The 58243-nt window shown below is 38.1% G+C and overlaps 1 protein-coding gene across 3 annotated transcripts; it reads left to right on the top strand.

Moving 5' to 3' along the window:
- Positions 1 to 11232: 11232 nt before the first annotated feature.
- Positions 11233 to 57934, top strand: ESRP2 (epithelial splicing regulatory protein 2). Of its 3 annotated transcripts, XM_074839885.1 has the most exons (17): positions 11233 to 11657; positions 11890 to 12042; positions 12956 to 13084; positions 32030 to 32143; positions 34009 to 34123; positions 34873 to 34971; positions 35091 to 35145; positions 35974 to 36084; positions 36911 to 37043; positions 37242 to 37284; positions 37812 to 38113; positions 40177 to 40398; positions 41690 to 41888; positions 43111 to 43303; positions 44336 to 44513; positions 53499 to 53610; positions 56547 to 56711. In XM_074839885.1, the coding sequence occupies exons 2-16, from the start codon at positions 11908 to 11910 to the stop codon at positions 53586 to 53588; spliced, it is 2118 nt and encodes a 705-aa protein (XP_074695986.1). In that variant the 5' UTR covers positions 11233 to 11657; positions 11890 to 11907; the 3' UTR covers positions 53589 to 53610; positions 56547 to 56711. The 3 variants fall into 3 exon arrangements, with proteins under 3 accessions (XP_074695986.1, XP_074695985.1, XP_074695987.1); XM_074839884.1 differs by having other exon boundaries at positions 11233 to 12042; XM_074839886.1 differs by lacking the exon at positions 53499 to 53610 and having other exon boundaries at positions 11233 to 12042; positions 56547 to 57934.
- The last annotated feature ends 309 nt before the right edge of the window (positions 57935 to 58243 follow it).

Here is a 58243-nt window from a genome sequence, read left to right as displayed (position 1 = left end):
TACGGAATCATGTATTTTGGTGACCTTCTCAATGTTTCACCCCCATACTAATCTTTCTTGATACATGCTGAAGTTTTTATTTCACATTAAAAATGAAGGCAGCCACTGAGGCTTTGTAAGTTTGAGAGCATTCCAGTAGACATCGTTTGCTTCGGTATTCCTCAACCATTGTGCAAACCATCATGTCCAATGCCAAGCCAAGTTCCCTGCTGAAATGTGACAAATGTTTTTTGTCATCTAACCTTGATTGTATTGTGGAAAGACAAACAAAGACAGAAGAGCAAATTTTATATTAAATAGCAGTACTTGACAATGAGTATTTGTTGCCCAAGAACCAGGAAATGTGGGCCTGACTTGCAGAACTGTTGGCTTAATTATCCCTTTTCCTGAAACAGGCTTAACACTTCTTGTCAGTGGTCATACAAATTTTTTTTTCAGCTGAGACCGTATAATCCTGACGGTTTAACCCACATATTACCAGTCCCTTAGGATTCTTCTAACAAAGAGATGTTTTCTCTTCTACATGAGAGAAAAAACAAGTCAATCTGATGCAGCATATTGTTCATACAACAATGAAGAAGTTACTCTCTGACTCTGAGTGTATGTATATAGTGGTTTTGTAAATCCCTTTGAGCCTAGTCTTGAGAAAGGCAACTAATCCCAGTAAATCTTTGCAGAGCTGTAGCATACATTCCTCCACCCCAGTTGTCCAGACTGTTTGCATATTGGGGCTTTGGTTGCTACTATAGATAAACTGTGCAAATAAATTAAACTGGCTGTTATTTTACACCCACCTCTTTTGTTTCATTAGGTATATGCTCACAACCTCATTCTCCCCCCACCCCCCAATAGTATATTGCGACTATTATGGAGACTGCTGTTCTTTTCAAAAGATGAAGATGCATCCTTAAATACATTGTCCGTCTCCTCTACTGCTTTTAGGCCTGTGCAATCAAATTGTAATTCTTAAAGTATGAATCCTTTCCCATTGCATTTGAGCCTACATCATCCTAATGTGTACTTCAGGTTTCATTCTTAAAAAAGCACAGATGACAATAAAGTAACTGATTCCCAATTTTTAATTTTCTATAGTTGTCTGCCTGTAAATATTTTCCTCTTTAAAAAAATTCTGAAGGAAATTTGCATTAAAATGCTGTTGATTTTCCGTCTTTTCTTTTAATTGTTGTGATTACAAAATACTTTCATGCCCATGAGCTGGAGGATTCTGATTAAGTTCCCACAGAATACAATTACTCACACCTACTCCACCTTTACTGTTGTGCTAGTAACTGTATCTTATTAATCATTGTTACTATCCACCCAAGCCTTAGAAGCCACTATAATTTGTAACATCACAAAAACTGTAAGAAATACTTAGTGGTAACCTGAAGTCCCATTTGCAGTGTGCAGTGGCAATAAAACAAAAGATGGTTTTATATCCTGAATCAGAGGCAAGGGTAAAGGGGGAAACCTGTGAAACTACAGGAATGATTCATCAGTAAGAAGGTTTCTAATATGAATCTTCGGCGTGCTTTAGGCATTTTTAGGCAGCTTAAGTTTCAGCAGTGAGTTCTGTGCTTGGATTTTTTTTTTATAGTACTGAATGTGTGTATTTAAAAATTGTTTCTTTAAGTATACTATGGTTAAAAAAACCCCCAAAACCAACAAACTCAACTTCCTGAGATTTATGTAAGTACTGAGCATCGACAGGACTGACATATTTTTATATAATAATTTAAATTACAGATGAACCAGAAAAAGGAGGATGCAAGTGATCTAGAAATTATACCACGATGCTGCCTCAGAGCACTGGGAGGGTTGTTTACATATAATGAACCCTTATCCTGTCTGCTGGAACTGCCAGTCAGCCTACCATTACTCTAATACAGCATATATATCAGCCCAGAGGGATTTGAGAGGAACCCACCAATTCATTTTCTTCTAGTCACAAAGCAGCCACCAATGGAACAGCTGGACGCAAACCGATGAAAGGGTAGGAAACGTATTACCAGTATCCTAAGTATTGAATACTTTTGAAAAACACATCTCACGGTAAATGCTTCCTCAAAACCTTGTGTGAACTATTTAACAAGAGAAGAAAGACAGGTGATGTGCACTGGCTTTGCCAGCCAGCCAAGATCTTAAGATGTAGCTGTTTATGCTTTTTTACCTCCAATTATCTCTCTGGAGTATAGGAGACTGCTCTTAAGGCTGCACTGTGCAGGAAGTGCTAAGTATGTTCATAAAGGTGTGGCTTAGCTCCCTAGCAATTCCATGGTAACAGGGGCGTAGTAAACTAGCCTTAAGTAAAACAAACAAGCTTTGTGGAAATCAAAAGTTGAGAATACAAGCTGTTCACATCTCTTTGATTAAAGGAGCTAATCTTTGATTGAAGGTGGTGGGCTCCACCTTGTTCCCCTACACCCAACAGGTTCACAAGGGTTGGATAGATTGTCTTGTGCTTTCATTACCAATGCAAAAGAATGTTTTTAAAGTCCTTTTTGCAAGATGTGAGGAAAAAGAGGTTAAATTTACACATTATTTTATCACAAACATAATGTTAAATAAGAGGAAAAGCCTGTATAATTTATTAAAAATCTCATCACCCGGTACAGAAGGGCTCATCTTACACTGAGAGGTACAGAGCAGAACCCCTAATACCAAAAAAACTCTCCACCCTTTGTTACTGAGTCCTTTTGCCTTGTCTTCCCCAAGGGAAACTATGTGCTCTTACCAGAAGTTGACCAGCACAAGTTCAACTCTTGCACAAGGCAAAGCAGATTGCTGGTACTTTCATCTGGCTACCAAGAATTTAATTTATAGACAGTGTTCTGTTCCTCAGGAATCTACACAGCAAAAGCACTCTTTTTTCCTGCTGTAGATACACCCTCAGACAGGGATTCCTGCATAGATAGAAAGTAATCTAGAGATCTGAAGACACAGTCTGTACAAAGTAGGTGTAAAATTCTACCCAACATGACTCATCTGTAACAGTGATAGCCAGTCTGGCTGCCTTTGGTGACAGCTGCAGGTGTGCAGTAGTAACTGGCCATAGAAAAGCTTGATGTGCCCTAGAGCCATGGATTCAGGACACTATAAAGCAGCAGTGCCCCTGTTGTTTTCCTATTCCCATGAGTCACTGTCTTGTTTTTGCCAGGATAACTGTTTGTGGGACCAATCTCTGAACCAGGTGAGGGAATGGATCCATCTTAAGGAATATTCTACCAAAATGAGGTGGTGATGGCATTCTGTTTGGTTTTAACTGAATCAGATCCAGCTTTCTGAAACTGGATCAGTATTTCAAAGCTGATTCACAGGGTAGCCCCACAAATAGTAGTGCTGAAGAATCAGACAGGACAATGAGCCAAGGGTGGCATGAGAAAGAATAGCTAAGGCTGGCTCAACAAGGTATGCCTGAAATTTAGATTTATGTCAAACATATTTTATTATGAAACCTACAGCTTAAAAGCACAGTTTGTCATATGTGGCAGGCCCAACCAACTCCTAACTATTCCCATGTCATCAGTGGGGGTATGTTTGTTTGTAGTGCATACTAGGATCTAATCTATCTGAAAAATAATGTAGAAGATCGGACTCCTCCGCCTCCCTGCTCACACAAAGCAAAGCACTAGAGAATGGAAAGGAGTGGCTGAAAGTTAGTTATGTCCTAGACATCTACTTTGTTATCAGTACATTCGTTCTAGTCACTGTGTAGCCACTCCCAGGATGTGCCAGGCAACTTTCTCTTGTGTATGCCCCGGGGCTCTTTTCCTCACCACCCTATATTTCAGTGTAGAAAAGGCAAAATCTGAATGTATGTTAACTGTGTCACAATATGACTGAAATAATTACTTGAAAAAAACAAGGAATGACTGAACACGAGGTGACATTTCCTGTCAAACAAGGGTGTGCCACATTAGCAGAAGGTTGTGGAAAGGAGGTGTGGCAGTACTGGCACTTATAAAACAGTTCTGTCATGGTACCTTATCACAACTCCTATTTATTGGGAAGGGAAAGGGCAGAATTCATTGCACCTGCTTGCCATGTGCTTACTTATTATCTGTGTTTAGAAAGCAATTCTGTGGCTATTAAGTGATAAAATGCACTGAATTGCATCATATGTCATCTTAAATTTAAAATTTCTGCAGTATGCCAAAGGGAAGAATCTACGTAGAGCTGTCTCTTTTTTTGCTATTTTTGGTTTTTTTTTTTTTTTTTTACTTGAATACATTTACTGACTGTGCAATATGTGTCTCTGAGAGTGTTTCTTCTCAAGAATTCATATCACTCTCCAGTATCAGCCAGATGTATCAGTAAAGACACTACTTCTATCTTACTTCCACTGCATATTCCACAGCGTATAAAATCCATCATCAGGCCAAAGGAAGAAGGAAATTTGCTCAACCATGGTCAGAGGTTAAAGTGAAGAGAGGATTTGTTGAATGGAAGCAAGGAAATTTATTTGAGTGAGAATCTGATGACTCTACTGACATAACTGTAACTATATAATACAGTTCAGTGTAAACTAGACTCTTCCATGCAAGCAATTGCATCTAGAGGTGCTGTAGAAAAAATGAGATATCTTTGCAAAAACTGTAGTTGCATTATCAAGTTAGAAATGGTAGAGTAGAAAATAAAGTCATCTAATCTTCCTAGAAATTGGCATATTAATTCTGCTAGAGTCTGGTAGTAATGAGTCAGACAAGACTTTTTAAAGACTATGTACTTTCAGGACAAAGACTGTAAAAACAAAGATACAAAAGTTGTATCAGAAGCCTGATTCTTTGCGGAAATTGTTCCATCCTTGTAATTGGATAGAATAGGACATGAAGAATGTTTGAAATCCCCCTGTCAGATCCTAAGTATGTAATGATTTGTGGTAGAAGTGGAGCAAAATAAACATAATCAAGATGAAAGAACAAGAAACCATTGAATGATAGGTCTCCTATCATCTATTTTATATGCACATAATTGCATTCATCAGTTTATTATACAAAATACTTCGATGAAATGTTTTTAAAGCTTAAGTACTTCAATGGGTGGTTACGTTTTGCGTAAGTTTTGCATTTATATTTTACTTCTGTTTATACTGTGGTGAGAAAAAGATGTGTATTAGCATATCTGTATGTGCAGTAAGTTTAATTAAATTATAATGAAGAAACAGGTTAAATATCAGGGCAGCTAAATCAAATGGGAATTAAATATTATAGGAACACACCCTCATTTTTTATCAGGGTTTTTAAGTCAGCTGAGAGCTTGTGGTACAAGATGAATAAAAAGCCAGCGCTTAGTAATTTCTGCCAAGATACTCTCATGAGGCCAGTATCAGCCGGTTGTCAGTAAAGCTAGAGAAAACGTAACTTGCATAAATTCGTCATTAATTGTGTCATTCATACAGTTGTTTTTCAATGAGCAATTTGGACATCCATTATACAGTCTTTTGTATTCACTTGATGATCAGTTCTTTCATCACTGCTATACCGCAGAATTGATTATCAACTCTCAGTAAGTGAGAGTAGTATATAACATGCAGATCTTTTGATGTAAGTAGTGACATTTACATTTCTTATGTTGTCTAATTGGTTTTTATGTTTGTATGCAAGGTGACTGGAGTTGGATATCCAAAGTTCCAGATGGCTTTTGCTGTCTCACTTTGAAACATCAGTGATTTTGTGTTTCAGTGAACTTCTGAGAACCTTCTAGAACTACAGGGTGAATGCATTTATGTGTGGGAATATGGTGGGCTGAATATCATCAATTCATTGAAGGAGTGAATACAAAAATTATTTTGTAAAAAGTTGAAGGACTACTGGGTTTCCTGTCTTGCTGTTCCTATGACTGGAAGTCTCTGAGTTTGTCTGCTAAATATAAAGTATAAAGTGGTCCAAACTAAATGCTTCATCTAGACATCAGGTCATTCTCATTTTCTGTTATGAGGAGTTAATCACTTGATCTTTTCACAAGAGGATGTAAGGTTTATCCTGTTGAACTTTAAACATGTGAAGGGATTTTAAATTTTATTGTTTATAGATTAATAAGATGATTCTATTTAATTGCATTTAATTAGTAATGTATGAAAGCCAGCATTTTGTTGTTTAGCTATTGCAGTGAATGGTGTTACCAATTTATGTATTTACTCTTTTCGCTGAAGTATGGTGGCAGTGGTATCAAGGATGGTGGTAGTGGGTTTTTTTCTTTTATAGCTGACGTAACAAACAACTCATTATATTAAACCTCATCATTAAAAAGCAGATTTTTTACTGTTGGCTATGCAGTTACACTGACAGACTTGTAAACTGTGGTATCCTTTCAATGGACAAAGAGGATAGGTTAGTAATAGAAGTGTTTTAACCTAAGGCTGAACATCAATTTGCTTAAAAACCTGCCACAGAAATAGTATTTTCCATTGAATTTCCATTTTCATATTATACCTGAGACTAGTAAAAAAGTGACCAATTGCCATGAAAATTTATTTAGGCAGATTCTAGGGGCAATAAAGCTTCACACAAAGTGAATTTTCAATCACAGGTAAGGTAGATTGAAACGTTCAGGAAGTACTTGCATATTCATCTCATTAGGTAACAGAAATTGTATCACATGGCTTGTCTGATTTACCACAGCTTAAAGATCCTGTCTCAACTAGTTGCAGTGAATTATTTAAAAATTTAGCACTGAGATCAGATTGGCCACTAGGAGAAAGTTTCTCATCAGCAATGTAGTGCAGCATTGGAACAGGTCATCCATGGATGTTTTCAAGACACAGCTAGACAAAGCATTGGCTGGTTCAATCTAGTGTTGGCAGCAGTCCAGCTGTGGGCACAAGGTTGGACAAGAGGACTTCCAAGTCCCTGCCAGCTAACATTTCAATTATTCTAATTCCAGAAAACTGTGAAGTAAATTATTTGAAGGAAAGCATTATTTCTGATGAGAGAAAAATCTAAATTCACTGTGTATTTGTTGTAAACTGTTAACTTTAATGTAAAGCTATAATAATATTGATGAAAGACACTACTATGCATGCATGTTTGATCTGTCCATAAATTTGATAGAAAAGTAAATGCTTAGATCTTCAAAAGTCTGATACCTGTAATCTGGAGAAATTTGGCTAAACAGCACACACCTACCTTTGTAGGATTAAGACACTGGACTGACTGTGATCCCATAAAGGAGAGAAGCTATGTAAAATAATCGGGACAGTAGTTTAATTTTTATTTATCTTGCCTAGTCACCAATTTGATGCTTTAATTTATCTTTGAGTCAATATAAATTAAATTCCAACTGATAGAAGATTCTAAGTGAATGCTTTCAGTATGGCTTGATGGGGCTAGTATCTGCAGGGTAACAATCCACTGGAAACCACCTTTCTGAAGCACTTTTGCATATTGCTGAGCTTTTGTGAATATCCCAATGGAAATGATTTCCAGGCTTCTACACTGTATTGTAATCATGACAGACCTACCTGACAGACCAAAAAATCAGATCTCTCCAAACATCTGGACAGCAATCAAAGAACACTGTTAAGCAGTTGTTCCCATGCCCTTTCCCACTCCTTTGCTGTTAAAGAAAGGATGCCAGAAAATTCTTTACATAGGGGTTTATGTTTCAGGATTACAGTAAGCTCCTCCTTCAGAAAATATTGCTACAGTTGCTTATAATCCCATCCAGGAGCCAAGGACTGAATGGGTATGAAATCTAAATGTCTTTTCACATTTACTTACAGATCACTTACAGATCTTTTATCTCCTGTGCAGGTTCAGTTTGGAGATGCTGAGGCACAGAGAGAATTTACTACTCCCTGTTGTGCAGGTAAACACCAAGGCTCCATACTTATTTAATTTAGAATCTGTTTCTCAGAACCACAGAATAATTTTGACTAGAAGAGACCTCTGGAGATCATTTAGTCCATGCCCCACCAGGATGGCCAATTTTGAAGTTAGACCCAACTTCAAAATTAGTTCACTTTTCTCAGGACATTTCAAACAAGGTTAAACATCATCATCACTGTCTTCCTTTTAACTGATAAGTAAAATATTCATAAGGAAAACAAATAACTTCTCAATATCATACAAATTTGGAACAGAAGATTGACTTTTAGCTTCCTTGAAAGGTAACTGAAGTATTGCTGTCGATCTGAATGTGGCCAGGATATTACTCCAGATCTCATGTCTCCAAGTTTCATACTCCTTTTATTAGGCTATAACAAAAGGACTTCAGTGATCAGGACATTCAGTCCACGAGGGTTTTTAATAATAATGTAGTAAAGGTAAAAGGGGTGGTGGGGGTTTCTTTTCTATTCTTTTTTGTATTTGTTTGTCTTGATTCATGAAACTGTATAGTGTGTATAGTAAGAATGAAATTGTCACTACAGATTTGTCCATTGCAAGCACAATGCATTTAATGAGCTTCTTCAGCGTTCTCATGTGATCTAACTGTAAAACTGTTCTATTTTACAGTTTTGTTTGATTAAAAAGAAACAAACAAAATAATCACAATGCTGAACTTGCATAACAATGAATGTCCATCTTTAAAACTTTTATTCTCCACCCGGTTACATTTATGAGACATTATCCTTGTATGGAGCCTACAAACAAGAACCTCTATAAATATGCCTGCCAGGATTAAAGCTAAAGGTGAGCGGTAACTCTTTATTTCAGCAAGATGTTGGTTACAAATTAACTTTGGTAATGCTCAGTGTACAAGGGCTTGTCCCACATGTTTCAGGAAGTGGATCCTGTTGCTGTTCTGTGGAGACATGCGATGTCATTCCTTTAAATTTTTTAGATCAATAACATTGCAGAGACTGGTATAATTAAGGGTTGCGTGCAGAGAGGTGGAGGGTTGTGGATAGAAGGTGAATGAGGTGAATGGGAAAACCAGTTGCATAATCTGGTACTTGAAAATGTCTGAAATCCCAGGAAGGCCAGTGTTTATCTAAATTTTTCTTTTAAACATTTTAGAATATGTTTGAAGTCCATTTAGCTAGAATAGTTTAGATAAGTTAGTAACAGTAGAATTAAATGAGTCAAGGTAGTCTAAGAGTAGAAAGCAGATGGGTTTCCTAGGAAGAGATAGTATATTTTATTAGATTAGCTGATATGATTGTGAAAAACATACAAGATTTTGGGCTCACTAGCCTTTGATACCATGTGTAGATTTAAAATAAGTTTTTGAGGGTCTTTGGCACTGATATGAGTAGGACTTCTTTAATTTGACATGCTGCTATAAGTGAATTTTTTCTTTCACATTAGATCCTAAAAGGAAATTACATATGTATTGGTATTCTCTGTGCCAATTCACCGACGCCTGTGAGCATATATGTCAAGCTGGCCAAGAATATATAATGTGTATGATCTTCTATAAAAATCTGCTAATTATAATCTCATTTTGTATGAAGTAGTTACATATTAGGGCTATGAAATAGCACCCTCATGAAGGCAACTAAATTGTAGCAGACTGGTACTTTTCTTCTGTGAACGCAGCTACATGTAAAATCTGTGTTTACATTTATGTGTGCAGACACTGCCTCCCCCCAAACACCCCTGTGATATATGTGTATTTGGGAGGGGAGGAATAGGTTGGGATAAGACGAACAGTTCTCACACTTGAAGTCAATGTATTTTTACGGTTCTTATTACAGATTTAAGGGATAAGAATCATCCCATACATGACAAACAGGCTGTTATGCTGCTTCATTACCACTATACCCAAAGGATATAACTAACCCAAAGGAATATGAATGGGTTTTTATTCTACCAAGGACTTCTAGATATGTATTGACAGAGGAAAATATAGCTGTTGCATTAATGCAGCAATGCCAGAAAACATACTAATGAAAACATTTTGAATATGTGAATATATATGTTACAGATTGAAGTTTTCATCTCTGAGTGTCTGGGGATTTGCCCTTTCTGTAACAAGGATCTAGCTTCAGGACTGCTTTTCGGGCAGCTGCACATGTGGGCAGCGGAGACAACAGCTGAGAGGGATTTAAAACTGTCTTGTAATGTTCAGTGAGATACACCTGTGCACTGCAAAGTTCTCTGCCTGGCCTCTGCTGGGTGAATACTTGCAATACATTAATTCTAAGAGAATTCATGAGACAGCATTCTTGAGCTGCAGTTTACTTTCATTGAAATAAATGGAAATAGTCTTGGTGATTGTGTTAGTATGTGAATCGGTATTTGCCAAAGGAGGTCCATAATAACTGCTTTAATTAACCAATTATAAAATTAGCATGTTAAAAGAAGAAGAGAAAATGTGATGTTAATATTTAAACCCATCAGATATTCACAGTTAAATGTCCAGCTCTGCATTTTCCTGTGATAGACATCAGTAGCTAAATACCTGCACCATTTTTCATTCAGTGAAAACTGTTATTTCAACACAACACTAATATTGAAGTACAAACTGAAGATTTAATTAAGCAAAAGAAAAATTATTAGTCTAACTTACAGCATTTGGCCTTTAAAAATTAGTAGTGACTCATCAGTGGTGGCAACAGGAAAAATAATAACATGGTCAAAACAGTTTAGAGGCTTTTTGATTTTCATTTCTGCTTTAAAATAAATCTGAGTTTGACAATGGCTCCAAAAATTGTCTCAGCCCCCGATGCTACAAATATTGCTGCTGCTCCCATCAGGCAGAAATGCTTAGAGTATTTTTATGGTAGCTAAACTAGGGGGTGTTTTCCCATTGCAGAGTCTCACCTGTGAAACAGAAAAGAGGTATAGAGAAAAACTGCTGATCTTGGACTGCAGTTAATGCCCAGGAGATAGTTCTTTACTGAGCACTTATAGGGTAGAAAATACAGGGCTTTATGCATCTATTTTGCAAACCATCCCAGATACACCCTTTCTCAAAAATAAAACTTGTTTTACTAGGACCCACCTTTGCAAACCATATGCAGGATAGGGCCTAAAACACAATGTACTTTCTGCCTGTAATATCCCCTAAACATTCCTGTGTAATACTATACTTTGATTAGACATGAACGTTGGCATTGGTAGCTCAATACATACCCAGCAACCTGCACAAAAGACAATTAATTAGAAGCAGGTGAAGCCTTTAATTTTGTGCATTTCAAAGCTAAGTCGTAGATTGTGTTTTAGCAAGTGTCCGTGTATATTCTTCCGATTTCCAAAAAAAGGAAAAGGGCCCCGGTGTGAATGCACAGACTCCCATATCCCTCCCATGCGACGGGCCGCGGCCGGGTGCGCGGGCGCGGAGCCGGAGCGTGCATTGCCCGCGCCCAGCGCCGGCCGGGATCCCGCAAAACTGAAAGCAGGTAGAGGCACTTCCTGCAGGCAGAATTAAAGCGAGAGAAAGGGAGTTTTCCTCTGATCTCCCTCAAAAACCAATCAGGCCAGATCAGCCAGGCGTTGATTCTCCCTCCGTCCCTCCTACACCTTTTCCAAGGGCCCAATGGCCTTGTCCCTCTGGGAGATTGACTAGAGTCACATGAGCTGCACCAAGGGCAGGTAACTCAGGAGAGGGGAAGGGGAAGGGGGAAGGAAAAAAAAAAAAAAAAAAAAAAGCGAAAAAAAAAAAAGCCTAAGCCCAGGCTGGGCTTCTGCCATGATGTCAGAGGGAAAGAAACCCACAGCTTGCTAATTTCGCCTCCCAATCAGCCCCGGGAAGAAGGAGATCACCGGGAACAGGTAGAGATGCAAGCTTTCTCCATTTTTTTTTGTCTCAAACACCCTACCTCATAAATAGCTCTTTCTCTCCTCTTGATATTGTGACTCCTTGTTCGCTCCTTTCCCCTTTGATCACTTGGAGGTAGGGGGTGAGCCTTGTGGGATTTTTTTGTTCTTTTTTTGTGTGTGTCTTTCTTTTTTTTTCTTTTTTTTTTTTTCTCTCTTTTTTTTTGACCTCTGCTTTTGATTGTAGTTGTTTCCCCCTGTGGTCATGACGGCTTCGCACAGTGACTCTTTGGTGGTGTTGTTTGGGGCAACAGCTGGTGCATATGGGGCTAAACTGGGTTCGGATGAGAGGGAACTAATTCTCTTGGTGTGGCAAGTTGTGGATCTACACAGCAAGAAGGTATGGCTTCGACACCCGGTCCGAGGGCGCGTTCCCCGGGCGCAGGGCGAGCAGGCTGGCCTTGCCGCTCGCCGCCTCCCCGGAGCCGTTTGTTCATTTCACAAATGCACCGAGGGGAGGGAGCGGGGCCGCCGTGCCCGGGGCTCAGGCGCTCCCCGGGGCAGGAGCTCAAGACGGTCCTTTTTGTACCGTTTTAAGCGAAGAAGGAACTTTTAAATAAAGTTTGGCCGCTTCCACCCCCCTGCCCCGTCCCCCCCTAAAACATTTGCAGCTTCAAAGTCGAAGATGTCTACGGACTTTTGAAGCTTTAAAACAAAAAGCTGCCCTCAGTAGGCTCCAGGCGGGCGTGCTTTCCTGGGAGCTGGCTCAGGGTAACCGTTGGACCCTTTGCGGCCTGCTGAGGGAGACTTTTTTTTTTTTTCCACAAAGCAATGTTTGGCTAACCTTTAAGAGAATATTGTTTTCCTTTAATTTTTTAGACTAATCTGGAAATATGCTCTATTTTTTTTTTTTCCAAAAGCTGTAACCTAAACAAGAACCCCTAGCGATGAAGGGCTTTGATAAAACATGACTATCAATTTCATTAATAGATTCAGGAAACTGCCTTAATATTACGTGATCTGCCCTTTGCAATTCACAACTCCGCAAAAGTCGGTGCTAACTGCAAAAGGCGTCACATGAAAACCGGCTCCGATCCACGGAAGCAGAGAGCGTGGCTCTCCTGGGTGGGAGGGAGAGAAACCGAGGCGAAAGGTTTCGATTTGTGAAATCGACAAATGCTTTATCTCATTGCGATCGTTATCGGGAACGTGATACTGCACCTTTCTGATTTTTCTCCAGTCTGAATGCATTGTTAAAAAGGGCTAATTAGATTGCTCCTCACTTTTGTCCATAATTTCTTAAACGTTTTTAGGTAGGGACACTACACAAATCCCTGGTGAAAGCAGACAACTTGGACTTAAGTGACCAGTGTCGCGAAGTGAGTGGCTTAACACCAGAGGGATTGGGCAAAGCTGAACCACTGGACCGGGTTCTTCAACAGGTGAGGTGCTGCTCTTGGGAGCAGGGGCTATTCGGGGTGAAGCCTGGGGACAAGATTCCATTGATTTGATAAAAGACATTGACTTTAATTTTGCCTTTCACTTTGAAATGACTAGCAAGTTTTTGTGCTTATTTTAAAGTGAACCCAAAAGAGACCTGAACCAGTTGAAACAGGAACCCCATAATTTTGAAAGCGTTATCTACAATACCAGAGTATTTGAGCTGATGCTCTAGTCCCTGGAAGATCGGGCTTCTGATTATTTTGACGAGTCTACTTTCATTCCAAATTTCTCTTACTCAAGCCTTGAAAGAGTAGATCTATAAGAGCACTACTTAATTTAGCAGTGCTAATCAAACTTTCAAAATTCAGGTGGTATGTTTTAACCTACAGGTTCACTGTTATAATGTGTATTAAAAAACTTGACCTTTTCTCATGTGTTATTAAAGTTACTTGAAATCTTCAAAACTATACTTTCATAAAACATCAGCTGTGCTTGTGTATCACTTTTCCAGATGAGCTTAATTAGTTTAGTGGATTATAGAGGGATTAGGTTTTTCCTACAATTCATGTATTTTACTCTTTGGCTCACTTAAATGTCACAATAAGACAGTAAATCTGTAAATTTGTATGATCCTTGTGGTTCAAGAGGCCCTAAGTTCCCTAAAAAATTTTAATGCAAGTAATGTATACATATGCAGTTCCTGAAAGTTTTCTTGCTTTCACTGCCTTTTCTATATATAAAATGTGCTTGAATGGAAAAATACAATAGTGCGTTTTTGAGTAACATATGAAACTGGCTTTCCACACCTTGTCTGAATCATTCGTAGGTGTGTTTCGGCAAGAAACTTGCTTAGGCAGTAGAACAGGTTCATGTTGCTGTAACTTCTGGTGACACAGATAACTTGGCAGGCTAGGTCCTAACCCTCTTTGATACTGAATGGTTAACACTTCTCTCTGGAGTATGTTTGAAAATAGAAATGTGTAACTTTTATGTCTTAAAATCTGTCAGCATTACTGCAGATGGCTTTTATTTTACTTGCACTAGTTTTGCTAGTGTCCAAGAGCAAGAGGTGATTTTTTTTTTCCTTTTTTTTTTTTTTTTTTAAAGCTTCAGAATAACCCCTGAGAAAATGTGCAGCTGCAGGTTTGATCTTGTCCCAGATCTTGCACTAAAGACATCTGGAACAGCTTAGCCTAGTACACTCTGTTTACCTTTATAACAGACACACTTTAATTATACTCAATACTTTATGAGAGATTGTATCTTATTGCCGTAAATTGCACTGTAGGTGGGTCTGCTTTAGCAAATAAAAGGAAATACTACCTTTGTATGTAGGTGGGTAGAGACTCTTGAAAAACAACAAATTTTTTTCCTTTTTCATTGGCGTATTTATGCAACTAAATAATGATTTTGCTGTTAATTGTTGGATGCGAGTTGTGATGTGGCCAGTTCCGTCATAAGTTTTCTGGAACACACTTTACCTAAACTTGTCTCCCTTGCCCTCCATGTGTACTGACTCTGTGGGATTTGGGAGAGAATTAATTCATCCTCCCACTTGCAATGGTGGCAAAAAGCAAAATTCCATATTCTTTTATAATAGATCCTTTTCTATATTTTTGAAGATGAGTCCATTAAATATTTTGATTGCTTCATGTATTTTAAAGATGAGTCAGGTATTTGTCCACACATACAGATTTTTTTTTTTTCTTGGTGAAGTGTTTAGATTAGCAAAAGCACAGGTGGGTGAAGTGGTTATTTGAAAAGGAGGAGGAAAAGGAAGTAGATTTGTACCTTGATTTGAGATAATATTATAGAGTATATGAAATAAGATTTCCACACCCTGCTTGGATTGTGGTAGAAAATTTGATGATGCAGCTGAAAATTGCTCACTTTAGCACACATCTCAATCATGTAAATGAATGTTTCAGTGCCTGCTTCTGGCTTTTGCCTTGGGTTCCCAGTCTCTACAGGTAGAGGGAAGTGAGAATCACTAAGCACAAATCCATTGTAATTTTTATCTGTGCCTCAGAGGTCTCTTCCAACCTCAACCATTCTGTGATTCTGATTCTATGATTCGTAACTGGTAGTAAATCAGCTACTGTGGGACTGGAGTTTTTCCACTGACCACAGAAAGCCTCCTTCTGTTACTATTTAGTTCATTTTCCAGCAATGATACGGTCTACCAAAAACCTGTCATCTGTGGTTAAGTCTTTACTCTGCTTGCAACAAGGCACTTCAACAAATGATGCATCATGTCAATTTTACTTCATATTCTTACAGCATTACATCTCACATAACTTACTACTTGGGTTTGTCTTAAGAAATATTCTGAAATAGGGTTCCCCACTGATATATTTTTGCTGTGTAATTCTACGAAGTTGAAATACTGAAGCACGGTGCCCCCAAATAACTGAGCTGTTCGCTGCAGTGTATGTTCTATACGTTTTGCTGCAAGCTTTTAAATACTGTCCTTGTCCAGGGTAATAAGCATTTGATCTCACAGATGCTAGTGCATTTATGGGATCCAGCTATATCTTCTGATAGGTGTTGTGCCGTGTTTTGATAACTATGTTTTGGGTGGGGAGGGGAGATCCTGGTAATGTACAAATATTAGGGAAATAGTTACTTGAAGTCATAAAATATGTGCCCTTTGGAAGCAGTCTGCTTGATGTATTTAGTTCAAAATGGTATTAATAACTTACCTCGGTTGTTGAACCAATAATGGTGAACTTATAGCTGCTGACTGAGATGTGTTGCTGTAGTTGCAGAATGCTATCAAGTAGAAAAATGTGAGGATTTTTTTTTTTAACTAAGTAGGAGATCTCCTGTTCAAGTGTGTATTTGGAACTGTCTTGAGCCTGTGATGTAAGCCTCTAAACATGCATTACCTACACTACTTACTAAAGGGAATAGCATCCTACGTTTCTTCCTGCATTACTGGAACATTCTTGGTAGGTTTCATTGTTCAGATCCTCAAATCACAGGACTGGCTTATTTAGCATGTTATTATATTTTTCTAGATAACTGCTGCAGCTTTATGATTTCCCAGTTTCCAAGCTTTGAAGGGAGAAACTTATTTTCAGGTTGCTCTCTGAAACTTTGCAGGCATGGAAGCTTGCTTTTAAAGAGCAAAATGAAAATGAACTTTGCCTTTCTCTCAGCCCCATTACTCTGTCATCAAAAAGCTGACATCTTCATGTGCTTCTCTGTTTCTAGCCATGGAGGTTCTAAGTTAAAGATCGAATACTAAGTTGAAAGTGTTGTGGATTTCTTAATCCTTCCCATACAGAAAACTTGGCTGAATCAGCATGACTTGCCTTAAGACATGTTACTTTCCTTTTGCAAGGCAATATTTGCATGTCTCCCTGACAAAGGGTAAGTCTAAGAAGAGCTAATAATTTTGGAGAGTTGTCTGCAGTATTTAGCTGTAATTACCATCTTACTTTGAATATATATAAAAAGAGGTTCTCGTGAGAGCTGGGTCTGCTTTTGGACCTATTGAAAGCATCCAAATTTCATCTATAGATTGACATTTATGAAAGATGGTCCTAGTCTTGCTGATCTTTCATCACATTGTACATTGAATCCAATACATCAGTGATAGATTTGATTCATATTCTTAAACATAGAAGGATGAAACTGGGCCTTTTCTCCCCCACTCTCCTAAACGATGCACACCTTGAAAATACTGAGGGGTTGCCACTTCATCAGGTGATAGCAAATTACCAGTTCACCAAATTATGTTTGGATGCCTATTGATCATCTAGCTGAGCTGCAGGTGCAGTTTATTTTCTCACATATCAACAAATTCAGCAAGAAACAAGCTGGTTAGATGAGCATTTGGAAACAAATGGGATGGGGGGGAGAGGCAGAAGAACCAGTGAATTCCTCTAACCTGATAAACCGGTTACAACTTTTTTTTCTTTTTTTTAAGAGAAACTTGTTCTGCAGCTTCTTCTTCACAAAGTGCTAGCAGAAAGTTTTCTTGGCTCACTTGCCAGCTGTCACACCTTCATTTTGGATAAATGATTTTTTTGGAATATTTTTTTTAAATACACCTCTGAACCTTCAGACTTCAGAAAAAAGCCTGAAAACGCAGGGTGTTTTTTCGAGGTTGGGTTGTTTGGGATTTTTTGAGTCTCATGGTTGGTCTTCCTACTTCAGATTAATTTGTGACTGCATCACCTCAATAAAACTCCTGACAGAGTCTGTATTTTGGAATATTTGCTGGGTCTGAGTTCTGAAGTTTTGGAGCAGGTGTTTGGCAAACCTTTGGCAAGTGCTACTGAGCAGGCTGTTCTCTCTACAACAAATATTTAGGGTGTAGTTTCACAAGATTTGGCTTCAGCAGTGAAGCCAGCTTCTTTCTTGCCCCTGCACCGTACTTTGCCATCTTTTTGTTGTGTCAGTAAAACTCTTTGTGAAGCTGTGCTGTAAACAGAATCACTGAAGTGAGCAGGTAGGGTGGGAACTTCTAAGCTGCTTTGCTGTCCAAGCTCACGTCCCATGAAACTACACCCTTTGGTTGTATTTTCATGATCCAACATGTTTGGTGGTGATACCAGCTTAAGGTATTTCTGCCCCTGCATTGTGTTCTCAAGATGCAGTTGATGAAAACTTTTTAGTGGCACCTTTTACTTAGGTAGGTGCTGCTACATGGACCTCCCTCACCTGCGTTCTGCCGATACAAAAGTTTTCAGGGCTGCATATTAAACTGGAGCGGGGCACTGTTCTGAGTTAAAACCAGTTCTGGTTTGAAGCAGTCCTGTCTGATGTACAGTGTGGCAGATTAGGTGGTGTCTTGGCTGCCCTCAGAAAAACTAAGGCATGGACAAGCAGTGCAGGTGAAAGGAGAGAAATGTTTTAAGACAGATTGGCCACCAAACAGTTTGTATTGTGAAACTATGGCCTTGGTTTGGTGTCAGCAGTGAGTGATGAGGATTTCCTGACAGACACAAGGTGGCCTTCAGGTTGTCAGGGCAGGTAAGTGATAAACTCCTGCTTTTTCAGGAGGGCTGAGTGTACTATGTGTACTATGTAGGAGTTCTTACTATATATTAGTATCTAATAGCTCTCTATCTCTATTGGTAAACTTAGATGAGCGTTGGTTATGTTTGATACCTAATACTGGAATATTATCAGTGTTTATTGTGGGGTAGCTGCAGGCTGTTATTGCTTGGAATTTTTTTTATTTAGCAGTGAAAATGGATGGCTAACTCTTGTTTCAGAACCCTAGTTGTAATTCAATCACTGATGGTATAGCTAAACTACTTTTTCCCTTTACAAATCCTCTGTGCTACCCAGCTCCCATTACGTTATTATTGAAACACTCAAATCTGTTCTCTCAAAACCTGAGAAATTAGCAGAAACAGTTCCTCTGTTGTGTATATAATATATATACATATACATGAATATACATATGTAGATCATGTGAATGCATTTGTTATTGGCAGCATTTATGTTCTGTTAGGTTTCTCTGAAGGCTGTAATACTTTCATCTGAATTCCTCGAGTATTCTCTTAAACCTTGCTTTGTTCCTATATTTAGGTGCATTTCACTTCAGAATAAGCAGAGAATTAGATAAAGGAATTTGTCTAAAGCTGCATATTCTTTGCAAGCATAAAAATGTGGTAGTCTTGGCTAGCTGAGCTACCTTTCTCTTAAAATTAGAAGTGCCAATATTCATTAGGAGTGAATAATTTGGCCCAGTGGTTTGAGGATGAGCCTAAGTAAACTTTTCATGACAGCAGATGCTGCTGCTTATTCTGGTAAAGTGAAATGGTAGTATTAAATCTCTTACCAAGTCTGGGTGGATTAACATATATATAAAAATAAACTTTACTATGACCTGTTCGGAATGGCTTGAAACTCCTGTCTTCACACAGTGTGATGTTGTGTAGTGTTTGAAAATTGTGTCACTAGCACATTTGGATGTTCTTGCAGCTATAATAGTATATCTGAATACTTGAATTTCTCTTGATATTGTATTTGCAGCTTTTTGTAAAAGTCATTGGAAGACAGTAAAACACAGGGTAGAAGCCTTTTAATACAAAGATTGCCTGTTTACATGATCCTCAAAGACTTTGAACTTCTTTCCTCTTAACTTGTTCTAAGTAGCTACTGAAAAAGTCACTGGAAATGTGTTAATGAACTTTTTTCAGGGTTTTCAAAAGTGATTGAGGAATAACAAATGAGGAAAAAAGGATTTGTATTCTACCATTTTGACAATAAGTATACATGCAGTGCTTCTACTTAGAAAACTTCGTGTGGGTACTCTGGATTATCTGCAAACCTCCACTGTTTCCCCCTTCCTCTAATAGTGCTTTTCCTGGTTCTTGTCACAGCTTTTGAAAGGGTTGCACAGTTCTTGCATCTGTGTGTTGGTTTACTTGGAAATTTTTTTTGCTTTTTTTAAAAAAACACCCTTAAGTTATATGCTGAAGGTCTTGGGTAGCTAAGTGCTGCCAAACGAGGGCAACATCTCTGTCAATGTGTTGCAGCGCTTCTTTGCTGAACACTTAGGTTTAAGAGTGACGCATAGATGCTGGAATTGATATTGCTAGCAAAGCAGTGTTGTGGCCAAAACTAAAAATGCTGATTGGAGATTTATTTATTTTTTATAGCAACATAATGTCAGCCCTGTTTTATAATTTTTGTGGTTAAAATTGGAACTTTTATGCCTCTTATTTAGAAACATAAACATAATTCCTCATCTTCCTCACGTTCACATCTCTCATCTCCTGTCTGCTCTGGAAAAGCTTTTTTTTTCTTCATAATAGTCGCTGCTTTGTGTAAAAACTGCAGAGATACCATGTTGTTGCTTTCCTCCATGATCATTTTGTTAGTTATAACCTTATTTCAATAAAGGAGGAAGATGTTGATCCTCTGAAGGCAACTTCATGTGTGTGTCCTAAGAAGGTACTGTATCAGAAGTCATGTTTGCTCTGTGAACTGTTTTTTAGTGCTCTGCTCTGATAAATGTGTTGAAGTTCTTTAAACTGTTCACAACTTACTCCAGTATACTTCTATACAATAGCCTGTATTCTTGCTTTGTTTATAAACAGGTGCTTTACTCGTCCCTCCCTCATTAAATCCACGTGCTGTGAAGGTAGATGTGAGTTATAAGATAAATGTTATGCAAAAGGTATTGGGAATTGAAATTTAAATGCTTGCCACTTGTGATGAGTGACAAAACCCTGCCACTTCACCCAAACTTCCATTTTAAAAATATTTTTGTTTTTCTTTCCCCCTGCTACCTTTCTTTGTAGAGCTGTGGTGGGCAGAGAGGGGCAAAAGCTATTGAGAAATCGATATTGTGTTAGCACTAAAATATTGGAAAGAAACTTAAAATTAAGATACAGTTGTATTCTCATTCACAAAAACTTGGCTCCTGTGATGGTTTTGGACACACGTTAGCTTAAAAGAAAAGGTTCTATTACTAGAGCTCTAGGGCAGTCTCTGAATTGTGTTATCGTTCTTACTGAATTGAAATCAAAATTTAACTAGTGGTGTTTTCATTCTTTGGCTCTAATTCTAGAGAAATTTAAGCATGTTCTTTAACATTATAATGAATCGTGTAGTTGTTGGCAGTGTGTGAAACTAAACGTTTTTACAGAAATTATGGCAGAATTACTTTCCTGATAAGTAATTCTGTTGCAGTGAATTTCAGTAAGAGTAAAGTAGAGCTATAGTATGCAACTTGGAAAACAAAGTGCAAAAACCACTATGGAGGTTTTGCTTTGTAAGTGGATCTTACAGTAGCTGCATAGCTGAAAGTTAATTTAGGAGTCCTTTGCAGCTGAAGAGAAACACATCCAACCTTGAATCGAATAACTATTGGATTGGAGGGGGATGCATGAGATGGAGAACAGGAAAATACATAGCAGTCACAAGAATATGGCTATGACAGAGTTTTGGGGTTTTCTTGATTGATTACTTGAGTGTTTTAGCCAACGTTATTTCTTATGGTAGAATTAAACTGTTACAAGATGAACTTTTGCTTATTGTAAAGCATGTGAAATGACACCATGTAAATATGAAGTGCAGGAGAGGAAACCTGCTGCTCTTGTGGTATGCTTAAAGAAACAAAAGAAAATATAAATCAACCCCCTCTTCCTATAAACCTCAGACTGAGAACTGATCACAAGATGCTCTGTGAATTGCTTCATATTCCAGACAACTCAGATCAAGTCTTTTCAGTCATAATGAGCTCACTTTGGAAACAAGAAGCTACCTGAAAGAGAGGATGTAGTTCTTTAAGAGGAGGCAACATCTGAATAATGTTGCTGTTATAATGTCACCATTGATGTCCTTGTTCTGTATTGGGCAGGTCTGAATCCCTTGGAAGGCCAAGTATAAATTCTGATCTTACTCAGTTGTGAACTGCTAAAAAGTTAGAGATAATTTCTTACTCTCATTTTTCATTTTATCACAATTCCTGTTGTGTGAGTCTACTTCCCTGATCTGTGACTTTAGAATTTAAGAGATTAAAGGCAAGCTGATTTAAGCATCTCCTTCAACTTCTGCTTTATATTTTTGTGAAAGCATGTTGAACAAGAAAGGGAAAACTCCCCATTTCTGAAGTGGAGTAGAACCAGTTTATAAAAGTTTGACTTTTTTGTTGATATTTGTAAGGGTTTTAGCAAGAATCACTGGGATTCTTATATAAGGAAAGATACTTCATGGATCTCAAGGCTGTTATTCAGGAAAGTCCATGCCTATGATATTCTTACAGTGTAAGTTTAGAGATGAGGCAGGAGTAGGGGAGAATCTTGAAGGAAACTGAATTGTGGATAATAGGTATGTCTTCTTTCTTTTTATGTCTCCTTTTTACTTTCCCCAGATATTACTACAAAAACAACCTGAAAAACAACCAAATAGAAAAAAATGCTTGAATTTTTGCAGGTATTGGCTATTCTCCTACAACTAGTTAAGCCTGCACTACAAACAATGAGGTAGTGTTGAGTAAATAGAGCAGTACCATGCATTACAGTCAATAGAGCCAGTGCTAAAGATCACATTGCTAATGAAAGTTTGCCCTTGAAACAGAGGTAAGTGGGAGTGGGGGAGGTATAGAACACTGAGAGAGAGCTTGTGCTTAAATCAAGACTTTAGGAAATATTGCAGTCACGGCATTAATTAAAACCTAGAGTTTGGAAAGTATGTTCAACCTTGTCTTTCAGGCTGTAATGACTTGCTCTGTGAGTTGAGCTGATAGCAAGCAGCCTGTGAGGAGTGTGAGGCACCATTGTAATCCTGTTTGAAATGTAGGTAAAAGGTTGACAGAGTATGGATTTTTTTGCATTACTGAGATTCAGAGTTTCCTTTTGCTTAAAGACAGACTCATGAATAATCTATGCTAACAAATGCTAAGATGTTCTGTAAGATATGAATCTTTTTTGCGTTATTTTGTTTGTTTCTGATAGCTCTTTCATACCTTCAATGCCTCTTTCATACAGGTTAATTTAAAGGTGAAAACTTACTTTATCTCAGTGTTTCCTTATTTAGCAGTTTCCTGACACATAATATAGTAGTAAGTCCAGAAACTGAAATTCTTGTGTTGCTGGACTGGGGTGCTTTATCTTACACAAGGCTAACTTCAAGTAGCTTATTTGTGGAGTACTCTGCATATTTCAACACTCTCTTATGAAAACAGATAGTGCTTTTGAAGATAAAAGCTGTGACCTGATTGCTGTGACATTTAGATGGCCTGAACCATGGTCTTGCCTTTTATGCTTAATGCATTACCTGAATTAGATGCTGTAGATACCATAGCTGGAAAGCATGCAAATAATCTGGTGTTGCAAACTTCATCTAAGAAATAATTAATCAAAAAAGGTCATAAAATGCTCAAGTGGCATGGCTTGGACACATCTTTGTCTTGGCAGAAGGTTAGGTTTTTGTGTTCTTTCCTAGGAAGAATTACAGCTTTTAGTTAGCTATTGTTTACTTTGTCACACAAAGACCCAGGCCCAATTAAAATGAGCCAAAGAAAGAAATTATGTGGAAGTTTCACCCTTAGGGCAGTTTATCACAGTCCTGAGTCACAATGGTCTGTTTTCTGTGCTTTACAAACTGTCACTGGACAAACAAAGCATGACAACTGTTGCTCCCTTTCTGTATTTCATATTCTACCTGTTGCTGAACCATGCTAAACAAACCTATTTTTGTGCAGGAAATTAGCTGTAGGCTACCCTCACCTAAGCTTAAAGTTTCCAGTCCTCCTATGTAATTCTGAAAGTGTATGATGAATTTTAAAGTACTTGTCTATGTTCTGGTGAATGGAAGGATGTGACAAACTTGAAGAATATATTCCAATTTTCTCCCTTGAACTCTTGCAGTCATTATAAGAGGTATATGTAAGCTGTGGGCCTTCCTGACTTGAGGACCCATGGTGGCCTGTGTGATGACAATGAGGAGGATGACAACAGGGTGATATTACTTCCTGGAACTTCAGCTTCCCAACAAAGGAAAAGATAAAAGTGGATATCTTAACTTTTAAAATATAAATCTGTAATTTTTAACTATTCTTTTGAGGATTTGTGATGTTTGGAATTTTATGGCAGAACCCCAAGCATAGGATAGTTGAGACCTTAACTTTGTAACCTTTGTTAGCTCATGCTATGGGACAATTAATTTCTTTCTATGAGAAAGGCAACAATATGAGTTTATGTCTATACAGACACCCAGTGTAGATGACTGTTTTGGAACAGCAGCAGAAGCAGCAGTATGCGTGGTACCTGGTTTGCTGTTGTTGGACCTCTCTTCAGGAAAGAATACAAAATGTCAACAAAGTTAGTAGGTAATAAGAAGCAACATAATATACTTGAGGAGAAGACAGTCTGCAGTGCTTCAAGCTCAGTGCCACATCCTGCATCTCCTTGAGACGGAGGAGAGCAAACCTGCTCTTACACTTGCAAATTCCAAAGTTGGTTGGAAACTCTTGACTGGTTTTGGATAATATGTACATATCTCTCTCAAGTCCATTTATGGTGGCCATTGTGACTGATCACTCAGTTATTTAATACAGTTTATAGTACCTCAGGAGGCATAAGGTGATATGTAACTTGACTGGTCATATTGAGCACAGTTTTATTGTCTGTGGCATGCTGGAAATGAAAACCATGCTTTTGTCCAGGCTAGTCTTCAGTCACTAAATAATCTCAGGCATTAGTGTTCAGTAGAGCAAAAAATTGCTTTCCTCTTGATAGGAGAAATCAGACTGGCAATATTGTTTTTGAACATTTCTAGTGAGTGGACCTGGGCTGCCTCTGTCATCTTCTGCAAGTTTCCCCTGCAAAGAAATAAAACCAAGGGGCAAATTATTTTTCATGTTTGTGTCTGAATACTATCTAAATACAGTCATTTTTCCTATTTTGCTAGAAGGGGAAAAAAAGTTAGCTGCAGCTTGTGGCTGCACTGTGGCTTAGACTTCTTTTTTTTTCCATGAAGCAATTTCAGTACTAGGCCACCATGTATCCATTATCAACCATGTGGAATAGCAGTTAACAGATGAACAAAGGCAAGGGCTTATTATAGAATTCTCTGTTTAAAAAGTTACCTGAAACAATAAAGGGTTATCATACTTGTAAATACTGCTGAAATGCAGTTTGTGCACCTCCCAGTAGTATTGACATGCTTTAAATTCCTCCATTGCATGGATAAGGCTGACATTATCACCAGAGTTTGAAGAGTGAAGGAGCAGAAAACTGCTCATGGAGAGTCTTGTAAATAAATGTGAAACCCTCATGGGTGTAGGGTCTGAGGCACAAAGTCCAAGTGAAAATATTTCCCAAAGTTGGCATGTCATGGTGTGTTGTGTGTGTTTTAGCTTTGTATACCAAGCCTATGGCTTGTTACTCTTGAGACTTCTCATGCTGTATTAGAGCCTTTAAGTCTTATGGGAGGCTTCAGGGATGCTGGATGTTTGTTTTTCAGTGGTGCTCCAATCTTGTTTATGTTTTGGTTGCAGAGAAGTTCTGTTAATCAAATTTGGCTGCATCTCACCTCTTGATTTCCTTCACTTCCCCCCCCACCCCAGACAACCCGTCCTTCCCCAAACATGCACACACCCCCACACGTATACACTAGGGTGGCATCAATGATCATTAGTGTAGCTGCAGAGTAGGCAAAACGGAGTTCAAAGAGATCAGAGAATAACACAATAGCTGAGGTTGGAAGAGACCTATAGGTCTTGTCTAGTCCAACCCCTGAAAGCAGGGTCAGCTAGAGTAGGCTGCCAAGGACCATGTCCAGTTGAATCTTGAATATCTCCAAGGATGGAGATGCTGCAGCTTCTCTGCGCAGCCTGTTTCACTGTTCAACCACTGGAGATCTTCTTTCAGGAACCACACCTGCAGCTATATAATTGGTTTTGGGTGTTCTCTGGCAATACATTGTAGAGGACTTTCTGTAAAATCAGGCTTTGAGACAAGAACTGCGATATCTTTGCCTGTTAGAGCAGAACTTGGAGTAGAGAATCTTCAGAGACGCGTTTTTGGAGATGCTTTTCTTACCTCAAAGAAGACACGTCATAGTTATATGCTCTATGCTACAAGCAAAGAATGACCCACACCAAAGGCCTAAAAGACAGTCTAAAGCTCTAATATAGCAAATTACAGTAATATCTAATGAGTAATTATGATTTTTTTTTTTTAACACAAGACTGGATATCATACATGGTTATAAGCATTATGGCTTTAGTCAAAGCACATGTGATGCTCATTGCAAAGTGGTATATATGATGTTAATATGTGAAGTACATGATCTCAGTGCTAGGAGAGCTGCAATTAGAAAAGTTTAACATCTTTTTCAATTGACAATTCATGTATGGCGAAGTGTGAGTATGCATGAGAGTGAACTCTGGTATTACTGGACTGAAAAAGAAGTGCTTTATGTGGTTGCTGCTTAGGTTGTTTCTGCAACATAAAACACTGCTATATATGTGACAGTCTGTATAGATCTAACATTATTATTCATTTGTTTTGGTAAATTCTATTTGATAATCTGCCAGACTACAAGCTGTAGTTCTCAAACTTCATTATACTAATAAAATGTAACAAATTTCAGGACTTAAAATGTTGAGAAATATAGTGAATTGAAATTTCAAAATAATTTTGTAAATTTAGAAAGTGAATTGTTAGACATTCATCATATCAGCTGAACTTTCATGTCTGAGATTTTTAATATTATAATTTGTTGTCACTAGACATAATTCTACACATAAACATATGCATGTGTACACAGAGATACATATATCTGTATATTAGAGCTGCCTGCCTGTAATGGTTTCTATGCTGCCCTCCAGCTTTTTTCGAACAGTTCATTACTGGAGGAAGTCTCTTATGTAGGTAAAATAATTTGCAAAAGAGATCTAAAACAGATCTCTAGCTTCTGCTTCACATGGAAATGCATGCTGGTCAGAGTGGAAATTTATTCTTGATTTCTTAAAATGAATATGGAAAAACCCATGTAGCTAATTTTTGAGGTTTGAGCAAAAGAGGATTAAGCAGTTCACATTTATGTGCCTCAGATAAAACTTTTCTCATCTGAAACAGTGTGTTTTATGGATCTGTGGAGTATATTTTCACTTTCTCTAGGACAGTTACATATTAGTAATATGAGCTCTTTAAACTCGAGGGAATATATTGGAATATATGAGCCTAGGTGAACTGAAATAACTTTTCTTCTAAATTATTCCTGAATTTTCTTTTTAATAATGACCAAAACATGTGACTCCTGAATAAATGTTGTTTTGTTTTGTTTTCTTGCAAAAGACTGATCTAGAACTCTAAGCCTGTTCAAATTCTTTTGACAGGCTTTATCCCAAATCAAATATCATCCGTTTGTCTTGTGTCTTAATTTTTGACTGGACCAGGTATGATTTGTCCTCTCATACCAGTCTAAAGATGGCATAGAACTCAAAATGAGCACTTTTTGTTATGCTAATTTGGCAGAAACTTGATCATGTATTTATGTGTAATCACCGAATTGTTATCTCTGGGCAATTTAGGAACATGCCTGTCAATACCACTGATTTGAAACCAGATCTGAACACCGTGAGGACCATCCTTTGTCCAAAGACTATTGATAAACCTAATAACTCATCTTTCTACTTGGGAATAGATGCATGTCTAGTTTAAGTGTGAACTACAAACTCAACTGCTTTCTGGATTTTTATGTTCTACTTTAGCATAACATTCCAGACCTGGCTAAATTGCAAGGGTGCCTTTTAATTCTGAAGCTTTGTGGATAGTTTTGTGTCTCATCTGGTGCTGTTAACTGTGGTGGGTCAGTAGGGCTAAAAGACACCAAAGAGAGAAACTTTGGGCATTGCTAAAGGAAAGGATCCCAGTTTGAAGACACACTAGGAGTTGCTGGAGGTCTGATTAGTAAGAAGCAGCCAAATTTTCTGTTATTTCTCAGAGGTGAATTAAAGACAGAATCCCGCAGAGCATCTTGGTGTTTTAGAAATGGTTCAGTGGACAGTATGGATGCATTCTGCAACTGAATTATCTCAGTATTTCATTACCATGCCAGGCACAGATACAGCGCAGATGCAGTGGCCTTTCTCAAGGATGAGAGCTATTTTTAGTTAGGGAAATGGGAATATCCAAATAGCCAAAGGTTTATTTTAGTGCATCATGCATCATAACTATAGAAAGAGCTTAATGACGAATCTTCTTGTTTCTCTAAGATCCACAGCTTTGTTCAGTTAGTTAAGGCAACACGAAGGGGGCTGTGTCATTTCAGCCTCTTGGGATTCATTTGCAGCAAACACAGCGGCTTGTGCTGGCTTTCATCCAGCTTTGCTGCTGGCGAAACATGTCTCTTCGTTCTCTTTGTACTCTCGGCTACATGACCAAAATCCTGTTTAGCCAGTTTTTCAAACTGGTGCTCAAACTCTGTCCTTCCCTCTCACCACCTTTTCTGTAAGAACTGTTTTAGGTTTCATGGAGGTAAATGTACGGAGCAGCTTGTTTGATTCTTCCTCTTTTTCTTCAGTTTTTTATCTCAGTATTGAATTACTGAACATATTCCTTTAAATATGGAACGATTCATCAAAGCTCTACTAAAGAGACTGATCTGGTGGAATAAGCAATAAAGGGTGGAGGGCGATGCCAATACACTGTGGTTCTTGCAGTCAAAATAAGGGCTGGTTGCAAGATGCAAACAGTGGTAATTAACTCTGTATAACTCTGTTGCTATGAAATGAGTAGATTAACAGGGGAGACACAGGGTGTGTGAGCTTGGTGGAGGAAGTCTTAAGGTGGGGCAGCTTTGCATGCTGAAGGGGGGGGAGTGCTATGGAGGGCAGCGTGAAGATGAATGACAGGAGGTAAATAGCTGAGATGGTTTTTATTAGTGGAGTGAAGGAGATGTGGATGGAATTTACAAAATGACAGAGTTGTGGACAGGTTGTTCGACATGTGAGACAAAAAAAAAAAGTGATGTAAATCTGGCACTGGTCTTAACTTGTCCTTAGCTTGCTACATTTAGGTGGTTCGAGGTGGTTTTTTGAAATGCTGCCTGAAATTCATAGTGCGAAAAAGGAGGCTGAAGATGGCTTTTCCACAGGAATGCTGAATTGCTTAACTTATATTTCAGTGTGGCTTTATAAACACATCTGCACTGGTTGCTTTAACTCATTTTGGTACATGTGGTAGGCTGTATCTATTGCTGTATCTAAAGACTTTTAAGGGTCCAGCGTAATCTATCGTAATGAGAGCTGGTCCACAGCTTACCACATACTTAACCTTTCCAGAATTTGGATACATCTCATGTAGATGAAAGAAGCCAATTCAGGCTAATCTCAAATATCTGTTGTTCCTCTGTGGCAGGGTTATGCTTGCTGTTTTGCCTCATGCTCTTCTCCTAGGTGAATCTTCCCATTCATGCTCTGCTATCCCATTCCTCTCCTCAGTTAACCTATGCGATAGCTGAGCTGTTTTGGATAGGAGGGATTGCTTATGTCTCCTGACTATTCTTCCCACACTCCTTTTGCCCTCTTCTGGAGAAGTACACCCCAAAGTTTGAAAAAAGCTGGTTTTAAAATAGAAGTTTCTAAATAAGCACTCAGCAAGGCCTGCCAACCTTGTGGCATTTTATCTAAGGCACTTTAAGTTGCTAGCCTCTAGTAAGAAAAGTAGAATTGTTTTGACATATCGATTGTCCCATTGGAAAGGAGTTTGAAACGTTGAATGTTATCACTGACATTTAATAAATATGCAGTGCAAATACTTGGGCTTAGTTAAAAATAAAAACTAAATAAATGCAGCCTCTCATGCCACCTTTAAACCTCAGTACACTTGGAGTGTTGGGCTTATTGGTGTCCTTATGCAATATTTCACTCTTCTTGATGTCTTCTCACCAGGGGCCTCTGAAAACAGCTTTGTTGTGTATGTGTCTTTTCAGCTGTACATTGTGTGGGAAACACCATCTGAAAAAAATGTGAATATTTCAGTGCAACTGTCTTGATTTTTACCAACTTGACTTACACCATTTGGCCTGAGCATTTCCTCTCTTGCCCAAACATTTTTCTCCTTTTGTTTTCTAACTTGGTGAAGACTTCTTGAACTACAGTTCTTATGTTCTATTTGTAAAGCAGGAGGCTGCGTACATTTGCTGCTTCCCTCAAATCGTGTGTGTTGGATTTCTTCTTGTATCTGATCAAAATAGCTCCCTAATTGCACTCTTTATATGGGTTCTTGTGCATCTTCAGAAGCACAGGGTACAAAGGTGAAGGTTTGGGGAGTGTTTTATTATCAGTAAGAGTCTGCTTCCTTTTGGCAAGAATCCCTGTACACCTTCTGGAGGCTAGTTCCTATCACCATTTCCAATCCCTTTTGACACATATTTGCTCTTTACTCTGCCCAGAAGGTAAAACAGAAAGCAATAAGGCACTACATTTAGTAAGAAGGCAATTCTCCTCATGTCTGTTATTGTGGTGAGAATATTTGTTGTTGCTCTGTGACTGTGGCAGTCCCTAGAACTGCATTTCTGAAGTGGTTCCTTTTGAGTCCTCTGGAATTTTCTTCTTTTTCTGGTGTTTACACATCAGCTGAGGTATTTTGAGCACTCTCAGATCTCAATTTTCTGACTTTAAATCATCCTTAAACAATGCCTTGCTTTATAGCCTCAGGTTCTTCAAGACTTCAGCTTGTGGTAGGAACACAACCTGAACTAGCAATCAGAAGGAAACTGGCTTTCTAAATCTGCAAGAGTTTGGGTTGGTTGTTTGATTTATTTTTTTATTTTATTTTATTTTTGGAGGGTGGTGGTGTGGTGTGGGGGGAGGGGTGGTGTGTTTGTTGTTTTTGTGTGTTTTGGTAGTGTGCAAAGAATTGCATTTTAAAGGGTTTTTTGAAGGGGATATTTCACACTTAAAGTTTCAAATATCTTCTGTTTGATATTAAATAACTTCATTTTATAGATATATTTATATCTGTGTATATATCCGCAAATTAAGCAATTTACATAAGATGCTGATGTAACTGCCTGCCCCTCAGTTCTCTGTCTTGATATGTAGTAGCCGCTACTACAGCATTTCTGAACTCAAATTGGTAGTGGAACACTGGTTAGCTGTCCAAGCCTAGAAAAGGGCCGGAATCGGATTTGAGCAGTTACTTTGAAATAAAGCCTGGTAATCATGTCTGCTCCTAAACCATGTTCAAGACATGATTTCTCCCTTGTGGAGCATTACCTTTGGGACGCAGATCCTGCAACATTTGTTCACACAGTGAATACTGTGTAGCTGTGGGAGCAGATCATTAGGACATCATCTTTCCTGAGCAGAGACTGTGACTAATGTAAAGTGTCACATGTGTTGATAAAATAAAGCAACCCTCCTTTCCCCCCATAGACAGGTTAAAAGCCAGCATAAAGATACTGTCTGAGTTTCAAGTCAACTTGTAATTTGCTTTTGGGGGTTGGTTGTTTTGGGTTTGTAAGGTATTGCTGAGAGCAGTGGGTGGCTACTGCATCATGATGGTAATTATTGCTTTGTTTGTGAGGTGATGCTTTCCTGGGAGGGAGTAGCATCAAGAGGGAAGCTCAGAATAATTATATTTGTCCCCTTGAAAGGTAGCTAACAAGCTACTATTTGCTGATTTGATACAGGTAGGTACTATATAATACATTAGTTGATTATTATGAGCCAGGAATTTAACACTGGTATGGAGTAATAAAAGGCTAGAAAGTGTTGTATAAGGATGGAAAATAACATTGAACAAGACAAAGACAAATAGAGCTCTTTCCTCTTGAGAATTAACCTATTGGGGGTTATCCATCCTAGAGGTAAGGAATAATTTTGTTTTATCTAGTGTTTGTAACACTGTATCTCTACCAAGAACTTCCATTGGCTTGAATCCAATTTGATTATAATTTCACTTCTGTAAGTATTAGACCACAGTTTGTTTGGTTTTTCTTAGCGTATAACTTTCGACACATTAGTAAATCCTAATGGGTAGCTTTCTTCTTTTTGAGGTTCAAAAAAAAAAATCATTAAGGACATAACCGAAGTCAAAGTTGCCATAGGAGAAGAAAGGCTATTGCAAAATCAGTGTTGTGATTGGTTTTGAAAGTTGTTTTTTTTTTTCCCCCCAAATATTTCATAGCTTTTATTATAGTTACTTCAGATTTTGAACACTACCATTATAATACCATGACTTTTCATATAAACTCATAATTCTGCCATATTATCCTAATTGTTCTTTTTACCATACTGCTGTGTTCTTATTTTCTATTCTGCAAATGCATACAGTTTATTTGCCTGTCTTTATCAGGAGCCCACGTCTGTTCTCCATCATGTTTTTTCAAAAGCTGTTATAAGTGCTGAGTTATTTTATCTTCTTAAAAGAAAAAAAAAGTGTTGTAATAATAAGTGCTCATTTTATGGAATTATCTGTATCAGTCAGTACAATGAAATTTTTAACTTTATTTTTCAGTTTAGTCAGCTGGTATCCAGTGATTTGAAAGTACTTGGACGGAGCTCTTACACACTCTGCAGTGATGGCCAGTTACTCATTCGACAAGTCCTCCACCCAGAAACATCTAAGAAGGTATGAGATCAGATCTGATGCAGAAGGGCAGTACTGTATTTTAAGGACATCAAAGAAAATAGCTTATGTGAGTTTGAGATGAGCAACACAATTGGGAACTAGCCTTGGGAACTATAGTGTTCCAAGAATATTTAAGATAATGCCCTCCCTGTCTCAGCCCTGAGTAGCAGAGAAGTAGTTCTTGGTGCTTGCTCTTGGAAGTCAGCTACAGTATTTGAGGATACCCAGATGAGCATAATGAAGAGTAAAATGAGGAAAGACAGGCTAGAGATAGCAACAATACAAATACTTTGAATTCTGTGTCTCAGGAAGTGGAAGCAAAGGTGCAGGTCTAACCTCAGCAGAAGTGATGGAGAACTGTTGCTTTGTTTAGGCTTGAGTTAAACCACAGGTTCTGTGCGGAGCCACGGGTTTCTACCAAGATCTGAAATTGGTAGGAGCCATGTGTCAGTGTCCTGTAGAGAGTAAACACACAGGCAGTGACTTGCTCTGGAGACTGGCAGTGGTTCCCCATCAGCATTAATTCAGCGGAAAGTAGTGCTGCAGCTTATTTGCTACTCCCACACGAAGCAGCAGTTCCACTCCAAGTTCCTGCAAGGGCTTAGAGCAGGCTGTCTTGCAAAGGGAGAAGAATCTTGCCTTTGTGCAGGGTGGTGGTTCTTGCGTTAGCCTGCTTGGCAGGGTCTGCAGGGACCCTGCGGGAATGGGAGCTGCTGACATGGAAGGAGTTGACTGATCAGTTGTATTTTTTTTCTCTATATAAGGGTATTGGCTCGTGCTGAGTTTCTACAAATATTCATTTGGCATTTGTGTTATATTAAAACATAACGCTGTGGCTTTTTATGAAACGCGCATGTTTATGTAGGAATGAAGCAAGTAAGGAAACAGGAATGATATTTAGCATTCAAATGTGATAGTACTTTTTTTTTGGTGGGTAGTTCTTTGTATTCCTTCTTGAAACAAATGGACTAAACCAAAACAAACACATTGTGGAAGAAATAATTGTCCATACCAGATCAAGGAATGGATCTGATCAAGTGTTAAGTCTCTTAATACTGCAATTTTTTATCTTTTTTTTCTCCTTCAATCTTTTTCATTTGTAAAAGTTTATTTCTCCTTGCACATTAAATATTAGTAAGCCTCAGACCTTAGCTCTTGCTATTCTTACCGTTCTAAGAAGCATTATCTTGTGACTCTTCTTAATTCTTTATTTACAAAGGTGGGCACTGTTTGGCTAGACCAAAGTGAAACTTTTATATAGTAAGACAGTTGGAGAGTATGAGAGAGAAAGTAATGAATTAGACCAGAATTATTTGTTTTACTCCTTGAAAAAAAAAAGCTAATATCTGAATGAAGGACTGCTTAAACATTTGTTTAATAATGTTATATAATTAAAGTTCTCATCCACTGCACAACAGTAATGAACAGATGTCTTTAAGTTGCTTGAAGATATTTTGTACACTATAACAATATTTATTTAAACTTTATTACCATGTTTTGGTACAATACTGCTTTTCAGTGTAGCCACAAAAACGAAAATATAGTATCCTAATTGGGAGTATTTATAAAACAGCAAAACCTAGATTTTTTTTTTTTTCATTTTATTTTCTTCCCCAGCAGTCTTCTGTAGCTGTTTTGCACAGGTCTGCCTCTCAGAAGCTATTTGGGTTTGCTCATCTAGAGGTCTAATCCTGTAAGGCTATGGAATTTGAACTGTGTTACAAAGGAACTAAACTGGTCTATCATAGACAAGCTGATGACATGCAACTATGTGATTTTTGAGATTGCCTCATTCAGTCCAAAAATATTAATCAGAATTTAAAGGAATGGTGTTGTACAAAACAAACTTTTTGCTTTCCTTGTAGAACTTCCTGCTGTCAGACTGCTTCTATTCCTTTTATGATCTGCGCAAAGAATTTCACACTTGCTACCCTAGTTCAGCCGCCGTGAAAGATCAGACTATCAAGACCATGGCAGAATGTATCCTTTTGCTGCAGCTTTTATACCAGAATCAATCATGCTTCCTTAGGTTGTATTTCTGTGATCATTACAGGTTTTAGTCTTCTAAGACTAAGACGTGGTTTTAAAAACTTACAGGTAAAATAGAAGGAATGTTTGCCTAAGTGTGTGTTGGGGGTAGTGGCACTGCTTGTAATTTTTTTTTTTTTTTTCAATGAGTCTTAACACTGAGTTGTAAACCACATTTAGTAAATCCACTAAAGAAAATAATCACTTGCATTGATACTTGATCTTAAAGGAAAGGCTTAGCTATCAGTGGGCCTTTTCAGCATCAGCTGGCCTGGAAGCTTCTACTGTTTGCAGATAGTAATAGTTCTCTTGTATGATCCTGACTGAACTGAGTTTAAAACAAAAAAATAAAACCCAAAAACCCAACACCCTACATCTAAATTTTAGGAGGATTGTTGTGGCCCGGCTGAATGTGGTTAAAGTTCAGTTATGTTTGAAGTGATAGGAACTTATTCAGCTTTTTTTTTTTTTAAAAAACTGTTAACACTGAAATGATGTAAGCTATCAATAGTTTTCAGACTGTTGACCGTTAAAGTGAATATTAACCAGTTTATGAGCAGAGTAACAAATGTCTAATGGTCATGTGTCCCCGCTAAGACCAGTAAATTTGATTACTAGTTTGGTGTTAATATCAGGAAAGCCCTATGACTTGATTACAAATGATTGTGTGAGTCTGTTATTTTCTATAATCACCTGTTTAGATCTAGGTTTAGGGACAGATGAAACAGAAGAGGACTTTGGTGTGTGGCAGGTGAAAACCATGGTGGCTATCATTTTCAGCATGCTCTCTGAAAGTTGTAGTAAGTGAACTATTAATACAGAATGCTGAAAACTATCTTTTCTGTAAGAATTGGCAGTGGTACTGTCATTCTTAAGTAATCTCTGACCCTGGTTATATTTAAACTTCCTGTTGTTGCAGATCACGTATTTACTGAGCCTGAAACTGTGAAATACAAGTACGAAACCGGTCCTTGGTAAGTGCTCTTGTCAGGGTAGTTTACAACCGAAGATGTGTCTTGTCTGCAGCAAGGAAAGCTTGTGAATATTTCCCTGTGGTGACTGTGAAAGTAGGTTGTGTCCTGAGAACAGGAACAACGTATTCAGTAGTCTAGTGTTGCAGACTATAGCTCGTATGTCGAATGCTGTACTTTAGTCTGTCTCTTTAAAGTCACTGCAAGTTAAACGCTCTTTGTTCTCTAGCTTCTGTTTTGCATGGCAGTGAGGCTGACTTATCTTACCCAGTGGTGAAGAAATATTTGTGAACTTTCCCTAAGTCAACAGGGGTAATGGCAAGTGCACCCTATATGCAGCTGAACTACATGATGCTTCTGAAGATTGGTCTAATATGCTGTATTGCGTATTGGGTTTAGGGAGAGAAGAAGCAGAATTGTTCTTTGTTTTCAAATACATTGCAGTAACTGGAGAATGAAACATCCTAAGCATAAGTAATATGGATTCATATTTATGACTGTCTTGTAATGATCTATGTTGGATTGTTAAATCTTTCAGATAAAATTAATCCAGATCCTTATTACTTCACTTTGAGACTGTCTTCCTAATTTTTTTAAGGAACTGCTATGCAGTGACAACATAGTGCATTTTAGGTGTGGTGTATGTATATAAAAGGATTATTGCAGTTATTTTTCCTTTCTTTATTGAAATGAGTAACAGAATTAGAATACCCTCAACAGCAAATATACTTCTAATTTACAAGTTAAATTAGTTGCAAGCTGACATTTTTGTAAGGTAATGGAAAAACTAGATTTAAAGCTTACTTTGACTTTTTTTTTCTTTCTGAGCAGTAGTAAATCCGAAACAGTGGACAGTGAGACAGTAATACGTGCCAGAGGTTTGCCATGGCAGTCTTCGGACCAAGATATTGCTCGATTTTTCAAAGGACTCAACATTGCTAAGTAAGATAATAAGAATTTGTCTTGCTTTATCAGTTTGTCTTTAATAGCAAGTTTTTAAAACAGTTGTTCAACACACATCCCACACACCCCCCACTAGAGTCCTCATTTCTACTGTGTTTCCCCACCCAGGCCCCTTCCTACCCCATGGTCATGATAACTAAACCAGCCTTGGGTGTGCAAGAAAGAGTTTTGAAGCGTGTGAAGAAGAAAGGAGACTTAGCAATTGAAAACCAACATCTGTTCCTTTATTGCTAGTACCTAAAGGGAGAAACTCCTACTGCATTAATCAAGGCAGAATCCAAGGCATAATAGAAGCTTTAATTTTGTGCCAACTCTTCAGTATTGCTATACCTCGTAAACAGGCCAGATTGAGAAACCTCTAAGAGCTGCTTAGAAGAAATTTTCATATGACTGTGTGTACACCTCTGTGTATACTGGTGTGTATTTATATAGAGAGTGTGTTTAATTTAGCATACCTGTCACTTAATATATATTCCATATTCTCAACACTGAGAATTTTTTTTTTATTTAGTGGTATGAGGAAATTCAAATCTGCATCTCTGAGATGATAGGAAGGGCTTGCAAATTTACATCTGCATAGAACTTGAGAAAGCGGTGAACAGCATGAGATCCAAGATGTCGCTGAAGTGGATTCTGCAGTATAATTGTGTTACATTAAAGTGAAATTAAATTGTGGATAGTAGCAATTTCTTTTTCAGTCTGTAAACTAGGTTAAAGTCTGATTTCTCTAGTATTCTTACACAGTTGTTTATTAAATGGATTAAAGATTCAAACTAAGTTTATTTTTGTTGGTTTTACCTTCCAGAGGTGGCGTGGCTCTTTGTCTGAATGCTCAAGGAAGAAGAAACGGGGAGGCATTAGTTCGGTTTGTCAATTCTGAACAAAGAGATCTCGCGCTGGAAAGACATAAGCATCACATGGGTAGCAGATACATTGAGGTAAAATGTAGTGATTTGAAACAAATCTTTGGAGAGCAACCTGAATGTTTTAGACTACAGTTTTAAATGAGAACAAACTGCACTTCTGTTTTGCTCAAAGTACCGACACATACAGTTCTTTAACATGTGGAAGAGTGTGTGTGTTCTAGAATTGAATATTGTAATTTTCATATGTGGCTTTCTTTTTTTCTCTGTAAGGTTTACAAAGCAACTGGGGAAGAATTCTTAAAAATTGCAGGAGGTAAGTGATGCTGGAGTTCAGTGTAATTACTGAAGTTCATAGGAGAGTTGTAGTTAAGTTGGTTGTTTTTTTTTTTTTCTTTTTTTTGGGCTGAGCACACAAATGGATAATACAGTAGCTTTTCCTGTTTTGCCTTCCAAGAATACTTGACCCTTCAAGTTCTGGTTTCATGTAGTTGAAGTTGAGCTATGAGCATTTGGGCTGTGATGTTCACAGGCAGGTATTGTTGTCTGGGAGGAAGATGAGCCGTTGCAGTGGAAGCATCTGTGTATCTTGTTATAAATTCGTGCTAATCTCATCTTTGTTCCAATTTCATTAAAACAGGAAACCCTTTCAGGGTAAGGGGGTTTAACTTAAAAATGGATTACTGGGAGTTAGTAGTGTTTTGGGTCTTCTGCGGGTTTGTTGCTAGCTACTTACCTCCTGTGTTGCTCCCTAATGCTTTGTTGCTCCTGTGTCCCATGGAATTGACTGACCAGCATGAGTGTATGTTGTTGGCTGACCGTATGTTGTTTTCTTTCCACCAGGCACCTCCAATGAAGTGGCCCAGTTCTTATCTAAGGAGAATCAAGTTATCATCCGGATGAGAGGCCTTCCATTCACTGCTACTCAGGAGGATGTCTTGGGCTTCCTGGGGCCAGAGTGCCCAGTCACAGGAGGGAAAGAGGGACTTCTCTTTGTCAAGTACCCAGATGGCAGGCCCACAGGAGATGCATTTGTGTTATTTTCCTGTGAAGAATATGCACAGAATGCACTTAAAAAGCACAAAGAAATACTTGGAAAACGTTACATTGAACTCTTCAGGAGCACAGCAGCAGAAGTCCAACAGGTTGTAACTATTGGCTGAGACTCAAAACTTAACAGTTAAAACATTTCTTCTAACACTTGCACACAGTATGTTGTAGACAACCATGAAAGTCTATTATATTAAAGATGTCAAGTTCTAGAAAGGGCATTATGTGCTTCCTGATTGTCATGGAAAATTGCACAGCATTGTTTTTTGGTTTTTACTGTCGCTGTTTGTTTGGGGTTTTTTTAACATCCCTCAGATTGTAAAGTAAAAATCATTGGATAATTTTTTTCTATTTAAAGGCTTAATGAAATTGCAAAAATAATTTTAAAAATACACTAGACTGATAGTATTGTAGTAACGTTTCTTGAAAATCTGCAGTGTTGTCTTTAAATTCTGGTCTCCATGTACAGAATTTCTAACATTAAATCCAAGTCTGGATGCAGTAAGACAGATTTTCCTACAACTGCTTTATTGGAAAGTAAGAATTACCAGGATGTATCTGATTTTTGGTGAAACAACATGAAATGTCTGTTTTCCTAAGATAATGTTTCACTTTTTTCTCCCTGTCCTTCACCAGTTCCTATTATCTTCTTAAATTGGTAAAACCATTTAATTTTGACACTAGCAACTCAAGCCTGTGAAAAACATCACATACTGCATTTTTTTTTTCCTGCCTGACACAAAATATTTCTAGACTGATAATGTCAAAAGGAACCATTATAATATTTGATCTGGTCTGTGCATAACTGCTGGCTATAAAAACTTAATACAGTTACTGTTTCAATGTATGTGACAGGAGAAGTCTTTTACATAGAAGGGATGGGGCAAGGGAAAGACTATCCATACTTGTAGACCTGCCATTTACCCATAGTACTGTGACATGGTGATTAGAAGAGCCATGAATCTGATATATAAGTTGCGAAGACTAAGTGAAATGGCATGGTGAGATTTATTCCCCCCTCCCCACCCCCCCCACCCCCCTCCACCCCCTTAGTTCTGCTCCCTAGAAAGAATGAAGCTATGACCTCTAAGAGCAAAACCACTCTGTCACAGTGACCAAGTCTTTGCTTTCATTTTTGTTAGGGAAACCTAGATAAAACGCACTTGTCCGTCCTTCTTCCTCTATGACAGCTGCCTAGGGTGACACCCTAATTTTTTTGCTGCTTGAGCAAGAGATGATTTTTTTAGGGACTTACAGGCTCCTTGTTTGAGTAAAGTCAGCTCTCATCTACTTGGTGTTAATACAAAGTAATTACAAACTCTATACCCACTGAGGGAGAAGATTTCTGACCTAAAGGTGCTACAAGTAGATTCCTGAAAAAAAGGCATGTGTTGAAACAAACTCTAGAGGTTGAAACATTATTGACAAAACTAAACCTTTGTAACCTCTCTTTTGGTACCTCTTTCAGTGGAATGTGTTTCTTTGTTTCTGATAATCATTGTTAAATGTTTTTCAGCAGTAGGCCCCAACAGCAAGTTACGTTCCCTTTGTCATTTAGAAGGAGTCAAGAAAAAATAAAACGTTGAGATCAAGGTCCCCTATAGTTGTTACCTTTTTTTGTTTTGTTTTTTTCTTCTTCCAGAAAATCTGTACTTGGAGATGAGCACTCAGGTTAAAACAGAAACACCTTCACTTAATCAGTCAGGTTTTATGAAGGAATTAGAGCTGGTGTTTTTACTTACTAGTTATTTCAGGTCTTAGTTCTTTTAAAATGGCTGTCTTTAATTTACCCTAATTTAAGTAAGAACTGTATGTGACAATGTAGGTTTATTAGCACAAATGTGGTTTTCAAAAGTTCCTTTTTGAGATATTCTAAAATGAACTGTAATCCGCTTTTAACTTTTTTATAATGAGAATAGAAAGGTCTGTTATTAGGGTCTAGCAAACTAAATTTGTAATACCTCCTCTTTCCCCTTCTGAGTTTGAAACTCTCAAATGCCTAACAGGAACTATCTGCAATCCTTTGGTTTAAGAAGGTATTTTTCTCTGATGTTGGAAGTGGATTTATTTAAATGTGTGAAAATAGTATTGTGAGAATTGATTTGTGCTCAAATAGATGATGTGTAAATCTCTTATCAGTGTGTTTTTTTGCCAACAGGTACTTAATCGATATATGTCAACACCCCTTATTCCCACTCTCCCAACTCCCATCATTCCTGTCATACCCCCACCATATACCATTGCCACGGGAAGCATACGTGACTGTGTCCGGCTCAGAGGTCTTCCTTACACTGCTGGCATTGATGACATCCTGGAATTTATGGGAGACGCCACAGCTGATATCAAGCCCCATGGAGTTCACATGGTCCTTAATCAACAGGTAGCAGGATTTTGCACGGGAGGGCTAACTGTCCAGTGATTGAACAGGGTTAGAAGTCAGGGTAGCTTACCTGTTCTTGGCTGTGCTTTAGGTCTTCTATAACCTTGAGAAGATGCTATGTTCTGTTTGCCTGTCTCTTCCTTCCTTCTTTTCATTTCTCCTCCACTTTTACGTACACACTTGCTTTTGTTTCTATATATGTGTACATAAGACTGGGGAGGATGAAGCTTCTTCTTTTAATGATAGCTTTATCCTGGAGACTGTCTTAAATAGTCCCTTATGTTGCAGTCACATGCTGGAAACACACAAGATAGAAATGTCTCATGTTAGATGGCATAGCTGCTCTGTCAGCTTCAGGGTTTCTGCTCAATGGTAGCTGTGTTGTTTGAGTAGTGTTTGTGGGAAAAATGAGGTTTTCTAACTTGACTGGAGACTTCTCAGGCTTTAAAGGAAGTTGATAATTAAAAATTGTGTTTTGGCTATATTTTGATGACATAATCATAGGGATATTTTTTCCCTGTTGTCTTGTGTTAAACTATTAGCCACAGAATTACTGAGAGAAGAAAACAAATAAGAGATCTACTATATTTGTCTTGCTTTTTTGTTAAGAAAGTTTTTTTAATATTTTATACATACAGCAACGTCTGTCAGGTTGAAGAAAATCAGACCTGGAAATCAATTTTTAATGTAGCTATGGACTTTACTAAAGCATGTCTGAAGCTTTTTACTGTTGTACTATTACCTAAAAAGTAGTTACAGGGAAGGCAAAGCCAGACTCTTCCTAGAGCTTCACAACAAAAGAATAAGAGACAGTGTTAATAAATTGCATCAAGGAAAATTCCAATTGGGTGAAAAGGAAAAGAAAAAAAAAAGTCACAATGAGAAATTAGTTAAGCACCCAGACAGGTTCCCAGAGATGCTGTGGAATCTCCACCCCTGGACATACCTACATTTCAAGTGGAAAAGGCCATGAATGGCCTGATGTAACTTGAAAATTAGCCCTGCTTTGAACAGTGTTTGGATTAGAGGCCTCCAAAATTTGCTTCTATGCTAAATTATTCTCTCTTTCTACAGAAAGTGGAAGTAGTGTTGTGTTAACTGGGCGCTGGTTACATGAGTCTTGCCTTTCTGCTTCTAAAAATAGTTGTCGAATTACTAGTCATTGGTGCCAGATGAGGAAGAACAATACAGAGTTTCAATAGACATTTGATCTTAGTACTTTCTGCATTTCTTGTGCTCTGGGTGTTTTAATAACAGATTGATTTATGATTATTTCCCCCCCCTCCCCTAGGGACGACCATCAGGTGATGCTTTTATCCAAATGAAATCTGCTGACAAAGCCTTTATGGTGGCTCAAAAATGTCACAAAAAAATGATGAAGGACCGTTACGTGGAAGTATTCCAGTGTTCAGGAGAGGAGATGAACTTTGTTTTAATGGGTGGCACTTTAAATCGTAGTGGCTTATCCCCACCGCCATGTAAGTTACCATGTAAGTCTCCAATTCTTCTGCTCTCTGCTGCTAAAGGCTGATATGTGGTAGGTGCTGAAGCTTTGTGGCCTTTCACCTTTTGACTTGGGTTTTGCCATGATCAATAATCATCCATCTGTATACATGCTGAGATTGGAATTGTTCCCCTTGGGCAATAATGGGACTGATCAGAGGCATTTTTATTGTGTTTTCGGTGGTGAGTAGAGGGCAGCAAGGCCTTGCCAGTGAAATTGTTGCACACTTTGCTTTTTATGGGTGTACTGTTCTTCTGAGCTCTGCGGTAGACTTGCCTGTAGTGAAACCTACTTGGAATTAGAGGGATTTTTAAAAGGGGGAGAAATTCTGTATTCTAGCTGCCAATGAGTGCTCTTGCTATCTTGCCTTAGAGCATTGAGAAGGTACTCTATGGGCTTGTATTTGAAGGAAAACTCTGGGATGATATGATAACAGACCATAGAGTGGTGAAGTTGGATGGATTTTTTTATTTATTTGTTTTATTGAAGATTACCATGAACCTTATTGTGGAACTATAATGGAACTTTACTGTACCATTCTAATTAGTCTCACTATCAAATCACAAAGCAGATAACAATGTGTAATTGCAAAATAATAAAAAGCTGCCAAATATAGTATATAAAAACAATTTGACTGCACACCAAGCCAAGCTTAATGTTACTATACAAATCAGGTATTTGTTCATCAAAATGCATCAGACTAGTGATTTAGTAGGGTATTCTTTTTTCCATTTGCTATATCCTAAAAACACTTTTTGAAGTTGCAGGAGGCTTATACATGAAGACTCATGGTCAGCAGTTGTGGATGCCCATGTGTAGCTAATATTATGGTATTTGTCCCACAGAGTACAACTTCTGTTAGAAAGAACAAAGGGTGTGTTGGTGTGCACGCCTGCTTTCTCTATGCACATGGCTTTATGCTTTCTTTGAATAACTCTGAAGTTCCCTACTTTCCATTTACATATGGACAAGGCTGCTCAGCTCTAAGAGTTGTGAACTGTTAAGAATTGCTCATTTCAAATCCCCAGTTGTCATTCATGGTGATGTAGCAGGGGTCTCCAGGGGAGAGGCTAGAGAGCAGTCTTTGCACAAGTCTTCATTAATCATGCCCAGATGGTATTAATCACATTGGGATGAATAATTCCTTTCCTATAGCAGAGATCTCCATTCTGATTGGTTTTTGTTGCTGTGTCTCGGTTCGTTTTTAGGTCTTTCTCCACCAGCTTATGCTGCTTTCCAAACAGCAGCTGTGATCCCAGCAGAGGCAGCGCTTTACCAGCCACAAGCCCTCCTGCCAACCACCAGGACTCCCCAGGCCTCTGCGGCTGCTCCTCCAACTGTCACCTACTACCCAGCTCAGGCAGCTCAGCTTTATATGAATTACACAGCTTACTATCCCAGGTAACCCCTAGGCTTAGCTGCTTCTTTTGACACTTCATCTCAGTGGAGCAGGCAACTGTGTGGTCACCTGTGAACAGCTCTTAAATTTGTACTTCTGGTGTAGATAATCCTGGGAACTTGATGTTCATCAGCAGAGGCAGTAGCCATTTTAACTGATTCTTTGTGGCCTTGTAATGAAGTTTGGCTTTGCTGTAGGTTCGCTGTAGGTTCTGTTTGAATCTCATGGTAATGTTGGTCTAATATTTAACAGTGTTTTTGGCACTGGGGCAATGTCATCAAGGCGGTTCTGTTTCTTGTCCGGGTAAGGAGCTGTGTCAATACATGCCTCTACCCTCATCCCTTAGTTTGTTCTTGTACTTACAAGACTTTCCATACTGAAAGACTCATCATCAGTGTGTAGTAGGTTTGATTTCCTATATCAGAGAGACCAAAGGACGCTTTACGTGTGTAAGCAAACCAGAAGATCTCCACCTTTTCCCTTCCCATAGATGGTATCAACATGGCTCACTGATACTTGGGTCCATGAGAAATAGCTTGTTCATTGATAGTTCCTAGGCTTGTGACACTTACTAGCCTGAGTATCTTGTAAGTTGCTAGCCAGGCCCTGACCAGAGATGCTACTTTACTCACTGTTTTGTGGTTCAGAAGTACCAAATTTTGGTCCTTCCCTGCTTTTCATACTACGATCCCACCCCTCCCCTTTTTTTCTTTTATGGTTTTATTAACAATCTTAGAACAATTCATCTGCAGCTACTGTTTTTCTCCTCTCCTGTAAAGTAACAAATGCCACTCTTTATGTCTTCAATTACAAATGTTTAGTTATTTTCCTTTCCCTCCCTTCTTTAGAAATAAATTATCAGATGCTGAAGAGATGAAGAAGGTCCACAAAGCAGTCTACATCAGGGCCGCTTGCTTTTCTGTGGGTTTTGGGCTTACTCTCAAATCTAAATTTTCAGTTTCATCTCTGCCTATTCTGAGTACTAAAACCAGTTACTGGTTTTCATAACAATTTTGCCCCTCTTTCTCTTTCAGTCCTCCAGTATCCCCTACCACGGTGGGGTATATTGCAGCTCCTCCAGGAGCTGTAGCCGCTGCTGCCACTGCCACCCACACTCCGATTCTGCCCCAGCCTGGAGCATTAGTCCGTATGCAGGGCTTGCCGTACAACACAGGAATGAAGGAGATACTCAGTTTCTTCCAGGGGTACCAGGTTAGTATGCAGTCCCTTTCCTTGATATTATATTTGGACCTCCAAGTAATGATCACTGGGGATCAAACTGAGCAAGTGAGTGCTTTTGGAAACTGCTGATCACTGTGCAAGCTCCATGTTGTATATTTAACTGGCAGATCAAAGTGTAATATACAATTTGCCTAATTTCTCATATAATAAACATATCCTAATTTGAATGCAGTGATTTAGTGTCTAGGGTTAGGGTTTGACATGGGGCTATGAAGGGGCCGCCAGAGAAGGGTGAGGGCTGCCAAAGGCTTTCAGTCCTGGCCGCTTTTTGGTGGGAGCCCTAGGTAGGGTCAGTGTTTGACCTTCAAGACTTAAGTGTTAAAGTTGGCTGAGAGCAAATTTCTAGTACAAAAGGCTGTGACCTAGGTGTGATGACTTGCTTGCAAATGGAGAGACTTGCTTGCAAAAGAAAAGAAACAGATGCCTCCGTCAGACACCCTTTCAAGGACTAATTATTTCGGTTACAGGCAGGAACATTCTTCATGGAAACTGCATTACATTGCAACCTAAAGGAAAACTATTTTCCAAACTATTTTATACTGATAACAAATATTCAACGTGTTAGAGGTAACTTCTGTACTGATTCAATGCTCTTATCAGTGAGTAAACAGAAACTTATCTTCTTGAGGAACATTTTTTTAAAAAATGGCACCATGTACAAATGCTTTTTTCTAGCAGCACTTGAATTTGTGGAATGGGTCTTTCCATGTCTTCTGCCTTTAATCTCAGAGGATGTTGTATTTATATCCATGTTTTTCATCACATGTTTGCTAAAAGGAAAGAGAATTGAATATGGTATATTCTGGTGAGTATTTAGTTTCTGCAGATAACGGCACTTACACAAATACCAAGTCTGCCCTTTTGGTCCTACTCGGAAGTCCTGACTTAAAATCCTCTTTGTGGATCTCAAACCACTATTTCAAGTGATATGTGTGAAAAGAAAACAATTTTTGCACGTTTGTCCTTCAAAATTATGTCAGTTGGATAGCAGTGGTATTGCTAAAGGGTAAGATGCAGATTTTAATGCATAGCAGCAGTTAATACAGAACATTCAGGCATGGTATGTTTTCTTTTTTTTTTCTTTAAGATTCTTAAAGGATAGTGGGCTTTATAGAGCCAGATGTCTGCTATGTAAACAAATGTAGACTGAGAACGGATGTTTAAATGTCTTATGTTCCAAGTGTTAATTATTTGGAAGATACAAGTGCTCTCTACATGTTGTGGCTTCTTTTCAAATGTTACATTCATGTTTGAATGTTTCACATATTTCATTTGTCAGTGGAAAAATATGAAGGTTAGCTTATTAAAAGTGTGACGAATTTTGACAAACATTCAAAAGAAACTAAATGTCATTGTATTTTAGGACTTTTTTTTCAACAGATATTTCCAGACTTCAAACCAAATTCAGTTACCTGTGGCTTTTATGATTTCCAGATAAACAGTAGTAATCATTCATCTGTCACTTAGCCATTGATACTTGACCTTTTTCTCCCCACCCCCACCCCCCACCCCCCCCAACTGATTGGGGGTTTTGGTGGATCAATGGTGGGTGTATTAAAACCTTAAGTGAGGAAGCCTATTTTCTAAATTGAAATTCAGCTAGAAGTGTAAGTGCACCATTGTGACCTGAACCTGTCTGTGCATGGAACAGGTCAGTGAGAATGTCTAGTAGCTCTGTCTTCCACTAAATCTTCAGTTTAGTGAATCTGGACTTTGGGTCTAGTGCTGAATTTGCCCTTTTCCTTGTTTCTACCCTTGGAGAGCAGTTCATAGTGTTTGTATTGCACAATTAAATGTTTCAAATGAATAGAAATTTTGCCACAAGGTGAAAAGTATGCTCTTTTTCTGCAACCTCCTGTCATCATCAGTTACTGTTATTAAATTGGTCACCTCTTTGATTTCTTTAGAAGGTGTTGTCCAATGAAATCGGGTTCAATATCTTATAAAGGAGCCAAGGAATTATTTTGAGTTGTTCTTGGAATCCCACATGTGGTAATGCTAGTTTTATACTTGCTCATTCCTTTAGGGGGAAAAAAGAGGTGGTAACTTACTGTATTGGGACAATATTATGTCACTGGAGCAATAACTAATCTTTTTTCTTTTTTTCCTCCCCTTTCCTCTCTCCTACGTTATTTTTTTTTCATTTTCTGCCGCTGCCCAAGGATTTATTGCACGATGCTTCTGCTCGTTTATAAAGTGAGCCCCTAATAATTGTCAGTGGTTTGGGCATGGTTTTAATCTCTATAACTATTTGATGTTGGTATTCAATGGGCTTCAATGTTGGTATTCTGGGAACCAGATCGGAGATGCTGAGATTGAAGGGTGATTTTTGTCTTTGTATGTCCTTGTCTGAAAGGAACAGGTTTTAAAGTTTTAGTTCTTGCTTTACTCTCTTCTGTTTTCTTCTTCAGTCTTCATGGGCTCTGTATATTGCATGTATGCACATGTTGCTGCTTAAGTGAAAGCACCTTTCATACCAGACCTGCCTCTTAAGAGATAGACTTTGCTTATCATGGGCTTCAACAAGCTGGTCTCAACATCAGTACATGCTTCGGATAATAAATAATGTAAAAATCTGTAGATCAGCTTTTTAATTTTAATTTAATTTTATCAGCGCTAGCCTCTTGTTTAGTGGTTTGGTAGCTTGACTGCTTCTTGTAGTTCTGCTTTCTTGTTGTTGAAAATTCTTTCCAGCTTGCACGTGTTTAATGTATCTTGCATTAAACAACCTTGAAAAACCTGTGAAGAATTTTGATAGTACATCTTGGAGATGGTAATTTTCCCCATCACCTTTCTGTGTAATAGTATAGTGTACTGTAATCTTCAAAGAACTAATATTAGTACTCTCTGATTCAGTAATTCATGTTCAACTGCTTTTTAGTTGTACTGTAATGTAACAGGGCCATCAATTTGACTCCAATCATATACTGGATATATAGCTAAAGGATACTTAAAACAAGAACAACAAAAATCAAAACAACCAAAACCATAACAATAGAAGACCCCACCATACAATTCAGATAGGACAAGGGGATGACAGTAGTTACTCTGACAGGTGCTAAAGCACCAGCTGCTCAGCAGATGGTGGTGTTTGGGCATTACGTTGCAGTAAGGGATCTATGGATGTTTACAGGAAACTTTCCTTATAATTTGAAAAATATGTGATTGTGAAGAGACCCTTCTAGAATTAAGAAAAATAATTAGTATTTCAGATCCTATAGGGAATATTTGAGGAAGAAGTGGTGCAAAACTAGTAATTACATGCAACAGACAGAGTGTTACTTTAGGCCATCGCTACAGTTGTAGAAGCAGTGAGAGAAATCAAGTAAACAAGGAACAGATTTAGTAGTTGAGTGATGGAGTTACATGAAGTTGTTTGTGCATACGAGAACAAAATTTTTCACTAAAAAGTATTTTTCATTATTTACTGGTTAAATCCTCTACGGATTTCACTCTTTAACCACTAAATGAATCAATGAGAAATATTTCTAGTGTCCAAATAATGACCACTTTTTTTTTTTTTTTTGCTTCTTATGAGAATGCAGGGTTATTGCTAACATTGACAGAGTTGGTATTCTGGTAAGAATTAGGTTTATGTACAAGTAGATGCAATTTAACTGTGCCTATGGTTTTAGCTGACCAAAAGCTAGTTTACAACTGTTTTCTTATTTAGGAATCAGCATGCATTTAGCAGTAGCTGCCCAGTTTCTTAGAGGTTGGCATGAATGTAAAGTGAATTCATGTCTGCCTGAAAGACTGTGTGGATTAGTTCTTGGAAAGCAGACTTGCTATTTAGGTGTATGTTTCATTGAGGACTAGTAAAAAAATAAACTAGAAGACAACCAAGATTTAGGGGCTGTGATTACCACCTGAGCTTTATTTAAAGCCTCCTGAATTTGCTGAAAAGAGCAGGATGGAAACGTAGGAACTTCTTTGTGTGCATCTCTTAAGCTTCTCCTACATAAAAACAAATAGTATTCTTTAAACCTGTGCTGGTCTTAGGTGCCCTTTATCTGCAGCTGAAAAGAGCTTTTGCAGTATATTAATCCTCCCAAGTCTTCAGAGACCCGGAATTCAAGGCTCATTGTTGGGGGGGAGGAGGGTGGCTTATGCTTAAAACAGTAGTAAGGAAGTGAGGGGAAGTGGATGGATGGCTAAATTCCAAGGGCATTAACAACATTTCTCTCTTGTATCAGGACAGCGGGCTTCATTGTTACTGACTTTTTAGGGATTAGGTTTTTTCTCTGAAATGCATGCTTGAACAAAGAAGTATTCTCTATTTCCTATGGGTTTCTTTTGAAATCTGACACTTTGTAGTCTGAGAGGGATACCCCCTCATCTGTGTGCCTGTTCTAGGCATAGCACCTTCTGACTAGGGAAGGGAGAGAGGATCTGGTAGAGGAAGAATTCCCACTTACTGGTATTTAAAGTAATCTGGCAATATAGACATTATTATATGCTCACCCCCATGCACTTGGAATAGAGTATGCTGTTTGTTTTGCTTTATTCCTAAACTTATCTTCCACCTGGAAATGTTGCCTGTGTGGAGAAAGCATCTGTGAGACTGAGTCTAGTAAATTAGTAGTTACTGTTTCTGTCTGTTGCCTCCCATGCTTGAAGCAAGAGACTAAGTGGCACCATCTTCAAACTGTGTTTTTGAGAACAGGTATTACATGTTTCACTATCTGTTCCACAGAGCATTCAGGTGATTGTCAGTGCTTGTATCGGCACTCTTCAGGTACAGTTGATAGACTTTAGTGGCAAAGCCAGTTTAGGGTATTTCTCCGGACTCTTGTGCCGAAGGTTGTAGTTACCTAGTCATCAAATCTGATTTGTTCCAGACTTACTGTTTCTAGACTTTTTTCCAAAGTCCGAGAGCTGGATTTCTTCCCTTCGGGAACTGTTCTGTGGTAGAGTTTATGAGTAGTTTAGGCTAGAATTGGAGCTGCAATCATGAAGTGACCATTTTGCCTGTGATGTTTTTCTCTTCTTTCATTTCCCCTGCTTTTTTTTTTTCTTTTCCCCAGTTGGGGCATGTCTAAATATACTTTCCAATTTTAATTTTGTTTTTAGTAAGGGATTTTTTTTTTTCCTCTGGATTGCTTTGCATATGCTGTTTTTAGACTGATCTTTGAATGTCCACTGTAGGAACTGCAAAAATGAAATGGAAATCAATGTCTCACTGGTTAGTGACCTGGTTAAATCTGTGCACAGTCTGTGAGGGGACAAGAACAGTCCCATATTCCCCTCAACATAGCAGGTATTTCTGAAAGAAATAAAATAGCTCGAAGAAAAAAAAAAAAAACAAAAACCAAAAACATGTACAAGGAGAGAGTGTAGTATGTTAACTCTATTAACCAGTCTGTCTCTGATTCCTATCTTAAAAAACTTTGCACTGTAATAAGCATAGCAGATAGTCTGTCTGGAGGTAATTGTTGGTCAGAAATGGTCATATCCTTTAGGAGAGAGGAATTAGTGTTATTTAATATACGTCTGTCATTTATAATCTATTGTATTATGTTATTTAATATTATAATAAGAGTTATTTAATATACATGAGTTGAAATATCTCTACCATTTCAAATGTTAATACCTAGAAAGGTATTTACCTTACAAGTGTAAGGTAAACTGCTGATTCTGTAAAGAAGCAACATGTCCTTCAGGAAACATCATTTTGCCATTATTGACAGAAGTCCCCACTGTCACAGGGGAGATAACAACGAGAAGAATGTAGGGAACAGAAAACACCATTCTTCACTATTCAGTGCAATCTCTGTTCCAGTTAGCTGTGGTTTTTTTCCCAATATATATGCATATTCTTCCTGCCCTCCTGCAGCCTGCTGTAGAGCTAATCATAGACCCCAGAATCTTCTTTAGTAACCACTTGCAAAGGTTCTGTTTTGCTTCCTTCTCCTAGGTTATGTTCTAAATGCAAACCTTATCCCATATCTAGTTTCCATATTTAGTTTCCACTCTTCTTGATCCTAGCTCCCACCTCTGATCACTGGAAGTAGTCAGTATAGCCGCAGAGCATGTGCTTAACGTCTGAGGCTGACTTTTCTAATGGAGCTCTTCATTTAATGATGGTATTCCATGCGATCTTCCTTACTAGATAGACTAAGCTAGACTTTATGATGGCTGCTTCACGGGGAAAAGAGAAATTGTTTTATTGTCTGAATTCTTTCCTGCATTCTCCTTCAGTCATTCTAGGAAATAGGACTCCCCTGTTCATCACCTATGAGCATGTGAGAGTATCCAATTTAATAGGGTGAGATGAAGAAAAACTTTAATAGAGATTGTGTTTCATAGATAAGTAATGGCTTAAAAAGCAAGATTTTCTATTGCATCATTCCAGTAAGCCACTATATTTTAATGCTACTGTTGACATACTGAGAGTAAGTGGAAGCCCTGGGTGAGAAAGAATCACAGAATCTTTTAGGTTGGAAGGCAAGTCCAACCCCCCAAGATTTGTGAGCTCAAAGGGAGGAGGGAACAAGGCAGCAGCTCTGAGGAAAGAGGCTGTGTTTCAGTTCAGGGAAGGGTGGGAATGAGATGATAGCGGGGTAAGAGGCTGGTAGTGGAGGCACTAACAGTGTGGTCTGCTTTTAATTTTATTTCACTTAAATTTAAGCGGAACTATTGCAGTATTTGGTAACTTTTTACTAGTTATTTGTTTGTTAAGTGTAGGTATTTGAAAATACAATGTGATGTTTCATATTGTCTCAGTATTATCGTACTGTCTCAGGTCTCAATAACATTTATACAGGAAACAAACTTGCTAGAATCTAGCTCAGTGAACTTGCAGCTCGTTATACTGGGGGGTTAAATTACTAGGTGGTATTTTTCAAATATAAATGGAAGCAGAATTTGGCCTACTGCATTGCAGGTGAAGCTAGTAAAAATGTATTGTCATTTTGAGCAATGAGTTTATAGGCTTACCCTCAGCTTTGCTCTGGTTGTCCTGCATGATTGGATGTTTTTGTTTTGTTCTTATGGGTTTCTGAAATGCAGAGAAAATCAGAAGTATTCATGATCGTGTGCTTCCTCAGACAAGTTAGGGTAGTTTCCATTTCATTTACAGGGAATAAGAATTCCCCCGCTTTATTTCCTAGCTTGGTTTGCAGTACTACTTTTTGAAATGTGTAAGTCGCGGAAGAGTTCACTGTTCCACAACTTCTGTTTTAATTAACTGCAGCCTCTTACTTATCTTTCTTGTAATTAGAAGTTGCTTCTATTGCTAGGTATGTCGATTCTTTCTTTCTTTCTTTCTTTAGGCCTAGGCCTAAGCTCTGACAACTTTGACATTTCTGCACAGGGTAGTTTTCCCACTGTCATGTTTTCTGCAGTTTTTATGCATTTCAAATGTAACCTTTTAAACACTGTCCCCCACAAGAGACATACTGTACATCTACTGATAATCTAAAGTATGTACTATCTTGAGACATTCCTTCCAAAGAGTAAACTTATATTTTGTAGACTTGTTTCAAGGGCAGGTCTGGGAGCTGATAAATCTAATATTTGCACGGTCTGGTTGCCCTGGCAGAGACTATCTAGAAAATACTTCTTATATTTGTCTTTTACTTAATGGCATGGGTCTAGATGTGAAGGTGGCTAGAATTCAGTAGTAAAAATTCTGGGAGGTTCTTTTCTTTTATGTTCTCTGGGATCTTGGTTATTGTTTTCCGTGGAAGGTGTGTACTGTGATGGTTGTTTTTTTCCTTTTCAACTTCACTTTGGATGGATACAATGTGTCCTGTATGCCCAAATAGAACACCTTTTTCTCCCTAAGCTGGCAGGAGACTTTTTATATTATAGAAATATCAAAGGAAGGCAGCATAGTATGTCTACCTTGTGTGCATTTGGCAATCCTCTAAAACATTAGTGTGAAACAGACATTTTGGGGGAGACAGGAAACTCTGCTTGCCACTGAAAGTATATTCTATAACCTGGGTTATGCTAAACATTTTGTGTTCTGGATTACAGGAGCTGCTCCAGTAGGCTTTGTAGCATGTGCAGGAATGCTCAGTCCCTTTCCAGGATATGTAATTTGGAAAGATTATGAGATAGATACAAAACAATGTTGCATATTCCCCAAGATCTGTGTGCTGATTTATAGATTTCATATTTGTACCAGGCCCTCCAGTAGCATGCATGATTGCTGTTCAGATTCAGGATCCCAGATAGTTCTTGGATCTGATTCACATGTGGGGTTTTTGTTTTAATTTATTGGTGTGACTGTACTTGTACGGTCACTATTTTTATTTTCATGTTCTTCTACTACAAATGTATCGTAATGCAGTTACACTGTGTAGCTTATTTCTTTTTCCTATATGGGAATATACTATACTTATAAATGCTATTTGATCTTTTAAGTGCATTCATGCTGGGACACAGCATTTCTTTAACTACACTGATGTAGTTTATATAATGCAAGTATTATATGCAGCTAAAGTGTTTATCACTCTACCCTAGAGAAGCTGCAGTTTATTTCCATGACTGTATAAAAGATCTGAATGAGATTCCTACACTTCTAATCCCCCACTTCAGTATGCACGCTGGAGGATGCTCATCTTTCTTAGTGAGAGTCATTACTGGAAGCATGATTATGCAATCTTCAGAGTTTTGTTACCTGATGCTGCTGTCTCATGAGTAGAAGGAAAAAAGGAGCACTTCATGGTCTGAACTATTTCCCTTCCTTGATAAGGAACAGTTCAAATACACAGTTTAGAATATTTCCCACATGCATTTACTTGAAATCTGTTTCTACAACCAGTAATTCAGTTGATGTATTTTTTTTTATCTTGCATAAAAATAGCATCTGTCAAATTTACTGTCTCCTGCCAGTTATTATAGCTGATGCTCTTAATTACGGTTGCAAATGATCATCTGTGTGGCTTGCTGTACCAGAACTGTTCCTTCTCTTGCTGATTATCATATATCACACTTGTACTGTAGTATGCACCTGATGACTACAATGGCCTTATTCAGCTGAGCGATCAAGCAAGGAGTGTGTTACAAGCACCGAAAGAGTGGGTCTGTTTGTAACTCTTTGTAACTTCTGAAGAAGGTAAGATGCGACTGGCAGAAACTGGGTCTCCAGTGGTGAATGGGAAGGGAAAGAAGGGCTTGGTGATACAGATGATTTTGCTTATGGCCTTTTCCCCTTCTTAGCTTGTGTTGGGATCCTTGCTTTAATCTTTCTGCTTTTGCCCTATTAAAAAAAAAAAATCAACTAACCTAAGGAAATAGGCCAACTGTGATCTGTAGCTGATGGGATAGCAGTGGTGGAGGTAGTGTGATTGCCTCGTTCTGCTCAGATGGTGTGATAAACTTCCAGAAGCGTTTCATAGTGCTTGTTTCTCATGTGTAGCTTGCAGTCTGATATTTTATTTTTAGCATAGCAGTAGAAGATTTATTTCTTGATATGGCTACAGAGTGCAACAAATGTGTGTGCAAAAACCCTCCAAACTTCTGGCTTTCTCTTTCCTGTATTATATAGCTGTCTGGAGACTAATTTCTCTGTTTCTTGATCTCCCTACTACAATATGAACTATTACTCTTTTTTAGGAGCGGTTTCTTTGGTATAGTGGCTTTCTAATGCAACTGATTAAATTTGCTAATGGTAAACTTCCCTGCATTTTTGGTACTAACACATAATTCTTAAAGAAATTTTGTTGTGACCTATGTGGAGCTCATGATATCCCAATAATACTGGATTTCATTCAAAATGCTACTGATTACTTACAAGGCTTTTTCTCATTTAAAAAAACCCACACAAATCTTTCAGTACAAAAAATGGCAATCAAATACTGTGCCTTGTTAGAATTATCTCCATAGATAAAGCTACCTTCACACAACCACCATCAACTCAGTTGTTTTCAAATTGGTCATTTTCCCATGATACTATTAGATCTGCTAGGGAGAAAATAGACTAGAGAGGCTGCATGGGCTGGGGGTGTACAGAAGAACAACCATTATTACTCTGAGCATTTCCATAGTTATGTGACCTTGGACAATCTGTTTGGCTCCCTTGTTGTACCCAGATTAACTGGAAAACCAGATCAGCGATAGGGTTCTACTATGTATGAGATGGAAGCAGTCTGACTAGAAAATAATTCATGGTGTAGCTCATCTTGAATTCGAAGCAGCCCAAAGTAGTATCATACAGATACCACTGTTTTTAGAATAAAACATCCAGGAAAAAAGACTTGGACAGATTTGAATCTATATTTTAAAAAATACATGTACAGCAAGAAAATCTATTTCTGTCTGTATAAAGAACCTAAAATGAGTGTATCTTACAATGAAATGGAAGGTTTTTATTCAACTCTTTAAATTATGTTGCTTGCAGAACGTGTAGACTTCTCTGCTAACTTTCTATGTAACTCTTATAACATGAATTTCCATATCCTTACACTGGTATTACACCAATTTAAACTACTTTTAAAGCTCTTCTCTGTGCTCAGAGGTCTAACTGTGCACCTGTGTTTCCAGGTGACTGAGTTGCAATATTAAACTTACATTCAGGACTGATAGTAAATGACTTGATCTCATATGGATTAACAGCAAAGAGCTGGTTTAGAGCAGGCCATCTTTTAGCTCAGATTCATGGCTCAACCCAAGCTGTGTACAACTTTATTTTTGAGCACAGTGTTATTCTGAAAGAAACCAAGATTAATCCCAAACATGAACTGGGCTTCAGACATGATGCTTTTTGTTTGTCTTTGAATTTCTTTCTGCATGCTATTTCTTGACTAACTTTAGTTCTGTGAAAAGAAATTATACGAAGTCTGTACTGTCTTATACGTGCTTTTAGTTTCTAAAGTGTAGTGTTGCTTATATCTTAAGAGTACTTCTACTGCCTGCTGAGTGTTTGGGTGAGTGAAGATCTGTCATGTACTTGCTGTATTTTCATATGTTTGGATGTAAAGCTGGTCAGAAACTGCTACTGGTAATAACTTGAGAAGTCTGATACTTCTTGCAGTATACCAGGTGCACAAATTCTACAAAAAGTGAAACCCCTAAATATTTTAACCTTTTATAAATTCATGAGGACTTATGTCACATGAACTTAACTTGAATTGGGTTAATGCTCGTAAAACTGGTTGCTTTTCTGGCATAGACCGTATGTTTTGTCTGACACTGATATCTTCAACATACTAACTTTTGTATGCTGAGCTTTTGATCCTTCAGCCTTTGGTTTTGAAACTTCACTAATTCCTACCCAACAAATAGGGCTTCCAAACTTAGCTTTGGAAGGACTTCCAGCGTGTTATCAGAAATGGCTGGAGTTCCATAAGGCAGACATCTGCTTTAAACTCAGCTTTTAGGAACTGCCTTTTAAGAATTCACAAAGGCAAATGCACTCCAAAGTAAATCAACTCCAACGACTAAATAATCTGATTTGCTATCCTGCTTGTTACTTAGCCTTGTTAAAATTGAACATTTCTTTAATTCAGTTGGACTGCACCAGATTTTACTTTGTTTTACCAATCTTTCTTGCACTATATACCTGTGTTAAGTTCAGCTCATCCTCCCAACATGGAACTCTCATACAGCTCTATAATTTTTTTTTTTAAACTTTGCGTGTGAATATTCACATGCCTTATAGTCTTTGTCACTTGGCCAGTAGTCCACATAGTACAAGAAGTATTCACTGAATGCCTGGACTTTCATGCTGCATTTACCCTTTATTAACATCTAAGTCTGTCTTATGAACCTTTAATCTGAATTACTTCTCTAGAAAAACTTTTGCATGGAGTTATGTCTACATCATTCTGCTCAGCACACCAGCAGAGTAAGAGCTGCTGCTGTTTGCCCAGCTAAAAGCTGAATTCTTCTAATATTTGGTCCCTTCTCCTTCTTCCCATTCTCACATCCAGAATCTTTTCACCACAGACACAGGAGTGGAGTGAACCATATACACAGCATTAAACGCTGCATTTCCAGGTGTGGTCTCTGGTCTTAATAGGTTTTTTCTTTTGTCTTCTCATACCGTTGCAGCTCCATGCAGATTCCATCCTCGTGCTTTACAACTTTAGTGGCCAGCCCAGTGGAGAGGCATTGGTGACTTTTCCAAGCCTGGATCTAGCTAAGAAAGCAGTGGCTGAGAAAAACGGACAGCTCCTGGGAAGCCGCTATGTAGAACTGTACCTGGTCTAACTAAACACTCTTTGGGGGATGGGGAAAGAATGTCGCACTAAACACCGTGCCTTTTGCAAAATAAGAAGTCTTCCCTTGCCATCCAGGCAGCACCAAATGTGCCTTTTCAGCATATAACATGTTGGAATAGAGAGTGGTACATGTCCTGTATTTAATTTGAAAAATGGCGTATCCTATGCCAAAGATAAAGTGAAACCAAAAATTATACAGTTAATTTACTTAATTTCTAATGTACATGTGTAAAAAATAAGCAAACCTGCCCCTGGCATCCAGTTAATTCTGAAGACAATCTAATAGCACTTCAGCTGTCGCAGCCATGGGAGAAACCCGTTCAGTAGCATTTGAAGTGGAAAGCGAAGCTTGAATCATTCAGATTCTTCTGTGTTTAGTTTTAAGAGTTTACACTTGACAAAGTGTCTGGTTTTTGTAGAGTTTAAATGTCTTTAGAAAGGTCGTTTGGAATGCATAGCTTTCCCAGTTCAAAGCGCATAGATCATATTGATTTTTGTTGTTGTTGTTTGTTCTTGACTGGAAAATACCAGGATGCTGGACCCCAAATGCAATTATGCTTTCTCATGTTTTCATTACACATTGTTTTGCAAAAGCCATATTTGTCTTTCTTACCAACGTACTGCTGCCAACTTGTAAAGCAAAAACATAAAACTGGCAAACCCGGAAAAATCCTCCCTGCCCACCCATAACTCCCTGCCCCCAGCCCCAAACTTTTAATCTCTACAGGACAAAAATGGCACATAAACCTGAGTACTAATAAGTTATATTTTTTTATTTAAGCATAATAGCTTTCAGATACTGTATTAAAGATTTTGCTCTAGTTTATGTGCATGCAATTTGTTTACATCTTTAAACTACTTTATTTGTATATTATGAAACAAGATATGTTGAAATCTAAATCCTCTAGTGCATGCTTTTTTCTTTTTCCCTGTGTGTATATATACATAAGCTAGAAGAAGTACTTTTACGTCATGTAGCATGTGTTTAAAATAAGACATCTGCTGTAGAAGCACTAATGACTTTGTTTTTACTGTGCCTTACTTCAAAACCATTCCAAGTGCAATACCAGCAGAGCAAAATGTAATGAATCCTCTTGTGACATGTTCATGGATGTCTGAATTGATCTTTTTTTGTTAGTGTACAATTTGAGTTGTACTTAAACTGAATGATGTATGCTTCTTTATATTACAACAAATAAAAGAGATGCTTACGATGTGTATTGGCTTTTGAAAGTAACTTTGTTTCAATGTATTTTCATGGGGCATCATTCTCTGGTAAATAACCTTTTACTCATTTTTCTTTTTCTCTTAGACTTAGGTATGCATATGTGCCTTGTGTGAGTGGTGTGATTTTTCTTTTTTTTTTTTATGCGCTGGTGAGCCAGAAATATGCGTGATACATATTTCTCTTGTAGTGGAACACTTTATAGGCAATGTGATGTGACTGTTCACATGCTTAGTTCTCTTATTCTGGTGCCAGAGGAAGCAAAGTATTGAACTCGAAATTGTGTTTGTGTTTGGATTTAA

Source organism: Strix aluco, chromosome 14, assembly GCF_031877795.1.
Source record: "Strix aluco isolate bStrAlu1 chromosome 14, bStrAlu1.hap1, whole genome shotgun sequence".
NCBI classification, from domain to species: Eukaryota; Metazoa; Chordata; class Aves; order Strigiformes; family Strigidae; genus Strix; species Strix aluco.
The sequence above is the reverse complement of the archived record's forward strand: the minus strand, read 5'-3'. Positions and strand labels throughout refer to the sequence as shown.

Bases quoted from the DNA above. Each gene is read 5' to 3' on its own strand.
- ESRP2 (XM_074839886.1), top strand. From the start codon at position 11,908: ATGACGGCTTCGCACAGTGACTCTTTGGTGGTGTTGTTTGGGGCAACA. The intron at 36,085-36,910 runs GTAAGATAATAA...TTTACCTTCCAG, and splicing joins AAAGGACTCAACATTGCTAA to AGGTGGCGTGGCTCTTTGTC. The intron at 43,304-44,335 runs GTAACCCCTAGG...TTTCTCTTTCAG, and splicing joins TACACAGCTTACTATCCCAG to TCCTCCAGTATCCCCTACCA.